Source organism: Pseudophryne corroboree, chromosome 2, assembly GCF_028390025.1.
Source record: "Pseudophryne corroboree isolate aPseCor3 chromosome 2, aPseCor3.hap2, whole genome shotgun sequence".
Classification (NCBI taxonomy): Eukaryota; Metazoa; Chordata; class Amphibia; order Anura; family Myobatrachidae; genus Pseudophryne; species Pseudophryne corroboree.
Window position 1 is genome coordinate 1,000,004,391 of NC_086445.1, and position 52,865 is coordinate 1,000,057,255.

The following is a 52,865-nucleotide window of genomic DNA, read 5'->3' on the forward strand; positions in this document are numbered from 1 at the left end:
TGCTGCACGCGCCGCAGGAGCTCGCGGCGGTCCCCCCCCCCCTCTGCGGCATCGGATAGTTCCGATACACGGGAAGAGGGGACAAAATCGGAGGCGAGGGCAGTGCGGGCGTCGACAGCGGTGCCTCCGCTTTCCCGCAAGGGCAGCGTGCGTCGGATGCCCGGCACACGCATGTCGGGCGGCGAGTGCGTGGTCGCACGCGGGCCCCGGCGAAGGACCCAGGACCGCGTTTTGGGGCAGTCACGACCCCTCCGGAGCGCTGGCTCGGCCCTGGCCACAGCGGTGAAGGTGTTAGGGCCGCTAGCCGCAGCTGCCTCCCCTAGAACGGCTGTTCGTTCCGGCGGGCTGCGGGCTATGGCGGCGCAGCGGGTGGCACGCGCCTGCCGTGAGCTCGGGACGGTCGCCGCAGAATTACAACAGGGTCCAGGGCAGGACGCGGGGGAGCTCACGGCCGCAACGCCCCCAGCACTGAGGCCGCGGCATGTGCCGCGAGTGCTGGAGGGGTCCTCCGCTTCTTCCTCTTTTTCAAGGGAGCTCGGGGATGAGGCGATGGCAGATTTCGAGGAGGAAGGCAACGATTTGGACGCGCCGGAAGATTCCATGTCGGGGCAGTCGGCGGCATCAGGTAAGGTGGTGCAGTCGGTATTCGGGTTCCTCCACGAGCTCTAGTTCGCGTAGTTCTTCCTCTTCCTCATCTTCAATGTCGTCACAGGCGTCCGAAGTCAGTAGCACAACTAGGGCAAAGAAGCGGGCATAAATTCGCCAAGAGGGCAGCGGAACAGGCGCAAGCGGCTTAGCGAGGAAGTGCGTAGGGCCAAGAAGCTCGCAATTTGCCCGGTGTTGTGCGATTCGTCTATACTGCTGTACTGCGGGGGCTGCGAGATAGCTGCCGCAAGAAGATTTGGAGGGGGGACTTCGTGGACGTGTTCGTTTTGACGAAGGTCGCGAAGAAAGAGTATAAGGTGGCGGCGCAAAGAAGGGCATCGGGGCTGAGGCATTCCGTACCTTCGATAATTGCCTGGCCGGGTTCTGGGTCTTCGCGGCATCTTACCTGGAGGACAGGCCGGCAGAGCACACGAATATAATTAGGTACCTGCATCTCGTACATGACATGCAGCGCACGTCTTCGGGATCGGAGTGGCGCAGGTACGATCAGGAATTCAGGGAACAACAGGAAGGTTTGCAGGTCATGGACTTCGGGTTCAAGGACGTTGAGGTTGGGCTCAAGGTCACCCGGGCTTCGCTACAGGCGGAGGAGCCCCGGAAGCCGGGGGCGGACGGGCACCACGCAGGGTCGTCCTCCCAGTGGTTCGGCGCGGACGGCGGATTGGCCAAGTCAGGTAGGTCGGCAGTCCGCGCAGGGGGGCGTGCCACCACAAAAGGAAAATGTTTCACGTTTAACAACGCGGCGTGTTCCTTCGGGGGATGACTTGGTCATCTCTCCAGTGGGGGTGGTTCCTAAGAAGGCTCCAGGCGCCTTCCGGCTCATTTGAGTTCGCTTTTAGGTGTGTACTGCCGGAAGCTGTGAAGGGCGACTGCGGGGTGTGCCAGAACGCACCATTTCGTGCGTTTGTCCTCAGAGATTAAGGGGGATTTGGCAATATGGGCCTCGTTCCTCGAGGACTTCAACGGGGTGTGTATATGGCAGGCCCCAATGGCGGACAGCGCTAGGTTGCAGCTGTTCACCGACGCAGCGGGCGCCTCTGGATTCGGTTGCCATCTGGAGGGATCTTGGTGCGCGGCCTCGTGGCCGGCAGAATGGCATCGCGGGGGTTTCACGAAGGACCTTTTGCTTCTGGAGTTTTCCCATTATGGTGGCGTTGGAGGTCTGGGGCGATCGGCTGGCTAATCGCAGCATTTTGTTTAGATGCGATTATCTGGGCGTGGTGCATGCGATTAATAACCAGAGGGCAAAGTCGTTGGTGGTTATGCGGGTGCTAGGGCAATTGCTTTTGACATGCTTGCGTAGGAACCTGTGGTTCCGCGCGCAACATGTGCCCGGTTTGGAGAATGGGATTGTCGACGCTTTGTCGCGAGGACAGTGGGAGAGGTGTTGGTTGTTGGCACCTGAGGCCAACGAGCAAGGTTTTCATTGTCCCGGTTAGGTTTGGCAGGTGATCGGGCCGGACTGGAGGGTCTAGCGTTGCGGTCAGTAGCGCCAGCCACGCTCAAGGCTTACGAACAAGCTTGGAGTGAATGGGAGGAGTTTGTCCAAGGGCGTCAGCATCAAGGTAAGAGTAGGCATAGGCTGATGCTTTCTTTTATGTGGCAGCTTTACGTCTCCGGTAGGTCACGAGCAGTGGTATCGCGGTATTTGGCAGGCATCTCATTTTTCTGCAAGCTGCGAGGCGTCCCTGACGTAACGAAAAGCGAGGTTCTGCGGAAGGCAATGAAAGGGTGGGCGCGAGTTGCGCCGTCGCCACCGGATAGGAGGCGGCCCATCGATGCGGCTTTGTTGCCAGCCGTCATCGAGGCGGTAGGGCGAGTCGCGTCGTCCAGGTTTGAGACGCTTTTGTTTCGTTTGGCGTTCTCAATGGCTTACCACGGGGCCTTTCGAGTTTCTGAGTTGGTAGCGCCTTCCAAGAGAGCAGATTCGCGCATGCTGGTCGGGGACGTGGTAGTGGGTGAGAGGTCCTTGCTGTGCAGGTTGCGACGCTCCAAGACGGATCAAGTGGGGAGAGGGCGCTGGGTTACAATGGTTCCAGCGCTAGAGGAGAGCGTTTGCCCAGTTGGCTGGCAAGGCAATATGTGGTGGTGCGACCCGTTAAGGAGGGGTCTTGGCTGTTGCATTATGATGGGCTGCCAGTCACGAAATACCAGTTTCGTTGGATGCTGAGTCGTTGTTTGGCGGGCTTGGGCCTCCCACCCACTGCTTTCGGTACCCATTCCTTTCGCATAGGCGCAGCGACGTCGGCTGCTGCGGCGGGTTGCTCCAGAACTGAAATCCAAGCGGTGGGGCGATGGAAGTCGTCAAGTTACAGACGATATATTCGCCCCGTCACATGAGAGGTCGGTTTGCGCTTGGGGCTTTGTTTAAATGGCAATGTATTACGTTGTTCCAGTTCTGTGATTTTATGGTGTTGTGCGTCTGTTGGTGTTCCCCCTTTTTTATCCTACTCAGGGATTAGCTACTCGCCGTTGCTGGCATGAGTCGGCAGCGGGGGTCTGGAGTTATTTGCGATTTTTTGCCTGACTTGACGGACTGAATTCTAATCTATAATTTGGCTAATTTGGTCTAATCAGAGTCCCTCAGCAGGTCTTTACGTTTCACCTCCAGCTGAGTTATTACATGTGTTTCCCATTTTATACCCCCCCCCCCCTTTTTTATTTCGTTTGTTTTATTTGATCCTTCCCCTTTGTGTCTTTAATTGCGCTTTAAATTGGCAACGGAACATGGTGCAGTCGGCTAGGCCGTGACTGCTGCAATGGCGAGATCTAAAGTTTTCTTTTTTGGCAGATCCTTCAGTATAAACAATTAATAAGCCTCTTAGTAATCAATTCTAACCCTCTTTTTCCCTTCAGGATGGTTCGGAGACTATTTGCCGATTTGGGTGGTTGGCCACTCTTACATTTACTGGGCGGCCAGGTTTGTGGCCTCGGAAGGGTCTCAGGCATTGCTAGGAACACAGGGTGTCAGATGGCTTGGCTGGCGAGGAATGATGTGGGGTGAGCTGAGGAGTAGGTTAGTGAGTCAGGCCAGCAAGCATGGAGTCCCTAGGGTTTTGGTTGTCCATCTAGGTGGCAACGACCTGGGGAAGAGGACATCCTTGGATCTGCGGTGGGCCATGATACAGGATCTGGCAAGTGTGACCGCGGCATGGACCAATTGTGTGTTGGTTTTTTCCATGATGGTGCCAAGATTGTGTTGGAGGGGTGTGGCGGATGGTCGCCAGATTGATGAGGCCCGGAAAAAGGTGAACGGAGCGGTGGCAAAGTGGGTGCTGTCCCACGGTGGGAGGGTGGTTCGCCACCCGAGGATACGGTTCAGAGACAGCCACCTTTTCCGGCGCGATGGAGTACATCTATCCAATGAGGGGATGATGTTTTTTCTGGAGGATCTAGGTTTCGCTTTGCAGGAGTTAGGGTAGGTTTATGGTGGCGGTGCGAAAGACTTTGGGGATGAGTCTTTCGCTGTTGGCGGAAAAGAACGGCAGTTTTGTATTGTAGGGAAAACTGTAGTGTTTTTACAGTTTGTTGTGGTTTAGGTGCACTCACCTCCATCGACTTATGGCCGCTTGACCACCCGTCCGGGAAGGCAGCGGCAGGGCACCCAGGAGCGGTGGGTAGTCACTGTGGGGGTTGAGTTGTCACCTATTACCGGTTTATAGTAAGTTTTAGTAAATTTATAGGGTTAGTTATTTAAAGTTAATTCAGATTAATTGAGCCGTTCTTTTGGGCCGCCACCATATGCCAGCTGGAGCGGCATATTAAATTAATTTCTTTATTACAGGTTTCCTAATGGATAGGGACAAATAAATAGCTAGCAATTTTCTGCCAAAATTCAAGTCTCAGTGTCGTTATTTCTGGTTCTAGGTTATGAATGCTTTACTTTCAAAGAAAGGGGTCCACCAAATATCACTAAGATGTTTAGGAGAGAGTATTGACTGCATAGGAGAGGAAAGAGTTAAACATCTGGGGAGGGGTGGACCTAGCTGTGAGGAAAGTACAGCCTTCTTTAGGGGGAGGGTTTGCTATATATAGGGAAGGAGAGGCCATCTTAAGTCTCTTGGTGATTTGCTTTCCCACCCTCCCGCCCTGGTATTAAGAATTTGTGGCACGTGGGCTTTGGCTTTAAGTTGTTGGCTGTTTTCGTTGGCTATTTATTGGCGGAAAAGAACGGCAGTTTTGTATTGTAGGGAAAACTGTAGTGTTTTTACAGTTTGTTGTGGTTTAGGTGCACTCACCTCCATCGACTTATGGCCGCTTGACCACCCGTCCGGGAAGGCAGCGGCAGGGCACCCAGGAGCGGTGGGTAGTCACTGTGGGGGTTGAGTTGTCACCTATTACCGGTTTATAGTAAGTTTTAGTAAATTTATAGGGTTAGTTATTTAAAGTTAATTCAGATTAATTGAGCCGTTCTTTTGGGCCGCCACCATATGCCAGCTGGAGCGGCATATTAAATTAATTTCTTTATTACAGGTTTCCTAATGGATAGGGACAAATAAATAGCTAGCAATTTTCTGCCAAAATTCAAGTCTCAGTGTCGTTATTTCTGGTTCTAGGTTATGAATGCTTTACTTTCAAAGAAAGGGGTCCACCAAATATCACTAAGATGTTTAGGACACTCCAGGCAGTCACCCTGCAGTCTGTGTTGTCGCTTGCTGTGTAGTCAAGACTCTCCGGGCATTGCTGCACTTCCCAGTATGGGCGGCCCTGCCCCCTCTGCAAGATGTCATGACGCCATGCACTTAGGGGCTGGGTCTATAGCCCTCTGCTGAAGGCTCCTGGGGGGGGGAGCGGACTTACATGTCATTAGCTCCTGCACCCAACCAGAGAATATTACCGCCATTCATGGGTGTCTAAATGTTGCAATTTGCCCTGCCCCCTACACCCGGCGCCACAATTTCAGCGACTTTCTAGAAAGCAGGTGAGATGTGGAAGATTTCCCTACTCTTCCGTGGGTAATCAACATTGCAGTTTGAGGTCATAGGTGGTCATTCCGAGTTGTTCGCTCGCTAGCAGTTTTTAGCAGCCGTGCAAATGCTATGCCGCCTCCCACTGGGAGTGTATTTTAGCTTAGCAGAAGTGCGAACGAAAGGATCGCAGAGTGGCTGCAAAGTTTTTATTGCGCAGTTTTAGACTAGCTCAATACCTACTCAGCGCTTGCGATGACTTCAGACTGTTCAGTTCCTGTTTTGACGTCACAAACACGCCCTGCGTTCACCCAGCCACACCTGCGTTTTTCCTGGCACGCCTGCATTTTTTTCGAACACTCCCTGAAAGCGGTCAGTTGACACCCAGAAACGCCCACTTCATGTCAATCACTCTGCGGCCAGCAGTGCGAATGAAAAGCTTTGCTAGACCTTGTGTGAAACGACATCGTTCGTTGTAATAGTACGACGCACATGCGCATTGCGCCACATACGCATGCGCAGAAGTGCCTTTTTTTGCCTCATCGCTGCACAGCGAACTAATGCAGCTAGCGATCAACCTGGAATGACCACCATTGTTCAGTGTTCCTAATTCAGCTAAACAGGGTGTGTTAGTGCTTCTGCCACTCTGAGCCGGCATAGCATTGACAGTTTGCTATTGTATGTACGTTGCAAGGCCCTTCTACCACTGCAGCCACTGAATTTATATCATCAGCTTTCAAGATGGGCTAAAACCGATTATTTCAATGGTGACGTTATAATACTAAGATGTTTTCATTCTGATACTTATTAGAAGAATACATCTGGTGTTAAGCCTTGAAAACACACTGGAGTTCCTCAAAGTTCAACATTTTTTAAAGTTTACGTTTTCATTTTCACTTTTCTTAACTTTCATTTTTATCTTCTTCTTTCTATGGTGTTTTGAGACATCAGTTTACGACCCATTTCCTAACGTGGCCAAAATATTTTTGTTGACAAAGGGAAATCTAAACTGCTGCCTTTGCAAAACAAAAGTTATCACCGCAAATGCGGCATCAATTATCTTTTTTCATCTCCGTTTCATCTGCGATTCGCGGTGTGAGTAACATCTTTCTCGATTTCATGCACAGAGATACCAGCTTCAAACTAAAATGTGGCCAAGATTAAACTGCACCCGTTGTCTTTCCCTGGGAAAGTGGTATTGTTCCTTTAGTTTTCCATTTGTTTTTCATTAATGATAAAATATTCCACATCAGCAGCAATGTGCTCGTGCTGACAAGGACCTTGACATGTTTATCAAGCAATAAATTAGGAATTTAAGATGTATTGACTAAGTATGGCCATGTTTAAAAGTTCTTCCCTATGGTGAATGGATTCCTTTGAAATGATGGATTAAAATTCAATAAAGACTTCCAAGTATTCATGGGGAAATGTATTAAAACATTCTCTTGAATTCTTATTAGTCTCATGCGAACAAAATAATAAAAAAGGCGGTTTATATAAATTTCATGCTACGGTTAATGCAAGTGTAAATGGTTATCACGATACACAAATAACACAAGCAGAAATGTGCAAAATGATTTACACCATCCTATAATGTTATTATAGTGATATAATGTAACAATCTGCATCGTAAGACTAGGAATGAACAGTAAAATATAACATTATTGTGAACAACACTGACAGTTGCCTTAATAGTTCAAGCGATGTGAATTAAGTGGGCGTGATTAAGAGCAGCGGTGGTTCCTACCTGCCTGTGGTAGGGGGGCTGTCTCTACTCATTGCTGCCTGGAGAGAATGAGACAGTCAGCTCTTGTCAGCCAGGTCCCAGCACCTGCACAATGGATATGGCATGTGCCGAAACCGGCGCATGCGCACAAGCGGCGGATGGACTGCCATTTGCAAAACAACAGCTCCTGTGGACAGCATTGGCCGCAGCCCATGGAAGCCGTATTGGGCTGCACAAAAGGCAGGGAGTGGATTCCTACTGGAAGCATGCTCTATGCGAATCGCAGCCCGGTCTGGCAGTCCCGGAGGGAGAAAACACCTCCCCGTGGGCTGCCTGTAGTGTCTGTGACTGACAGGTAGGACTTCCAATAGGAAGTCACTGCCAGTGCAGTCATGGACTGCATCTGGCTCACTAACACTCAGCTGAAGAGGTGGTGGATTTTACTGGGGGGTTCTGCAATCCTGTGGCCCATAGGTAAAATCTGCCACAGATTCTGAGTGTGACTAAGAAGCTGTGTAGTGGAAACACAACTGACTCTGGACTTCTCCACTATGGTTTATTCATCAGGTTGACCACAGGCCGGTAACCATCACACAGTAAATATTCATGGTCCCTAGTCACCGGCCAGCTTTCCCAGCATTGGTCATACAGACAAATGGCCCAGACGTCCTTTATACCTTAGACTTCTCCTCCCCCTCTCAGACTGACAGGCAAGTGGCACACCCACCCTCCCTAACAGCTACTCTGTTTTGACCAGTCACATACCTTCAGCTGTGCCAGGCTGTAGGGAAAACAATAAAATTAACAAGCAGGTAGGGACATGCTCTTTTTTTATCCCCCATATCCGTGCCTTTGCCACAAGAGATTTACGCAAACCTGATTTTTCTGCAGTTGAGTGACTATCGGTGGTCTGCGCATGGATCTAAGGGGGACATTTACTAAGCAGTGATAAGAGTGGAGAAGTGAGCCAGTGGAGAAGTTGCCCATGGCAACCAATCAGAACTGAAGTAACATCTATAATTTGCATACTATAAAGTGATACAGAGCTGCTGATTGGTTGATGGGGAAACTTCTCCACTGGCTCACTTCTCCGCTCTTATCACTGCTTAGTAAATGTCCCTGTAAATCCCATTGCGCATGTGCAGCTATGGACTTGGTGGTCACAGAGAGGATTTATCCTCAAAGTAAGTGACAGTCAGGGACTTTTAGGGAAAGTTATGGGGAAGTGGGGGAGGGGTGGCAAAATCACAGACATGGGAGTGTATTACTATTTGCTACTGTGATCCCGTAGGTGGTAGAAATATCTCTGGCGTATTACTCCATGTTACATGGCCATAAGGCTTTTCAGATGCTCGATGTGTGTCTGATGAAGGCACCTTTCAATGTAATCGGCGGATCAGAGACTCCAATGATGGGCATCTCTATACAACTCCTGGTGGCTGTGACGTTAGCATATTTTCGCACAGCTGCTGTGTCCACATTCGCAGCTTCGGCTACATTTGCACACATCTCAGAATCAAGCCCAATGCAGGTTTAGGTTTAGTGACTTTGGGAGAGACTCATCAAACCTTCAAGTAGAGCAGCCAATCAGCTTCAGGTTATCATTTATCTAGTATCCACCCACAACCTTATCCATAACCTACAATGCCTCCCTATCTAATCACATCCCCTCTGTACAGTACACATAACCTCACATATTTTGTCTTTCTTCACTGTCACATCCTCCTGACCCTTGGCCAACATTGCTGAGTGATCATATCATACAGCCTATTAAGAATCTGGTGGACCATTATGCAACAGATAGCACCTATCCTTGTGTATCAATGCCGATTTCCCTATAGAGTGTAATCTTGCGAGCAGGGCCCTCCTACCTGTCTGTTATTACTCAGTTTTGTTCTATTACTGTTCCAGTTGTAAAGCGCAGAGGAATATGCTGCACTATATAAGAAACTATAAATAAATAAAGAGTACTTTCTATGAATTCATCACCAGAATCTGATTGGTAGCTATAAAAAACATATCTACTTTTCCTCTGTAGAAGGTTTAATAAATCCCCCCTAAGTAGATGTAAATAGAGCATGATGACAAACTTCCTTACCTGTCAGGGATGAGAGACCTCTCCTGACTGGCTGACAATTTATTAGGTAGACGGTCTTACCTCACATTAACACACTCTGTATCGTCAGCTCCTCAGAAGTGGTCCGGCCGCTTCAATGTTCGGGGGCTTATTAAGGACCCTAACCTGAGCTGTGTGAACAATGCTCCCTGCCCAATGCCTTCTTCAGGCTGATCCCAGCAACCCCGTCATAATATCATAACATCACTGGACAGATTGTGATCCCTGTAGGGCCTGTAATTAATTAAACATATCACCACACTGTCAACTGAGGTCACTATTTGTATTATTAGGGCAGCATTAACATGCCTTATTGTTATGGAGCCATTGTTACTTCTTTTTATTCTGATTGCTATTAATATTATTGATACAGAAGCATGCTCTTTATTTCTCTCGTACCCACAGGCTACATTGCATCTGGCCATAGCCAGATTAAGGGGGGAGGGGTGTGCAGGGGGATACTGTGAACTAGGGATGAGCGGGTTCGGTTCTCAGAGAACCGAACCGTACTGGACTTCACCATTCGAGCCCGGATCAAAGTCAGGCTCGGGTTTTCCCGTCTGACTCGGAAACCAGAACGAGGCAAAACATCATCATCATCCCGCTGTCGGATTCTCGCGGGGTTTGGATTCCATATAAGGAGCCGCGCGTCCCCGCCATTTTCACTACGGCATTGGAGACTGTAGAGAGAGGACGTGTCTCCATTCTCTCAGTGTCCGTGTCTTGTGCTGTATTTGTCCAGTCACAGTGGAGGGGTGCGGTATGGTTTGCCGGCGGTCGGGGTCCCGGCGACCAGCATACCGGCGCCGGAATACCGAACGCCGGCATACCGACAGCTGGGCGAGCGCAAATGAGCCCCTTGCGGGCTCGCTGCGCTCGCCACGCTATCTATTCTCCCTCCAGGGGGTTCGTGGACCCCCAAGAGGGAGAAAAGATGTAGGTATGCCGGCGGTTGGGATTCCGGCGCCGGTATGGTGGTCGCCAGGAGCCCGGCCGCCGGCAACCTGAATACCACCCCAGTGGAGTCCTCTTGCTGTCCATTGCTGCTGTGTTGTGCTGCATCAGTTCAGTGGTAGTGTCCTGTGCATCAGCCATCAGTCATTCCAGTGACCAGGCAGTCACAGTGTTTGTGTCCTCTTGCTGCCATATGTCCATTGCTGCTGTGTTGTGCTGCATCAGTCCAGTGGTAGTGTCCTGTGCATCAGCCATCAGTCATTCTAGTGACCAGTCACAGTGGTATCCTCTGCAGCCATATGTCCAGTGCAACTGTGCACTAAGAACAAAAATTTGGAGGATAAAATTATAGGGAAAGATCAAGAACCACTACCTCCTAGTGCTAAAGCTGCTGCCACTAGCCCTGACATAGACGATGAAATGCTATCAACGTCGTCTGCCAAGGCCGATGCCCAATATGATAGTAGAGGGCATGTAAAATCCAAAAAGCCAAAGTTCAGTAAAAAGACCCCAAAAAAGAAATTTAAATGGTCTGATGAGAAACGTAAACTTGCCAATATGCCATTTCCGACACAGAGTGGCAAGGAAAGGCTGAGGCCCTGGCCTATGTTCATGGCTAGTGGTTCAGCTTCACATGACGATGGAAGCACTCCATTTTGCCATTTAAGTCCAGTGATTTGGACGTATAATTCCAGTGATTTTGCCATTTAATTCCAGTGATTTGGACGTATAATTCCAGTGATTTGGTCGTATAATTCCAGTGATTTTGCAGTATAATTCCAGTGATTTTGCAGTATAATTCCAGTGATTTGGACATATAATTCCAGTGATTTGGACGTATAATTCCAGTGATTTGGACGTATAATTCCAGTGATTTTGCAGTATAATTCCAGTGATTTTGCAGTATATTTCCAGTGATTTGGACGTATAATTCCAGTGATTTTGCCATTTAATTCCAGTGATTTAGACGTATAATTCCAGTGATTTGGACGTATAATTCAAGTGGGAATTGTTTGTGTCGCTTGGCTTAGTCATACAGCTACCTCATTGCACCTCTTCGACATCTTTGCATGAGGTGCTGTTTGGGGCCTAGTTTTTGAAAAGTGCCATCCTGTCTTACACTGCCGTATGAGTCCAGGGGTACTGCTGTATTAGTCCTGGGGTACTGCCGTATAAATCCACCAATTGCAGAATTTTTTAAAAATGACAGGGGCATGCTGGAGATGCTGTCAGTGGACCGAACAATTGTGGCCCACTTTCGACATTCATCCACTGCGTGACAATACTAGATGGGCCAGGTGGTTGTGTCGCTTAGCTTAGTCATACAGCAACCTCGGTGCACCTCTTTTTCTTCTTTGCATCATGTGCAGTTTGGGGCCTTTTTTTGGATATCTGCCTTCCTGTCTGCCACTGCAGTGCCACTCCTAGATGGGCCAATTGTTTGTGTCGCCTGGCTTAGTCATACAGCTACCTCATTGCACCTCTTCTACATCTTTGCATGAGGTGCTGTTTGGGGCCTAGTTTTTGAAAAGTGCCATCCTTTCTGACACTGCAGTGCCACTCCTAGATGAGCCAGGTGTTTGTGCCACACACTTGTGTCGCTTGGCTTAGTCATACAGCAGCCTCGGTGCACCTCTTTGTCTTCTTTGTATCATGTGCTGTTTGGGGCCTCTGCCTGCCATAATGTGTAAAAGGGGGACCTATCCTGCCTTAAAGTGTAAAAGGGGGACCCTGCCTGCCATAATGTGTAAAAGGGGGACATATCCTGCCGTAACGTGTAAAAGGTGGACTCTGCCTGCCGTAACGTGTAAAAGGGGGACGCTGTCTGCCGTAATGTGTTAAAAGGGGACGCTGTCTGCCATAATGTGTAAAAGGGGGACCTATCCTGCCATAATGTGTAAAAGGGGGACCTCTCCTGCCGTAACGTGTAAAAAGGGGACGCTGCCTGCCGTAATGTGTAAAAAGGGGGACTATATGCCGTGATGTGTAAAAAGGGGATGCTGTCTGCCGTAATGTGTAAAAAGGGGACGCTGTCTGCCGTAATGTGTAAAAAAGGGATGCTGTCGGTCGTAATGTGTAAAAAGGAGGTGCTGTCTGCCATAATGTGTAAAAAGGGGACGCTATCTGCCGTAATGTGTAAAAAGAGGACGCTGTCTGCCATAATGTGTAAAAAGGGGACGCTGTCGGCCGTAATGTGTAAAAAGGAGGTGCTGTCTGCCATAATGTGTAAAAAGGGGACGCTATCTGCCGTAATGTGTAAAAAGAGGACGCTGTCTGTCGTAGTGTGTAAAAAAGGGATGCTTTAGGCCGTAAAGTGTAAAAAGTAGTGATGAGCGGGTTCAGTTCCTCGGAATCCGAACCGCCCCGAACTTCACCCATTTTACACGGGTCCGAGGCATACTCGGATACTCCAGTATTGCTCTGCTAACCCGAGCGCGCCCGAACGTCATCATCCAGCTGTCGGATTCTCGTGAGATTCGGATTCTATATAAGGAGCCGCGCGTCGCCGCCATTTTTCACTCGTGCATTGGAAATGATAGTGAGAGGACGTGGCTGGCGTCCTCTCACTTTGTTTCAGAACTTTCAGGGGGCTGCAAATATCTTTATTCTGGGGACCAGCAGTATTATAGGAGGAGTACAGTGCAGAGTTTTGCTGACCAGTGACCACCAGTATTATACGTTCTCTGCCTGAAAAACGCTCCATATCTGTGCTCAGTGTACTGCATATATCTGTGCTCACACTGCTTTATTGTGGCGACTGGGGACCAGCAGTATTATATAGGAGGAGTACAGTGTAGAGTTTTGCTGACCAGTGACCACCAGTATTATACGTTCTCTGCCTGAAAAACGCTCCATATCTGTGCTCAATGTGCTGCATATATCTGTGCTCACACTGCTTTATTGTGGGGACTGGGGACCAGCAGTATATTATATAGGAGGAGTACAGTGCAGAGTTTTGCTGACCAGTGACCACCAGTATTATACGCTCTCTCCTCTGCCTGAAAAACGCTCCATATCTGTGCTCAGTGTGCTGCATATATCTGTGCTCACACTGCTTTATTGTGGGGACTGGGGACCAGCAGTATTATATAGGAGGAGTACAGTGCAGAGTTTTGCTGACCAGTGACCACCAGTATTATACGTTCTCTCCTCTGCCTGAAAAATGCTCCATATCTGTGCTCAGTGTGCTGCATATATCTGTGCTCACACTGCTTTATTGTGGGGACTGGGGACCAGCAGTATTATATAGGAGGAGTACAGTGCAGAGTTTTGCTGACCAGTGACCACCAGTATTATACGTTCTCTGCCTGAAAAACGCTCCATATCTGTGCTCAGTGTGCTGCATATATCTGTGCTCACACTGCTTTATTGTGGGGACTGGGGACCAGCAGTATTATATAGGAGGAGTACAGTGCAGAGTTTTGCTGACCAGTGACCACCAGTATTATACGTTCTCTGCCTGAAAAACGCTCTATATCTGTGCTGCATTGTAGTATATAGTAGGAGTACAGTGCATAATTTTGCTGACCACCAGTATATAATATATAGGAGTACGGTACAGAAGGCCACTGCTCTACCTACCTCTGTGTCGTCAAGTATACTATCCATCCATACCTGTGGTGCATTTCAGTTTTGCACAGTTTGCTGACCACCAGTATATAATATATAGCAGTACGGTACAATAGGCCACTGCTCTACCTACCTCTGTGTCGTCAAGTATACTATCCATCCATACCTGTGGTGCATTTCAGTTTTACACAGTTTGCTGACCACCAGTATATAATATATAGCAGTATGGTACAGTAGGCCACTGCTTTACCTACCTCTGTGTCGTCAAGTATACTTTCCATCCATACCTGTGGTGCATTTCAGTTGTGCGCAGTATATATAGTAGTAGGCCATTGCTATTGATACTGCCATATAATTCCATACATTAAAAAATGGAGAACAAAAATGTGGAGGGTAAAATAGGGAAAGATCAAGATCCACTTCCACCTCGTGCTGAAGCTGCTGCCACTAGTCATGGCCGAGACGATGAAATGCCATCAACGTCATCTGCCAAGGCCGATGCCCAATGTCATAGTAGAGAGCATGTAAAATCCAAAAAACAAAAGTTCAGTAAAATGACCCAAAAAGCAAAATTAAAAGCGTCTGAGGAGAAGCGTAAACATGCCAATATGCCATTTACGACACGGAGTGGCAAGGAACGGCTGAGGCCCTGGCCTATGTTCATGGCTAGTGGTTCAGCTTCACATGAGCACTCATCCTCTCGCTAGAAAACTGCAGTGCCACTCCTAGATGGGCCAGGTGTTTGTGTCGGCCACTTGGGTCGCTTAGCTTAGTCACACAGCTACCTCATTGCGCCTCTTTTTTTCTTTGCATCATGTGCTGTTTGGGGACTATTTTTTTGAAGTGCCATCCTGCCTGACACTGCAGTGCCACTCCTAGATGGGCCAGGTGTTTGTGTCGGCCACTTGTGTCGCTTAGCTTAGCCATCCAGCGACCTTGGTGCACCTTTTTTTTTCTTTGCATCATGTGCTGTTTGGGGACTATTTTTTAAATCTGCCACCCTGTCTGACACTGCAGTGCCACTCCTAGATGGGCCAGGTGTTTGTGTCGGCCACTTGGGTCGCTTAGCTTAGTCACACAGCTACCTCATTGCGCCTCTTTTTTTCTTTGCATCATGTGCTGTTTGGGGACTATTTTTTTGAAGTGCCATCCTGCCTGACACTGCAGTGCCACTCCTAGATGGGCCAGGTGTTTGTGTCGGCCACTTGTGTCGCTTAGCTTAGCCATCCAGCGACCTTGGTGCACCTCTTTTTTTCTTTGCATCATGTGCTGTTTGGGGACTATTTTTAAAATCTGCCATCCTGTCTGACACTGCAGTGACACTCCTATATGGGCCAGGTGTTTGTGTTGGCCACTTGGGTCGCTTAGCTTAGTCACACAGCTACCTCATTGCGCCTCTTTTTTTCTTTGCATCATGTGCTGTTTGGGGACTATTTTTTAAATCTGCCATCCTGTCTGACACTGCAGTGCCACTCCTAGATGGGCCAGGTGTTTGTGTCGGCCACTTGGGTCGCTTAGCTTAGTCACACAGCTACCTCATTGCGCCTCTTTTTTTCTTTGCATCATGTGCTGTTTTGGGACTATTTTTTTGAAGTGCCATCCTGTCTGACACTGCAGTGCCACTCCTAGATGGGCCAGGTGTTTGTGTCGGCCACTTGGGTCGCTTAGCTTGGTCACACAGCTACCTCATTGCGCCTCTTTTTTTCTTTGCATCATGTGCTGTTTGGGGACTATTTTTTTGAAGTGCCATCCTGTCTGACACTGCAGTGCCACTCCTAGATGGGCCAGGTGTTTGTGTCGGCCACTTGGGTCGCTTAGCTTAGTCACACAGCTACCTCATTGCGCCTCTTTTTTTCTTTGCATCATGTGCTGTTTGGGGACTATTTTTTTGAAGTGCCATCCTGCCTGACACTGCAGTGCCACTCCTAGATGGGCCAGGTGTTTGTGTCGGCCACTTGTGTCGCTTAGCTTAGCCATCCAGCGACCTTGGTGCACCTCTTTTTTTCTTTGCATCATGTGCTGTTTGGGGACTATTTTTAAAATCTGCCATCCTGTCTGACACTGCAGTGACACTCCTATATGGGCCAGGTGTTTGTGTTGGCCACTTGGGTCGCTTAGCTTAGTCACACAGCTACCTCATTGCGCCTCTTTTTTTCTTTGCATCATGTGCTGTTTGGGGACTATTTTTTAAATCTGCCATCCTGTCTGACACTGCAGTGCCACTCCTAGATGGGCCAGGTGTTTGTGTCGGCCACTTGGGTCGCTTAGCTTAGTCACACAGCTACCTCATTGCGCCTCTTTTTTTCTTTGCATCATGTGCTGTTTTGGGACTATTTTTTTGAAGTGCCATCCTGTCTGACACTGCAGTGCCACTCCTAGATGGGCCAGGTGTTTGTGTCGGCCACTTGGGTCGCTTAGCTTGGTCACACAGCTACCTCATTGCGCCTCTTTTTTTCTTTGCATCATGTGCTGTTTGGGGACTATTTTTTTGAAGTGCCATCCTGTCTGACACTGCAGTGCCACTCCTAGATGGGCCAGGTGTTTGTGTCGGCCACTTGGGTCGCTTAGCTTAGTCATCCAGCGACCTCGGTGCAAATTTTAGGACTAAAAATAATATTGTGAGGTGTTCAGAATAGACTGAAAATTAGTGGAAATTATGGTTATTGAGGTTAATAATACTATGGGATCAAAATGACCCCCATATTCTATGATTTAAGCTGTTTTAGAGGTTTTTTTGTAAAAAAACACCCAAATCCAAAACACACCCGAATCCAACAAAAAAATTTCAGGGAGGTTTTGCCAAAACGCGTCCGAATCCAAAACACGGCCGCGGAATTGAATCCAAAACCAAAACACAAAACCCGAAAAATGTCCGGTGCACATCTCTAGTAAAAAGGAGGTGCTGTCTGCCATAATGTGTAAAAAGGGGACGCTATCTGCCGTAATGTGTAAAAAGAGGACGCTGTCTGCCGTAATGTGTAAAAAGGAGGCGGTCTGCCGTAATGTGTAAAAAGGACACGCTGTCTGCCGTAATGTGTAAAAAGGGGACGCTGCCTACCGTAATGTGTAAAAAGGGGGACTGTATGCCGTGATGTGTAAAAAGGGGACGCTGTCTGCCGTAATGTGTAAAAAGGGGACGCTGTCTGCCGTAATGTGTAAAAAAGGGACGCTGTCGGCCATAATGTGTAAAAAGGAGGTGCTGTCTGCCATAATGTGTAAAAAGGGGACGCTATCTGCCGTAATGTGTAATAAGGGGCTCTACCTGGTGTCGTGGCGCTGCTGTGCGGCGTAATTTGAATAATGGAGACTACTGTGCACCATTATGAATTGGTATTTTATGTTGTGGCTACACCCCTTTCCTGGGAAGCCACACCCCTATATTTTTTGCACGCGCCAACGGCGCGCACTGCTGCCAGTTTACGTTAAGGGGGGGCGCCGATACCGTTTCTTGCACACATCGCTAAAATGTCTAGTTACGGGCACTGATATATGGTGATGCTGCTGTGCAGTGTTTCTGTTTATGGTGCATATGATGCTGTGCGGTGTGTATATTTGGTGGTGGTGGTGCTGCTGCTGTGTAGTGTGTGTGTATGTATCATACTTGTCTACTCTCCTGGAAGCTGCGGGTAGGCTCACGTTTTTTGGGGTAGCGCCCCACAGGATCCGGTCTCTAGGTTGACAGTAACTAGGTCGACATTATCTAAGTTGACCACTATTGGTCGACAGTAACTAGGTTGACAGGGTCTCTAGGTCGACATGTTATAGGTCGACAGGTCAAAATGTCGACATGAGTTTTTCACAATTTTTTTCGTTTTTTGAACCTTTTCATACTTAATGATCTTCGTGAACTACGATTGGAACGGTAATCTGTGCTGAGCGAAGCAGTAGCGGAGCGAGGCACCTTGTCCGAAGCATGGCGAGCAAAACGAGCAATGCGAGGGGACACGGTGCACTAATTGGGGTTCCCGGTCACTCTACAAAGAAAACAACACCAAAAAACATAAAAAACTCATGTCGACCTTTTCAGCTGTCGACCTATACCATGTCAACCTAGAGACCCTCTCGACCTAGTTACTGTCGACCAATAGTGGTCGACCTAGACACTGTCGACCTAGTTGCTATCTACCTTCCATACCACCCCCGCACCCCCGGAAGAGTAGGCAAGTCTCCCGCATCCTGCTCGCACCCTAGTGATGGGGGCAGGATGGAGACATACTCTCCCGTATTCGTGGGTCTGTGGGGAGGGGAAGGGGTTTAAATGACACGAATCGCGTCATTTTAGCCCCACCCCCTTCCCACGGACCCGCAAATCGCATCATTTTCCCGGACTGGCGGGGCATGGATTGATGATGTTACAGCCCGGCCCCGCCCCCCGAAGTCTCCTGCATTGTCTCCTCTCCGGGCTTCTCCCGGAGAGGAGAGACTGAAAGTAGGTAAGTATGGTATATATGGTGCTGCTGTGCAATGTGTATATATTATGTAGCTGCTGTGCACTGTATATGCTGTGCCAGCCGGAGTAGTCGCCCAGTGCATGGCATGTCATGTGTGATGGGCACAATGCTGCTGCCGACACCGCTGTGTATAATGTAACATGCTGCTGTGTCTAGCACCCGGACTGATGGCCTCTGTGTCCCCGTTTGCTCCCCAGGACCGCTCCTAATTGGCTGGCGGTCCAGGGCAGATTTGTAATAGCAGTGCAGCAGTCATAGGAGCCGCCTGCAGTGCCTCCGACCACAGCCTCCTCCTCCGCTACACCTCAGCCGTGCCACCGCCCACAGTCCTTCTCTGCACCCCCGCCTCCTCCGCACCCTGCCGACCACAGCATCCTCAGCACCTCCGCTGCTAAATAGGTAATCTTACCCTGCTGCCTTTCTCCCTAGTCCCTACTGTATGCCCTTGCTGTCCCTCTCTCTGTCACTCTCCCTGTCCCTATGTCTCTGCTGTCACTTTCCCTGTCCCTCTGTCACTCTCCCTGTCCCTATGTCCCTGCTGTCACATTCCCTGTCCCTCTGTCACTCTCCCTGTCCCTATGTCCCTGCTGTCACTTTCCCTGTCCCTCTGTCACTCTCCCTGTCCCTATGTCTCTGCTGTCACTTTCCCTGTCCCTCTCTCACTCTCCCTGTCCCTGCTGTCACATTCCCTGTCCCTCTGTCACTCTCCCTGTCCCTATGTCTCTGCTGTCACATTCCCTGTCCCTCTGTCACTCTCCCTGTCCCTATGTCCCTGCTGTCACTTTCCCTGTCCCTCTGTCACTCTCCCTGTCCCTATGTCCCTGCTGTCACTTTCCCTGAATTTTGTCTCATTCCATGTGGCATAATGTGAATTTCGGCTCATACCGTGTGTTCGAATGTGAAAGGGGCACCAGTACTACATAGTATAAGGGGTCCTGCTATTGTGGTGCATAATGTGTATAAGGGGTATATGCAGTGGTGGGATTCAGCCGGTTTGCACCGGTTCTTCAGAACCGATACCTAATGTTAGGTATGGTTCTGAGAACCGTTTGCTAATGAGCGCCGCCAGCATAGGCGCCGATTCCGTTACCCCAGTAGAGCTTGCCGCCGCTGCCCCCGCTTGCCGCCGCTGCCCCCGCTTGCCGCCGCTGTCCCCGCAGCCCCCGCGCTGGGGGCTGCAGCAGCGCTTCTGTACCATAGCAATGAAAAAAACAACAACCAAAAATGGCCGCCGGCAAGGAGGAGACAGACGCTAGAGGTCACATTTGACCTCTAGCGCCTGTCTCCTCGGCGGCGGGCATTTTAAGAGGGTGTTTTTTTTACACTACTATGGTACAGAAGCGCTTCCACAGCCCCCAGCGTGTCTCAATCTACTGCGGGGGCTAGCAGTAACCACTGATGCCCGCACCCACCCTCCCTACTTTACTGATGCAGCGGCCAGGAGATACCTGGCAATATGCAGGAAAGCCCTGGCAACGCACAGGAGACCCCCTAGCAACACGTATGAAACCCCTGGTAACGCACAGGAGACCCCCTAGCAACACGTATGAAACCCCTGGCAATGCACAGGAGACCCCTAGCAACGTGCATAAAACCCCTGGCAACGCACAGGAGACCCCCTAGCAACACGTATGAAACACCTGGCAACGCACAGGAGACCCCCTAGCAACACGTATGAAACCCCTGGCAACGCACAGGAGACCCCTAGCAATGTAAGTGGCATTATTATGTGTGGGGGGCATAAAATGGTGTCAGGGCCATAACTGTGTGTATCATAATATGTAATTGGCGTTACAGTGTGTGGCATAACGCATAATGGGTGTTATTTGAGTATTAAATGCATGAATTATTAAACTACCTTTCGGTATACTTAAAATGGTCATTAGGACATAGAACCTGTTGTTAATTAATTTGAATCCCACCACTGGGTATATGGTGTGGTAAACTACACTGAAGGAGCGCGCCTTTGGTGCGCGCATACTTGCAACCTTCACTTTTCCATACCCCAGCTTCAAAATTTCCACTTCGACCACTGTGTATATATACATATATATATATATATATATATATATATATATGCCTCCCAGCCACAGACCTCACCGCACATCACTGATATACACCATTGGTTTAGATGCATATCCATACCTCTCAACCTAACCAACAAGATGCTCTCTACCTGGACTTTCCTCTTAATTTATGATTGCAGTCACCTGTGTTGAAATACCTTTCTCATCAATTAAATACAGTAGTTAGACACAGGTGACACCAAAAATATGTTAAGAGGGAAGTCCTTGTAGAGAGCATCTTGTTCCTCCTGGAATGAGTCATGTTGGGAGGTGTGCACAATCTAATAAATACCCCCACCCCCTTCCCCTGGGCCCCCCTGCCATAAGTGCCCTTTGCACCCCCAAGGCTTAATCCGGCCCTGTCGCTGTCCCCCCAGTAGAGGATCTGGATAGATTCTAGCAGCACGGCCAGTTTCTGAAGGGGCTGGCGTATGGTTTAGCATTCTTTTTTGCTTTATACATACCGAGTCCCAACATGACCGTCTCCAGAAGGGACACAATGCACTGCTCCTGGACTTTTCTCGTAATTTACGATTGTCTGTATCTGTGTTGAACAGGTTGATGGATAAGAAAGGTGTTTCAGCAGGTGATGACCATCATAAATTAAGAGGGAAGTCCAGCAGCAGAGCATTCTGTCCCTCCTGGAGAGGGTCATGTTGGGAGGGGTGTAGTATGGTATGCCGGCTGTCGGGGTCCCGGCGCACAGCATACCGGCGCCTGAATCCCGACCGCCGGCATATCGACAGCGTGGCGAGCGCAAGTGAGCCCCTTGTGGGCTCGCAGCACTCGCCATGCTGCGGGCATGGTGGTGTGCTACGCGCATCACGCTATCTATTCTCCCTCCAGGGAGCTCATGGACCCCAAGAGGGAGAATATTTGTCGGCATGACGGGTGTCGGATTCCGGCGCCGGTATACTGTGCGCCGGGACCCCAACAGCCAGCAAACTGAAGACCACCTGTTGGGAGGTATGTTTTATATACATACAGAAATGACAGACAAGACACTGACGCTCCAACTACAAGCGGTTTAAACTTTCCCCCCTTCCACAACCACCTCTATTTTCCGAATGGTTTTCCAGGTCAGTGATCCAATGGTTCCTAAAACCGCAGCCTAAAATATTTCCAGATTCATATAAAGTGAAGAGAGATAAAGTACTAACCAATCAGCTCCTGTCATTTTTGCAAGCACATCCTGTACTATGACAATTAGATGCTGACTGGTTGGCATTTTATCTCTCTCCACTTTATCACTCTCCAAGGTTTGATACTTCTACCCCTGTATCCTTTAGCAACTGAGCAGAGTTCATGTGGATGAAGATGTTTGGTATTTATTTGGTTTCTAAGAACACTTGGTCAGTAAGGAGCCAAAGTACAGTAGACAACAGAATGATTTATTGGTTCTTATCCAGTGTCCATGATTATAGTTTCCAGATATGTTTCAGCTGCCCCCAAGTCTGAAGTCCTCCGCGTCCCTGTTCTGTCAGTGACTGCTCCAGTGTTCTGCCACAGGGGGCACCAGCTATGTACAGTATGGTGGGAAGCCCCTCCAGTTCTCCTTACATCATTGCTGTGGGTGTGGATATAAATATTGTATGATTTCTTCATCTTAGAGGCATTGTCACTATATTTTAGTGAGCGCAGTAATAAATTATACTTTATTTAAATTTGGTTTGACAGGAACTTTTTGTATCATTTTTGTATCATTTGTGTCAGGTCTGTGGGGGAGGAGAAGGGGGCTGCTCCTCAAAATGGAGGCATGCTGATTCCATTTGGGGGGGTCGAAGCCAGAGACTGGTTCTGCCCGCGCAGATTACTTGACCTCAGCACCTTTGTTGCGGTTGCGGTTGACAGTCTGAGTATCCCTAGGGTTACTCAGTTGTCTGATGGTTCACCGATGTTTCCGATGGTGATCCGATGCTGCATCTTTCGATGCCTGCAGCAGATATGAGAAGGCGCAGGTGGGCGTTTCCTCTGAATCAGGCCCTGTGTACGGAGTGCAACCATGCATCAGTCCCACTTTCTCACAGTGCAAATCATAATGTCAGAAGTCCTGCCCGCTGGCTGCGTTGTTGGTAGCGTGGAGCTGGTGATACGATAGATAGATAGATAGATAGATAGATAGATAGATAGATAGATAGATAGATAGATAGATAAGAGAGATAGCTAGAAAGAAATATAGATATGAGATAGATAGATAGATAGATAGATAGATAGATAGATAGATAGATAGATAGATAGATAGATAGATAGATAGATAGATATGAGATATATAAGATAGATAGATAGATAGATAGATAGATAGATAGATAGATAGATAGATAGATAGATAGATAGATAGATAGATAGACAGACAGAAAAATATAGATATTAGATAGATAGATAGATAGATAGATAGATAGATAGATAGATAGATAGATAGATAGATAGATAGATAGATAGATAGATAGATAGATAGATGTAGACAGATATGAGATAGGTAGACAGATAGATAGATAGATAGATAGATAGATAGATAGATAGATAGATAGATAGATAGATAGATAGATAGATAGATAGATAGACAAATATAGATATGAGAGATAGCTAGAAAGATAGATATGAGATAGACAGATAGATAGATATGAGATAGACAGATAGATAGATAGATAGATAGATAGATAGATAGATAGATAGATAGATAGATAATAGATGTAGACTGATATGAGACAGACAGACAGACAGACAGACAGACAGACAGATAGATAGAAAGATAGATATGAGATAGATAGATAGGTAGATAGATAGATAGATAGATAGATAGACAAATATAGATATGAGATAGATAGATAGATAGATAGACAAATATAGATATGAGATAGATAGATAGATAGATAGATAGATAGATAGATAGATAGATAGATAGATAGATAGATAGATAGATAGACAAATATAGATATGAGATAGATAGATAGATAGATAGATAGATAGATAGATAGATAGATAGATAGATAGATAGATAGATAGACAAATATACATATGAGATAGATAGATAGATAGATAGATAGATAGATAGATAGATAGATAGATAGATAGATAGATAGATAGATAGATAGATAGATGTAGACAGATATGAGATACACAGAGATAGATAGATATAGATTGATTGACAAATATAGATATGAGAGATATCTAGAAAGATAGATATGAGATAGATAGATAGATAGATAGATAGATAGATAGATAGATAGATAGATATGAGATAGATAGATAGATAGGCAAATATAGATACGAGAGATAGCTAGAATGATAGATAGATAGATATGAGATAGATAAATGTAAGATATATGTAGACAGATATGAGATAGATAGATAGATAGATAGATAGATAGATAGATAGATAGATAGATAGATAGATAGATAGATAGAACAGAGGTTCTCAAACGCGGTCCTCAGGGCACCCCAACGGTCCAGGTTCTAAATATATCCATGCTTGGCCACAGGTGACTTCATTAGCACATCAGTCAATCTGATTTAACCGTCTGTGCTGAGCCATGGATATACCTAAAGCCTGGCCCGTTGGAGTACCTCGAGGACTGTGTCTGAGAACCACTGAGATAGAATAGATAGATAGAATAGATAGATAGATAGATAGATAGATAGATAGATAAATAGATAGATGATAGATAGATAGATAAAATGATAGATATGAGATAGATTAGATATAGCTATTATACATAGTCTAGATACAATTTATACCAATAATATAATCACGTACCTACCATAATTTATCGTTTTATTATTGGTAAGATATAAGATAAAAAGCAGGAACCTTTCCGATAGAGTTTTCCCCTAAGCAGTATGGAAATGCTTCTGTCGGAGTCCCTGGGGAATAGAGCAATAATGACAGATATAATGTCAATAAAAATAACAATAATTGATTTCCGTGAGGTGAGAAATGTGAGACCAGGAGCCCGGCTGCCACCAGTACATGATGATTAATCTAATGTTCATCTTGTCTTTTGCTGCTGGATAGAACAAGTTCGTTTGTCAGCAATAACAGCAAATTGCTCATTTAAATGAACATCCAGGAGAGAATAGATTATCACAGAGCCAGACACATATCAGAATGTCAAGATGAGATGGACCTTTGCTAGCTGATGCCTGGTGTACAGTATACAGAAACTGTACTGAGCCCATAGGCGGAACTACCATTGGTGCAGCAGGTGAATTGCACTGAGCCCCCTGAGAACTAAGGGGCCCGCTGCTGCCCAGACAGGCAATGAGTTATCCCCTGGCCCCCTACAGACCATTTTGAGTAATGTTGGATGATTGGCCCAGTGCTGAAAGCAGGGTGGGCCCCACTGCCTGAGGGACCTGCCCTTTACCATAGGTAGGCATGGCTGACCTTGTGTGTGCCGGACTGATAGAGGAGTCCTGCCACCTATCAGTGCAGATGATCACAGCCACTTACAGACTCTTAGTAACACATACTTGCCTACTCTCCCGGAATGGCCGGGAGGCTCCCGAAAATCGGGTGACCCTCACGGCCCCCCGGTTGAGCAGGCAAGTCTCCCGATTTGACGGGGTCCCCCCTGCCCGTCCGCCCACTTTGTGTGTAAAGTGGGCGGTCCGGGCAGACGATGACGCGATTCTTGCTGAATCGCGTCATCGTAACCACGCCCCCTGCATTGTAATGCCAGTGATCGTGGCATTACAGAGCGGGGGCGTGGCTTAAAGAAGGCATTGTCGTAACCACACCCCCGACCCACCCTTGCTCCGCCCCCGTACTGCCTCCGGCCCACCCCCTCCATTCGTCAAAGTGCTCCCGGCCCGCCTGTTGAGCCGACCTGGCTGCTCTCTCCCGCAGAGAGCAGCCAGAATGTCGGTAAGTATGTAGTAACACACAGCTGTACATTATTTCTGACTCACTGCTGTCTGTGAATTACAGGCAGCTCACACCCGCTGTAACTGGCACTGTCAGAGTCTGCCTGCCCGAGTGCCATACTGAGGAAAGCACAAGGACAGACATAGCAGAGGCCGCTGTGTTCCTGCCCACATAAGGTACATGCCCCCTGTTCTCTGCACCGTGCATGACATAGTACTTGTACCATTGTCACCCCTACTGCCTCCCCATCACCCACCATCTCTCCCTCTCATCCTCTGCTTTCTGCTGCCACCCTCTGCCTCTCCCTGTCACTCATTGCCATGTGGCATATTGTGAACTTGGGTTGGGGTGGAGAAGGGGCCCAAATTATATCTTTGCACCTGGGCCCACCACTGGCAAGTTCCGCCACTGACTGAGCCTATATAATGGGTTTGGTGAACTCTAGCTAAAGTTTTGGTTTTCAAACTGGGTTTTGTAGTGTTCTCACTGTGCGCTAATCAGGGCTGTATTATTATACCACATGGCCTGAAAATGAATAAGGACCTGTTATGAGAATCAGAGGAGCTGTGACCAGTGCCATTTGGATGTGACCAGTACTATGTGGGTGTGACCAGTGCTGTGTGGGTGTGTCTAGCACTGTGTGGGTGTGGCCAGTGATGTATGGGTTTAACCAATGCTGTGTGGGTATTGCCAGGGATGTGTGGGTGTGGCCAGAGCTGTGTGGGTGTGAATGGTGCTGTGGAGGCGTGGCTACTGATGTGTGGGTGTGACCAGTGCTGTGTGGGTGTGACCTATGCTGTGTGGGTGTGGCCAGTGCAGTGTGGGCTTTGTAAACCTTTACGCTATCAGCCCCAAAGTCTCCCCAAATACATAAAAGTACAAAAACTGCATCATCTTGTGAGGAAAATAGAAATATAATGAAGACGTAGTAGACGAGGACTTCTTAATTAAGAAGATGATGGCTTCTGCTCCTCCATTATATTATATTATATATTAAGGACCTGAACTGTGCACTGTCGAGCCAGGAATGAAGAGACAAGAAATGTATAAACATATGGGGAATCAAGCAATTGCAGCAGGCTGATCTCAGCATCAGCCATTGATACATACAGTACAGTATCCCGTGCAGCTTCTGGAAGACATGCCTGCAACACTTATGGTTAACTGATTCTCCCCTATGGCTTTTATTGTAATAAGCTCATGAACGATACTTCTTTCAAGTGTAAATTGTTACATTCTGACTCGTTATGTTAAATGGGACTGAAGAGTTCCTAATTATATAGTAACATTTGGAATGTAATAGAAGAGGCCTTTTTGTTTCTTTGTATGTACATATGGCGAATGCGGTCAAAACTCCGAAAGCGTCAGTTTTCTGAGTTTCGGGCACATGTTAGCCGGTCACTAGCCACTAGCACTTCCTTATTTAGGATACATAATCTAGCAAAAGATCTCGGGCTGTTGAACCCAAGTTGGCCATGATTGCTCCTGAATTGCCTGCGCATAGATAAATGTGTATATTCGCTATGTATGCTGAGTTCTAAGCATCTTTGAGGTGTGCCAGCCCCCTCTCCACAGTTTTATATTGATCAGGGCACATGAGCAACCGTTATAACTGGTGCTAATTTGCACTTCTGAACGACTCTCCATAGCCCACAATTGTGTCAACACGCCCTCATTGATTTTAGCTTTTAGTGAAACACCCCATTACAACAACCTAATTACACCCCCCCCCCCACGCACACACACAGTTGTAAGCGTATCACCCATACTTACATACACCTGGCACCTGGTTCCAGAGCATGCACAGTGGAATAACACCCACGATGCGCTCCACAAACAGGCGTTTGTATAATTCAGCATCTGACCCTTCGGGTGCATTCATAGACAGTAATATACTGAACAGGAGCAGAGGCGTAACTAAGGGGGGTCGAGCAGGGCATGTGCCCTGGGCGCCTTGGCAGGCCCAGCAGAGGGGAGTGCCGCTGGCGGCCAGGGCATCATGCCCACTCGCCCCCGGTACTGTTGCTCTGCCCCCGGGCCATCCCCCATCCCGCTGCTATGTGAGGGGAGGAGCGGCGGGGCGAGTCTCCTTGGTTTGGTTTGTTAGCCAGAGCTCGCAGACTGGCTCCTGATTGGCTGCCGGTCCGTGAGCTCTGAACAAACTGGCACCAAGATACCTGCGGCCGGCAGCCGGAGACCGGACTTCATGGTGCATTGAGGGGCAGGAGAGGCGGTGTGCTGCGCTCTCCTCCCCTCACATAGCAGATAGCAGTGGGCAGCGGTGAGTGGAGGGTAGAGCGGGGGAGGGGGGCAATGTTTATCTCCGTGGGGCAATGTGTATCTGACAATGTTTATCTCTGTGGGGCAATGTGTATCTGGCACTGTGGGGCAATGTGTATCTGGCACTGGGGTAATATGTATCTGGCACTGTGGGGCAATGTGTATCTGGCACTGTGGGGCAATGTGTATCTGGCACTGGGGTAATATGTATCTGGCACTGTGGGGCAATGTGTATCTGGCACTGGGGTAATATGTAACTGGCACTGTGGGGCAATGTGTATCTGGCACTGGTGTAATATGTATCTGGCAGTGTGGGGTAATATGTATCCGGCACTGAGGGGTTATATGTATCTGGCACTGTGGGGTAATATGTATCTGGCACTGTGGGGTAATATGTAACTGGCACTGTGGGGTAATATGTAACTGGCACTGTGGGGTAATGTGTATCTGGCACTGTGGGGCAATGTGTATCTGGCACTGGTGTAATATGTATCTGGCACTGTGGGGTAATATGTATCTGGCACTGTGGGGTAATATGTAACTGGCACTGTGGGGTAATATGTAACTGGCACTGTGGGGTAATGTGTATCTGGCACTGTGGGGCAATGTGTATCTGGCACTGGTGTAATATGTATCTGGCAGTGTGGGGTAATATGTATCTGGCACTGTGGGGTAATATGTATCTGGCACTGTGGGGGTAATATGTCTCTGGCACTGTGGGGCAATGTGTATCTGACACTGTGGGGCAATGTGTATCTGGCACTGTGGGGGCAATGTGTATCTGGCACTGTGGGGTAAATATGTATCTGGCCCTGTGGGGTAATGTGTATCTGGCACTGTGTGTACTGTGTAAAAAGGGGACTCTACTGCCGTAAATGTGAAAAAATTGAATGAAGGTGTGAGAGACGACACAAAGGGTAGGTGATAGTGTGCTGAGACGACACAAGGGGTAGGTGATGGTGTGCTGAGAGACAATGCAGGGGGTAGGTGATAATCATGGTGGCACGCCCCATTTCTCTGACGTCCTAGTGGATGCTGGGGACTCCGTCAGGACCATGGGGATATAGCGGCTCCGCAGGAGACAGGGCACAATAATAAAAGCTTTAGGATCAGGTGGTGTGCACTGGCTCCTCCCCCTATGACCCTCCTCCAAGCCTCAGTTAGATTTTTGTGCCCGACGAGAAGGGTGCAATCTAGGTGGCTCTCCTGAGCTGCTTAGAATAAAAGTTTAAGTTAGGTTTTTTATTTTCAGTGAGTCCTGCTGGCAACAGGCTCACTGCTACGAGGGACTTAGGGGAGAGAAGAAAACTCACCTGCGTGCAGGATGGATTTGCTTCTTAGGCTACTGGACACCATTAGCTCCAGAGGGAGTCGGAACACAGGTCTCACCCTGGGGTTCGTCCCGGAGCCGTGCCGCCGACCCCCCTTGCAGATGCCGAAGTTGAAGAGGTCCAGAAACAGGCGGCAGAAGACTTTCAGTCTTCATAAGGTAGCGCACAGCACTGCAGCTGTGCGCCATTGTTGTCAGCACACTTCACCAACAGTCACCAACTGTCACTGAGGGTGCAGGGCGCTGGGGGGGGCGCCCTGGGCAGCAATGTATAATACCTTTTTATGGCTAAAATACATCACATATAGCCCTTGAGGCTATATGGATGTATTTAACCCCTGCCAGATCTCACAAACTCCGGGAGAAGAGCCCGCCGAAAAGGGGGCGGGGCCTATTCTCCTCAGCACACGGCGCCATTTTCCTGCTCAGCTCTGCTGTGAGGAAGGCTCCCAGGCTCTCCCCTGCACTGCACTACAGAAACAGGGTTAAAACAGAGAGGGGGGGCACTTATTTGGCGATATGATTACATATATAAAAATGCTATAAGGGAAAACACTTGTATAAGGGGTTGTCCCTGTATAATTATAGCGTTTTTGGTGTGTGCTGGCAAACTCTCCCTCTGTCTCCCCAAAGGGCTAGTGGGGTCCTGTCCTCTGTCAGAGCATTCCCTGTGTGTGTGCTGTGTGTCGGTACGTGTGTGTCGACATGTAGGAGGACGATGTTGGTGAGGAGGCGGAGCAAATTGCCTGTATTGGTGATGTCACTCTCTAGGGAGTCGACACTGGAATGGATGGCTTATTTAGGAATTACGTGATAATGTCAACACGCTGTAAGGTCGGTTGACGACATGAGACGGCCGGCAAACAAATTAGTACCTGTCCAGGCGTCTCAGACACCGTCAGGGGCTTGTAAAAACGCCCATTTACCTCAGTCGGTCGACACAGACACAGACACGGACACTGACTCCAGTGTCGACGGTGAAGAAACAAACGTATTTTCCTTTAGGGCCACACGTTTCATGTTAAGGGCAATGAAGGAGGTGTTACATATTTCTGATACTACAAGTACCACAAATAAGGGTATTATGTAGGGTGTGAATAAACTACTTATAGTTTTTCCTGAATCAGATAAATTAAATGAAGTGTGTGATGATACGTGGGTTTCCTCCGATAGAAAATTATTGGCGGTATACCCTTTCCCGCCAGAAGTTAGGGCGAGTTGGGAAACACACCTTAGGGTGAATAAGGCGCTCACACGCTTATAAAAACAAGTGGCGTTACCGTCTCCAGATACGGCAGCCCTCAAGGAGCCAGCTGATAGGAAGCTGAAAAAATATCCTAAAAGTATATACACATATACTGGTGTTATACTACGACCAGCAATCGCCTCAGCCTGGATGTGCAGCGCTGAGGGGGCTTGGTCGGATTTCCTGACTGAAAATATTGATACCCTTGAAAGGGACAAGATTTTATTGACTATAGAGCATTTTAAGGATGCATTTCTATATATGCGAGATGCGCAGAGGGATATTTGCATTCTGGCATCAAGAGTAAATGTGATGTCCATATCTGCCAGACGACAGTGGTCAGGTGATGCAGATTCCAGACGGCACATGGAAGTATTGCCGTATAAAGGGGCGGTCCATCGGACCTGGTGGCCATGGCAACAGCTGAAAAATCCACCTTTTGTTACCCCAAGTCACATCTCAGCAGAAAAGGACACAGTCTTTTCAGTCTCAGTCCTTTCGTCCCCATAAGGGCAGGCGGGCAAAAGGGCCAGTCATATCTGCCCAGGGGTAGAGGAAAGGGAAGAAGACTGCAGCAGGCAGCCCATTCCCAGGAACAGAAGCCCTCCACAGCTTCTGCCAAGTCCGCAGCATGACGCTGGGGCCGTACAAGCGGACTCAGGTGCGGTAGGGGGTCATCTCAAGAGTTTCAGCACGCAGTGGGCTCACTCACAAGTGGACTCCTGGATCCTACACGTAGTATCCCAGGTGTACATTGGAAATTCGAGACGTCTCCCCCTCACAAGTTCCTGAAGTCTGCTTTACCAACGTCTCCCTCCGACAGGGAGGCAGTATTGGGAACAATTCACAGGCTGTATTCCCAGCAGGTGATAATCAAAGTACCCCTTCTACAACAAGGGAAGGGGTATTATTCCACACTATATTGTGGTACTGAAGCCAGACGGCTAGGTGAGATCTGAAATATTTGAACACTTACATACAAGCGTTCAAATCAAGATGGAGTCACTCAGAGCAGTGATAGCGAACCAGGAAGAAGGGGACGATATGGTGTCACTGGATATCAGGGACGCTTACCTACATGTCCAAATTTGCCCTTCTCACCAAGGGTACCTCAGGTTCGTGGTACAGAACTGTCACTATCAGTTCAGACGCTGCCGTTTGGATTGTCCACGGCACCCCGGGTCTTTACCAAGGTAATGGCCGAAATGATGATTCTTCTTAAAAGAAATATGGACGCTTTCCTGATAAGGGCAAGGTCCAGAGAACAGTTGGAGGTCGGAGTAGCACTATCTTAAGTAGTTCTACGACAGCACGAGTGGATTCTAAATATTCCAAAATCGCAGTTTTTTCCGACAACACGTCTACTGTTCCTAGGGATGATTCTGGACACAGTCCAGAAAAGGATGTTTTCTCCCGGAGAAGAAAGCCAGGGAGTTATCCGAGCTAGTCAGGAACCTCCTAAAACCAGGAAAAGTATCAGTGCATCATTGCACAAGGATCCTGTGAAAAATGGTGGTTTCTTACAAAGCGATCCCATTCGGTAGATTTCACGCAAGAACCTTTACGTGGGATCTGCTGGAAAAATGGTCCGGATCGCATCTTCAGATGCATCAGCGGATAACCCTGTCTCCAAGGACAAGGGTGTTTCTTCTGCGGTGGCTGCAGAGTGCTCATCTATGAAAGGGCCGCAGATTCGGCATTCAGGACTGGGTCCTGGTGACCACGGATGCCAGCCTGAGTGGCTGGGGAGCAGTCACACAAGGAAAAAATTTCCAGAGAGTGTGATCGAGTCTGGAGACTTCTCTCCACATAAATATACTGGAGCTAAGGGCAATTTACAATGCTCTAAGCTTAGCAAGACCTCTGCTTCAAGGTCAGCCGGTATTGATCCAGTGGGACAACATCACGGCAGTCGCCCACGTAAACAGACAGGGCGGCACAAGAAGCAGGAGGGAAATGGCAGAAACTGCAAGGATTCTTCGCTGGGCGAAAAATCATGTGATAACACTCTCAGCAGTGTTCATTCCGGGAGTGGAAAACTGGGAAGCAGACTTCCTCAGCAGGCATGACCTCCACCCGGGAGAGTGGGGACTTCATCGGGAAGTCTTCCACATGATTGTAAACCGTTGTGAAAAACCAAAGGTGGACATGATGGCGTCCCGCCTGAACAAAAAACTAGATATTGCGCCAGGTCAAGGGACCCTCAGGCAATAGCGGTGGACGCTCTGGTAACACTGTGGATGTACCAGTCAGAGTATGTGTTCCCTCCTATGCCTCTCATACAAAAAGTACTGAGAATCATAGGAGGGAGATGAGTAAGAATGATACTCGTGGTTCCGGATTGGCCAAGAAGGACTTGGTACCCGAAACTTCAAGAGATGTTCACGGAAGACCCGTGGCCTCTACCTTTAAGAAAGGACCTGCTCCAGCAGGGGCCTTGTCTGTTCCAAGACTTACCGCGGCCGCGTTTGACGGCATGGCGGTTGAACGCCGGATCCTGAAAGGGCATTCCAGATGAAGTCATCCCTACCCTGGTCGAAGACAGGAAGGATGTAACCGCAAAACATTTTCACCGCATTTGGCGAAGATATGTTGCGTGGTGTGAGGCCAAGAAGGCCCCTACAGAGGAATTCCAACTGGGTCGTTTCCTACATTTCCTGAAAACAGGACTGTCTATGGGCCTAAAATTAGGGTCCATTAAGGTTCAAATTTCGGCCCTGTCGAATTTCTTCCAGAAAGAACTGGCTTTAGTGCCTGACGTTCAGATGTTTGTAAAAGGGGTACTGCATATACAGCCTCCTTTTGTGCCCCAGTGGCACCTTGGGATCTCAATGTTGTTTTGAGTTTCCTAAAGTCACATTGGTTTGAACCACTCACCACTGTGGACTTAAAATATCTCACATGGAAGGTGACGATGCTATTAGCCCTGGCTTCAGCCAGGCGTGTGTCAGAATTGGCGGCTTTATCATATATAAAGCCCTTACTTAATTTTTCATTCTGACAGGGCAGAATTGAGGACTCGTCCTCAATTTCTCCTTAAGGTGTTTTCTGTTTTTCACATGAACCAACCTATTGTGGTACCTGCGGGTACTAGGGACTTGGAGGACTCCAAGTTACTTGACGTTGTCAGGGCCCTGAAAAATATGTTTCCAGGAAGGCTGGAGTCAGAAAATCTGACTCGCTGTTTAGCCTGTATGCACCCAACAAGATGGGTGCTCCTGCTTCTAAGCAGACGATTGCTCGCTGGATTTGTAATACAATTCAGTTTACACATTCTGTGGCAGGCCTGCCACAGCCAAAATCGGTAAAAGCCCATTCCAAAAGGAAGGGGGCTCATCTTGGGCGACTGCCCGAGGGGTCTCGGCTTTACAACTTTGCCGAGCAGTTACTTGGTCAGGGGAAAACACGTTTGCTAAATTCTACAAATTTGATACCCTGGCTGAGGAGGACATGGAGTTCTCTCATTCGGTGCTGCAGGGTCATCCGCACTCTCCCGCCCGTTTGGGAGCTTTGGTATAATCCCCATGGTCCTGACGGAGTCCCCAGCATCCACTAGGACGTCAGAGAAAATAAGATTTTACTTACCGATAAATCTATTTCTCGTAGTCCGTAGTGGATGCTGGGCGCCCATCTCAAGTGCGGATTGTCTGCAATACTTGTACATAGTTATTGTTACAAAAATCGGGTTATTCTTGTTGTGAGCCATCTTTTCAGAGGCTCCTTCGTTGTTATCATACTGTTAACTGGGTTCAGATCACAGGTTGTACGGTGTGATTGGTGTGGCTGGTATGAGTCTTACCCGGGATTCAATATCCTTCCTTATTATGCACGCTCGTCCGGGCACAGTATCCTAACTGAGGCTTGGAGGAGGGTCATAGGGGGAGGAGCCAGTGCACACCACCTGATCCTAAAGCTTTTATTATTGTGCCCTGTCTCCTGCGGAGCCGCTATATCCCCATGGTCCTGACGGAGTCCCCAGCATCCACTACGGACTACGAGAAATAGATTTATCGGTAAGTAAAATCTTATTTTTCAGTGGCCACACCCCTTCTGGTATGTGACCACGCCCATTCATCTTGCCCTGTGTTCCGAAAACCCTAGTTACGCCTCTGTACAGGAGCTTTACAATATGTTTGTTGCTAGCAGCCCACCAAATCTGGAAGAGCATTTTCAGGTCATCGAGCTACACATGTTCCCTGGATGTTACTTATCTTCCAAAAATAAAGTTTTATTATATAACGCTGGACACAGAAACCGTCACAGTCAGCAAACATCCAGGACACGCTTCTATTTTCCTCCCCAAGTCAGTTAAACGCATTAACATTTTTGTTTTTCTAAAAAAGAATTGTGTATTGTGACCACAGTGTTTTATGCTTGCCTTCCAGTCTCCCAGGCATGTAACGCTTTTATGTGCGGATGGTAAATTGTTCTGTGTGCTGAGCACTGTTATCCCCATAAAGCCGTAAAGTGACTGGGAAGGTGGAGCTGGTTATTTAGTGCTGTTTTGATGAGCCCGGGCTATTTATCTTACTACACTCAGTAACGCGGCCAAAACAATGTTCTGCCAACTAGCTGGGAGTGGAACATTTATATTTATACAGCATATCATAAGTAAATAACGGGAAGTGTTAAATAATACTACTATCTACAAGACGTTACATCTTCCCCATCCACCCCCTACAGTACACAAAACAAATATACAGTATATAAAAGTACAGATTGTTTATTACCCCTGACTATGGGCCTAATTCAAGGTTGACTGCAAAAGCAAAATCTTCCTCTAATGGGCAAAACCATGTTGCACTGCAGGAAAGGGGAGGAGGGGCAGATGTAACATGTGCAGAGAGAGTTAGATTTGGGGGGAGTTATATTCATAGTTGCCGACTTTTGGGCTGCTCTCTCCGGGAGAGAGCAGCCAGTCGGCTCAGCAGGGGGGCGGGCAGTGAGCTGATGTGAGGAGGGGGGCGGGGCGGAAGCGACACGGGGGCGGGCCGGAGGCAGCACGGGGCGGGCCAGAGAAGGGACGGGGCGTGGCTGCTGGATCGCGTCATGCAAGCCACGCCCCCCACTGTGTAATGCCGCAATTACCGGCATTATACAGTGGGGGGCGTGGCTTGCATGACGCGATTCAACAAGAATCGCGTCATCGCCTGCCCGGTCCGCTCACTTCACTCGCTAAGTGGGCAGCCGGGCAGGGGGGGACCCCTGTAATCGGGAGACTTGCCTGCTCTTCCAGGGGGCCGGGAGGGTCACCCGATTTTCGAGAGCCTCCCGGCCATTCCGGGAGGGTAGGCAAGTATGGTTATATTGTTTCTGTGCAGGGTAAATACTGGCTGCTTTTTTTTTTACACTGAACACACCCCACTCAAATCTAGTGTGTGTGTGTGTGTGTGATTTACTGGGGGGGGGGGGGGGGGGGGGGGGGTTTACGTAGAGATAGATAGATAGATAGATAGATAGATAGGAAGCCAGGTCCTCTGAACAGTCTATGCCAGTGATTTTCAACCTTTTTAAACTTGTGGCACAGTAAACAAAATTTTAAAATTTCGAAAAGCACACTGTCTATTTAAAAAAAAATCATATATATAATAACAAATATCCACAGAAATAAAACACTTTGGCCTCCGCAGAAATAAAACAAACACATTCATCCCCATAGTAATAAAAACATAGTAGTAATTCCACACACTGTCCCCCATAGTAATGCCACACATTGTACACCCCACAGTAATTCATACTTGCCTACCCTCCCGGAATGGCCGGGAGGCTCCTGAAAATCGGGTGACCCTCCCGGCCCCCCGGAAAGGTGGGCAAGCCTCCCGCTTTCCCCCTCGGCCGCCCGCAGCAGAGAGCAAGTGGGCGGCCCGAGGGGGTCCGATGACGCGATTCGCGCTGAATCGCGTCATCGTAGCTCCACCCCCTGCTATGCAGCGCCTCGTTTCTCGGCACAGCACAGCGGGGGGTGGAGTCACGATGACGTGACCCTGATGCAACGCCCCCGGACCGCCCATCCTGCTGCCGGTCACGCCCCCGAACCGCCCATCCTGCTGCCGGACACGCCCCCATACACCTACAACGCTGCCTCCTCCCGGAGGAGGAGGCAGCAAAGTAGGTAAGTATGCAGTAATTCCACATGGGTGGCATTTGATATACCAGCTGTTGGGATCCCAGCGCTCAGTATACCGGCGGCGGAATCCCAACAGCAGGCATACTGACAACTTTTCTCCCTCTTGGGGGGTCCACGAACGCCGGTGTAACATACAGTACTACACCCATTCCACACACTGTGCCCACATAGCAATTCCACACATTGTAAACAAACACACACACACACACACACACACACACACACACACACACACACACACACACACACACACACACAACAATAATTCCAAAACTGTCCCACCACTGCAATCAAATAAAGAAAAGAAAAAACACTGGCTCCAACCTCAATTTACTGCTGAAATTTCCTCTCAGTATCAAAGCAGTGGGGACGGAGCAGCACACAGCATTCATTCCCTTCCAGCATCGGATCAGAGCCCAAAGAAGCAGGACTGGGAGGGCAAGCGATGTAGCGTTTGTGACCTGTGAGTCACACCTGCATCACCATACAGTAGGTCACGGGCCGGCCGCTGCGGTGCCAGAGCCTAATAGCAATGACTGCGGCAGCTGGCATTTTGGCCAGGCCGCATGCACCTCTGGTGGGCGGGCATGGGGTGGCTCGTCTGACATCGCTGCTCTATGCAGAGAGCTCTGCCAACAAGAGCTCCCTCCAGCAGCTGTGATCACGATTGCGTATGCGATCATGGTCGCAGTTTGCAGTGAGACGGAGACACAGCTGTCTCTGTCTCTGAAAAGAATTTGGCCGATAGGGGGGGTTTCTGGGTACTCGGATAACACCCCCCCCACCCCCCTCCCCACCCCCCGCGTGCGCCACTGGGTAGGGGGGGGATTTTTCAAAACTATTAGAATGTCTGGTTGGAGATATGTTGACTTGTAGAATATCGACCATCGTTACATCGACACCATAATGTCAAAAATGTCTGAATGTTGACATGTTTTGTTTTGTTGATGTTTAAAATGTCAGCAGATAACATTTCAGCACCCGCAATACTGACACTAACACAAAGCATACCTCCCAACTTCTGCCCGTCTGAAATAGGGACATGCTGCGCCGGAGGCAAGGCCGTGGCTAAAATGAGGATGGAGCTTCGAGGAAAGGGGTGGATTCTCGCTATAAGGGGGAGTGGCCGATTGCAGCGACCCCCATTTTTGGCATTTTGGGGGCGTGTCCAGCGCTCCATGAGCTGCTGGATAGTCCCCGGCTCCCCTCCAGAGAACGAATTGACAGAATAGGAGAGGAGTGGGTTAAACCTCAGCTAGTCTGGGGGCAGGACGGTAAGGCATTATGGGAGTTTTATTGTTAGCCAATAGAAATGAATGTTGGGGGTAGGTGGAATGGGTTCTTAAGCCTGAGAAAGGGGCTGGGTCAGCCTCTTCTGCTTTTGTCGTCCCACCCTCCCTCCCTACTGGTGGTGTTTGTTTTATGTTGTTGCGTTGGCTATTTTCGTGCTGTGGGTTGTCACGGTTTGGTTGTGGCGGGAAAGAACGGCAAGTTAACATTTGTTGTATTAAAGAGTGGATTGGAGGTCATTTGGTTGTTGATTTTTAGGTGCGCTCTCCTTCGCTGACTGGTTTTACATCTGCTGGACCGCCTTCACGGGTGGCAGCCTCATCACCTTCACGGGTGGGTAGTCAGGATGGAGGTTGAGCGGATACCTATTTGTTTGTTGGAAGGTTTACGTCAGTTCTGTTTTATAAGATAGTTATCTATGGGATAGGGTTGTTTAGCCGTTCTTTCTGGCCACCATACTTTAGTTTAATTATTCACAGTTAATGGTTCACTTAAATAAATAGCTAACAATTTCTGCCAAATTCAAGTCTCCGTGTCTTTATTTATTATAATTAAGTGTTAAGATGTTATAGTTTATGTTACGGACAATCCTCAGACTATATGAGGTTTATTGCGCTGATAGATGCCGGCATCTATTCAGTATGATCACCAGCTGCTTTGCAAAGCAGAGCAGCGGTGATCACAGGATCACCCAACTGCCCCCCCACCCCACCCCACCCGCGGGACACTGCGACACGCGGGAGAGACAGCGGGACAGTGTCCAATTAGCGGGACTGTCCCGCTGAAATCGGGACAGTTGGGAGGTATGACAAAGTTGTCACTGATATTTTATTCAAAAACTAACCCTAAGGGGTAAATTTACTAAAGCTGGTGATGTTGCACATAGCAACCCATCAGATGCTGTCTATCGTGTCTCTATTGCCTTTTAGAAAATGATAGACAGCACCTGATTGGTTGCTATGTGCAACATCACTAATTCTCTGTTTTAGAAGCTTTAGTAAATTTACCCCTAAGTCTAATTGCAGCCTGACCCTAATTTTAGTCCAACCCTCATTGCATATGTTGACATTGTGACTGTCGACATTCACAATATTGACATTTTATAAATGTAAGCATTCTGACAGTTCAACATTCTAATCATTTCTACATCCTGAATAATGATATTCAGAACATTATGGTGTCGACATTTGAATATCTGCATGCGCACAGCTTCTATTCACGGGGAGACAGAGGGAGAGGGGGAATTCAAGCAGCTCATAGAGCGCTGGGCATATCCCCTTAGTGATGAAAATGGGGTGTGGCTGACAGCCGTGGCACTCCCATGAAGCCACACACCCTTTCCTGAGGCCACACCCCTTTGCCCGGCAGGGCACAGCTGCGCTGCGCAAAAGTCCTTCTTCAATCAAACATAAAGTTGGGAGGTATGCTTTGAGTGATATGATAAAGGATAATTAAAAACTCGCCCCATCTTGATTAAATAGCTTGCATGATATGTAACCATACTGTATGTGCCATAACGTCCAGGCAGGGTCACAGCTAGAAATTTGTGGGCCCCTATAGCAACATTTTGAAGAGGCTCTCCCACTTTAACAGGGCATACTCAAGGGCATAGAGAGGCTTGCGGGGCCCTGGTAAGTGCGGCCTAAAAATAATAGATAATGTAAAAAATGAATAAATGCAGGGCCACTTCATGCTCCATAGGGGGTGCCATTCTAATGGGGGGAGGGGGGTGCTGGGGAGGGCATCTACTTACTACCTTCCTTGTGGGAAGCGGGTCCCTCCTCCTCAGCCGTCACCATCTTCCCAGTGATATTTGGGAAGATTGCCCATGTGCACTAGAGAGCAAAGACTCTGGAACAGTGCCAGAGTCTTTGCTTTCAATGTGCGGGCGCCATTTTCTCGAAGATATCACTGGGATGATGGCCCAAGCCCTAAGTATAGGTATACTCGGGAGGGGGGGTTGTTGCAGAGGCGGGACTATCCAGCAACCCGGGCCCAGGTAATTAGTACCTGCTCCACCCCCTCACGGCGCCACTGGGCACACATGGAACCCCCCATACTGGGCACACCTACTGTAGAAGGCCGGGCATGGGACGGCTGGGAGGTGTGCGGTGACCATATCTCCCAGCAGGCAGGGTCCTGAGAACACTTCTATGATGTGAGGTGAACGCTTGGTACAGGGTAGGTGGGTCTTCGGGAGCAGTTTGGGCGACTGCCATGCAATTTGCACCTACGGTAATTACGCCTTCCTGGTTAACCGGCTTCTCGGCTTGTTGACCTGGAAATGTAAAGTGTCAGTAATATGAAGTGCAAAACCCGCCACTTTGTAAATTTAGTAAATTCATTCAGTGAACTTCACGTTACCACTGAGTTACCATCCACCAGCACTGCGGCTACCACCCTGCATACAGACTTGCTTCCAGTCACCTCACCGTCAGCACAGCCTGTATACCTGTGGTTCATTCCATCTGCTGCTGTACTCCGCGCATACCATCTTCGTGGATCCCATTCTACATCTGGGCTGACTACTTCCTTGGACTGTACTTTTAAGCATTGCTTTTTGGTTCACTCAGGTCAAACAGCATATCTCTCTGATACTTATTGTTTTCCCAGTATGGTCTATTGTCGTGGGCTGGCAGAATAGGGTGCTGGTAACAAGGCTGGAGTTCAGGGTTAGGTTACAATGTGTGCACTCAGTTGCCCAGTACTGTTTCACCCGGTCTGCTTCTCTGTTCCGAGTTCCTCATTTGGGTTCTAGGGCCAGATCTTACGTCAGAGCAGTACCAGCTTACTTAAGCTCTTCTCTGGTTACATAAGAATCCGATTCCTGGCTTGGATCTGGTTCCGTTTTGTCAGAACCATGTTGTTTTGAGTTCTGGGGCCCTTGTTTCTGGAGTGTGTCTCTGCCCTGATTGGTTTTAATTGATCACCAGGTGAGAGGTGTCCCAGTGACCTGTGGTTCCCTGGTTCCATTTCAGTATCATTGCATATCACCAGTCTGTGGTTTCTGTGTGTCACTAGTGTGATTAATCGCCTGTAAAACCTGTGAGTGCAAGTAACATCAAGCCTCCCCGTTTTCTGTATGCCTCAGCTCAGTCATAACCAGGGTCCTGAGCTGGATCTAAAGAATACTAGAACCGTGACAGGTTCTACTGTTCAGATTCATCTCATATATATTTTAAATTAATGATTTGAGCAAGAGAAAGTTGGGACTTGCACTGGACGCTTCGTAGTTGTGAATGGGCATTCCCATGTATGTCACCGGAAGCACTTATAGACCCAGGGAATAATTCATAGCTGTTATGTTTTGAAAACACAAAAAGCTTATTATGAAATGTTCTGATAAAAGGTCAACCTGCTTCCATCGCATACATTTCACTTTTGTAAATAATCTGAGACATAATTGCTAATTGCTAAGAAAGTGTCCCAAGAGTTTCATGAAAGAGACATTATGCCGGAACATTACTTATTTTAATATGTAATACTTCCAGCATCTGAGAGAGGAGGGAAAAAAACAAAAAAAAAATGAAAGTGAAAATAAGCTCTGCTTACAAGGAAGGAATTGGTTGAGCATCTTCTTTCTCTTCCTCCCTGCTGTACGTTTCATTGCACTATCTCTCAACCTCCGCCACCCTCCCAATCTGCTCCACTAGAGAAACGTACGTCTGTGATATCTTATCCCCCAGGGGAGTCACTGAGGTCACCAGGGTGCTCTCATCAAGAGGGGACATAGAGTTCATATCCCATGCAGAAACATTTACTGTACAGTTATCATTTATGGTCTGCAGGCTCTATGGCACCTGACTCTAAAACATGGATTTCTGCACCAGTGTCCTGTTGAGTTTGCTTAGGACATCCTGTATCGTGACTTCCTGAATATATGAAAACTAAATTACTAATAGCCATAGTTAATAAATACTTCTACTGTGACTGTTACCAAAGTAGAACATAGCGAACAAGAAAAAAAATATAATAATAATAAGAAGAAGAATAAGAATAATAATCCTGTATTTTCCTAAGTTAAACTTTCATCGCCCTGAGCCTACAGTATATTCTCGTCTGTGATAAATCCAGCCTGTGCTTTCCTTATAGTGCACACGTTGCTACTATGGGGTGGTACAACCTTCACATTCACCTACACTTAGGTATTGTGCTCTCAGTAGTAGTAGTAGTAGGAACAATAATGCTTTTGTCGGTTGAGAGCCAATACAATTAGAAATAGGTGTTAGATCTATATTATTTATTATTATCCTATTCTTATTGCAGTTGTTTCATTATGACATAAATGTATTGTATATCTATGTACAGAGTTTCCACACTGTAATGAGCATCTGCTACTGTGCACCATCCACAGTGTATTGACCAAGGGCACAAACAGGGGGGTAAGTGGGTACAAAGTACCCATGCATGGGGCTGATTGCTGGTCCGGATGGCAAGAGCATTAATGCTCCAAGATGGCTCGCTGAGGAAAGATGGCTCCAGTGGCCATAATGGGACGTGGTTACTCCCCAAATATTTAGCCTTATACCTGTAGTACTGTGGCCTGCAAGATTTCTCTGCTTGTGCCAATTTAATTTACATTTCCAGGCTCACATTTTTACAGGAAAGCACATAAACACCATTGGTTGTGAACGCAGGACCATACTAGGAATGTGTGACTGGTGCTGCTTTTTAGTAGAGATGAGCGGGTTCGGTTTCTCTGAATCCGAACCCGCCCGAACTTCATGTTTTTTTTCACGGGTCCGAGCGACTCGGATCTTCCCGCCTTGCTCGGTTAACCCGAGCGCGCCCGAACGTCATCATGACGCTGTCGGATTCTCGCGAGGCTCGGATTCTATCGCGAGACTCGGATTCTATATAAGGAGCCGCGCGTCGCCACCATTTTCACACGTGCATTGAGATTGATAGGGAGAGGACGTGGCTGGCGTCCTCTCCATTTAGATTATAAGAGAGAGAGATTTACTGGAGCTTAGGACTAGGAGGAGTACTGTAGAAGTGTAGAGAGTGCAGAGAGTTTACTAGTGAGTGACCACCAGACAGTGCAGTTTATTTAATATATCCGTTCTCTGCCTGAAAAAAGCGATACACACAGTGACTCAGTCACATACCATATCTGTGTGCACTGCTCAGGCTCAGCCCAGTGTGCTGCATCATCTATATATATTATATATCTGTCTGACTGCTCAGCTCACACAGCTTATAATTGTGGGGGAGACTGGGGAGCACTGCAGTGCCAGTTATAGGTTATAGCAGGAGCCAGGAGTACATAATATTATATAGTGAGTGACCACCAGACAGTGCAGTTTATTTAATATATCCGTTCTCTGCCTGAAAAAAGCGATACACACAGTGACTCAGTCACATACCATATCTGTGTGCACTGCTCAGGCTCAGCCCAGTGTGCTGCATCATCTATATATATTATATATCTGTCTGACTGCTCAGCTCACACAGCTTATAATTGTGGGGGAGACTGGGGAGCACTGCAGTGCCAGTTATAGGTTATAGCAGGAGCCAGGAGTACATAATATTATATTAAAATTAAACAGTGCACACTTTTGCTGCAGGAGTGCCACTGCCAGTGTGACTGACCAGTGACCTGACCACACTGACCACCAGTATAGTTAGTAGTATACTTATATTGTGATTGCCTGAAAAAGTTAAACACTCGTCGTGTGACTTCACTTGTGTGTTGTTTTTTTTTTTATTCTATAAAAATAAAACTCATTCTGCTGACAGACAGTGTCCAGCAGGTCCGTCATTATATAATATATAATATATACCTGTCCGGCTGCAGTAGTGATATATATATATTTTTTATATCATTTATCATCCAGTCGCAGCAGACACAGTACGGTAGTTCACGGCTGTGGCTACCTCTGTGTCTGCACTCGGCAGGCAGTCCGTCCATAATTGTATACCACCTAACCGTGGTTTTTTTTTCTTCTTTATACATACATACTACTACGACATCTCTTTATCAACCAGTCTATATTAGCAGCAGACACAGTACAGTACGGTAGTTCACGGCTGTGGCTACCTCTGTGTCTGCACTCGGCAGGCAGTCCGTCCATAATTGTATACCACCTAACCGTGGTTTTTTTTTCTTTCTTCTTTATACATACATAGTTACATAGACATCTCTTTATCAACCAGTCTATATTAGCAGCAGACACAGTACAGTACGGTAGTTCACGGCTGTGGCTACCTCTGTGTCTGCACTCGGCAGGCAGTCCGTCCATAATTGTATACCACCTAACCGTGGTTTTTTTTTCTTTCTTCTTAATACTACATACTACTACGACATCTCTTTATCAACCAGTCTATATTATTAGCAGCAGACACAGTACAGTACGGTAGTTCACGGCTGTGGCTACCTCTGTGTCTGCACTCGGCAGGCAGTCCGTCCATAATTGTATACCACCTAACCGTGGTTTTTTTTTCTTTCTTCTTTATACATACATAGTTACATAGACATCTCTTTATCAACCAGTCTATATTAGCAGCAGACACAGTACAGTACGGTAGTTCACGGCTGTGGCTACCTCTGTGTCTGCACTCGGCAGGCAGTCCATAATTGTATACTAGTATCCATCTCCATTGTTAACCTGAGGTGCCTTTTAGTTGTGCCTATTAAAATATGGAGAACAAAAATGTTGAGGTTCCAAAATTAGGGAAAGATCAAGATCCACTTCCACCTCGTGCTGAAGCTGCTGCCACTAGTCATGGCCGAGACGATGAAATGCCAGCAACGTCGTCTGCCAAGGCCGATGCCCAATGTCATAGTACAGAGCATGTCAAATCCAAAACACCAAATATCAGTAAAAAAAGGATTCCAAAACCTAAAATAAAATTGTCGGAGGAGAAGCGTAAACTTGCCAATATGCCATTTACCACACGGAGTGGCAAGGAACGGCTGAGGCCCTGGCCTATGTTCATGGCTAGTGGTTCAGCTTCACATGAGGATGGAAGCACTCAGCCTCTCGCTAGAAAACTGAAAAGACTCAAGCTGGCAAAAGCACCGCAAAGAACTGTGCGTTCTTCGAAATCCCAAATCCACAAGGAGAGTCCAATTGTGTCGGTTGCGATGCCTGACCTTCCCAACACTGGACGTGAAGAGCATGCGCCTTCCACCATTTGCACGCCCCCTGCAAGTGCTGGAAGGAGCACCCGCAGTCCAGTTCCTGATAGTCAGATTGAAGATGAAGATGTTGAAGTACACCAGGATGAGGAGGATATGGGTGTTGCTGGCGCTGGGGAGGAAATTGACCAGGAGGATTCTGATGGTGAGGTGGTTTGTTTAAGTCAGGCACCCGGGGAGACACCTGTTGTCCGTGGGAGGAATATGGCCGTTGACATGCCTGGTTAAAATACCAAAAAAATCAGCTCTTCAGTGTGGAGGTATTTCAACAGAAAAGCGGACAACAGGTGTCAAGCCGTGTGTTGCCTTTGTCAAGCTGTAATAAGTAGGGGTAAGGACGTTAACCACCTCGGAACATCCTCCCTTATACGTCACCTGCAGCGCATTCATAATAAGTCAGTGACAAGTTCAAAAACTTTGGGCGACAGCGGAAGCAGTCCACTGACCAGTAAATCCCTTCCTCTTGTAACCAAGCTCACGCAAACCACCCCACCAACTCCCTCAATGTCAATTTCCTCCTTCCCCAGGAATGCCAGTAGTCCTGCAGGCCATGTCACTGGCAATTCTGACGAGTCCTCTCCTGCCTGGGATTCCTCCGATGCATCCTTGCGTGTAACGCCTACTGCTGCTGGCGCTGCTGTTGTTGCTGCTGGGAGTCGATGGTCATCCCAGAGGGGAAGTCGTAAGCCCACCTGTACTACTTCCAGTAAGCAATTGACTGTCCAACAGTCCTTTGCGAGGAAGATGAAATATCACAGCAGTCATCCTGCTGCAAAGCGGATAACTGAGGCCTTGACAACTATGTTGGTGTTAGACGTGCGTCCGGTATCCGCCGTTAGTTCACAGGGAACTAGACAATTTATTGAGGCAGTGTGCCCCCGTTACCAAATACCATCTAGGTTCCACTTCTCTAGGCAGGCGATACCGAGAATGTACACGGACGTCAGAAAAAGACTCACCAGTGTCCTAAAAAATGCAGTTGTACCCAATGTCCACTTAACCACGGACATGTGGACAAGTGGAGCAGGGCAGGGTCAGGACTATATGACTGTGACAGCCCACTGGGTAGATGTATGGACTCCCGCCGCAAGAACAGCAGCGGCGGCACCAGTAGCAGCATCTCGCAAACGCCAACTCTTTCCTAGGCAGGCTACGCTTTGTATCACCGCTTTCCAGAATACGCACACAGCTGAAAACCTCTTACGGCAACTGAGGAAGATCATCGCGGAATGGCTTACCCCAATTGGACTCTCCTGTGGATTTGTGGCATCGGACAACGCCAGCAATATTGTGTGTGCATTAAATATGGGCAAATTCCAGCACGTCCCATGTTTTGCACATACCTTGAATTTGGTGGTGCAGAATTTTTTAAAAAACGACAGGGGCGTGCAAGAGATGCTGTCGGTGGCCAGAAGAATTGCGGGACACTTTCGGCGTACAGGCACCACGTACAGAAGACTGGAGCACCACCAAAAACTACTGAACCTGCCCTGCCATCATCTGAAGCAAGAAGTGGTAACGAGGTGGAATTCAACCCTCTATATGCTTCAGAGGTTGGAGGAGCAGCAAAAGGCCATTCAAGCCTATACAATTGAGCACGATATAGTAGGTGGAATGCACCTGTCTCAAGCGCAGTGGAGAATGATTTCAACGTTGTGCAAGGTTCTGATGCCCTTTGAACTTGCCACACGTGAAGTCAGTTCAGACACTGCCAGCCTGAGTCAGGTCATTCCCCTCATCAGGCTTTTGCAGAAGAAGCTGGAGACATTGAAGGAGGAGCTAACACGGAGCGATTCCGCTAGGCATGTGGGACTTGTGGATGGAGCCCTTAATTCGCTTAACAAGGATTCACGGGTGGTCAATCTGTTGAAATCAGAGCACTACATTTTGGCCACCGTGCTCGATCCTAGATTTAAAGCCTACCTTGGATCTCTCTTTCCGGCAGACACAAGTCTGCTGGGGTTGAAAGACCTGCTGGTGACAAAATTGTCAAGTCAAGCGGAACGCGACCTGTCAACATCTCCTCCTTCACATTCTCCCGCAACTGGGGGTGCGAGGAAAAGGCTCAGAATTCCGAGCCCACCCGCTAGCGGTGATGCAGGGCAGTCTGGAGCGACTGCTGATGCTGACATCTGGTCCGGACTGAAGGACCTGACAACGATTACGGACATGTCGTCTACTGTCACTGCATATGATTCTCTCAACATTGATAGAATGGTGGAGGATTATATGAGTGACCGCATCCAAGTAGGCACGTCACACAGTCCGTACTTATACTGGCAGGAAAAAGAGGCAATTTGGAGGCCCTTGCACAAACTGGCTTTATTCTACCTAAGTTGCCCTCCCACAAGTGTGTACTCCGAAAGAGTGTTTAGTGCCGCCGCTCACCTTGTCAGCAATCGGCGTACGAGGTTACATCCAGAAAATGTGGAGAAGATGATGTTCATTAAAATGAATTATAATCAATTCCTCCGCGGAGACATTGACCAGCAGCAATTGCCTCCACAAAGTACACAGGGAGCTGAGATGGTGGATTCCAGTGGGGACGAATTGATAATCTGTGAGGAGGGGGATGTACACGGTGATATATCGGAGGGTGATGATGAGGTGGACATCTTGCCTCTGTAGAGCCAGTTTGTGCAAGGAGAGATTAATTGCTTCTTTTTTGGGGGGGGTCCAAACCAACCCGTCATATCAGTCACAGTCGTGTGGCAGACCCTGTCACTGAAATGATGGGTTGGTTAAAGTGTGCATGTCCTGTTTTGTTTATACAACATAAGGGTGGGTGGGAGGGCCCAAGGACAATTCCATCTTGCACCTCTTTTTTCTTTTCTTTTTCTTTGCATCATGTGCTGATTGGGGAGGGTTTTTTGGAAGGGACATCCTGCGTGACACTGCAGTGCCACTCCTAAATGGGCCCGGTGTTTGTGTCGGCCACTAGGGTCGCTAATCTTACTCACACAGTCAGCTACCTCATTGCGCCTCTTTTTTTCTTTGCGTCATGTGCTGTTTGGGGAGGGTTTTTTGGAATGGACATCCTGCGTGACACTGCAGTGCCACTCCTAGATGGGCCCGGTGTTTGTGTCGGCCACTAGGGTCGCTAATCTTACTCACACAGCTACCTCATTGCGCCTCTTTTTTTCTTTGCGTCATGTGCTGTTTGGGGAGGGTTTTTTGGAAGGGCCATCCTGCGTGACACTGCAGTGCCACTCCTAGATGGGCCCGGTGTTTGTGTCGGCCACTAGGGTCGCTAATCTTACTCACACAGCTACCTCATTGCGCCTCTTTTTTTCTTTGCGTCATGTGCTGTTTGGGGAGGGTTTTTTGGAAGGGACATCCTGCGTGACACTGCAGTGCCACTCCTAGATGGGCCCGGTGTTTGTGTCGGCCACTAGGGTCGCTTATCTTACTCACACAGCGACCTCGGTGCAAATTTTAGGACTAAAAATAATATTGTGAGGTGTGAGGTATTCAGAATAGACTGAAAATGAGTGTAAATTATGGTTTTTGAGGTTAATAATACTTTGGGATCAAAATGACCCCCAAATTCTATGATTTAAGCTGTTTTTTAGTGTTTTTTGAAAAAAACACCCGAATCCAAAACACACCCGAATCCGACAAAAAAAATTCGGTGAGGTTTTGCCAAAACGCGTTCGAACCCAAAACACGGCCGCGGAACCGAACCCAAAACCAAAACACAAAACCCAAAAAATTTCAGGCGCTCATCTCTACTTTTTAGGCCTCAGAGCCATGCTGGCGGCACATTTACTGCCCCCAGGATAACTGTTTCCAACTTGTGTGTGCCTGGATAAGTGCCCTACTGCTTGGAGAGGTGCAGAGCACGTAGCTAGGACGTACCTATTACCCAGCTGCCTGTTCCCAGCGCTTATTCTGTAACATTACCAGTGGCAGTTCTAGGTGCACCTACCCCCTGCAAATCCAGAGTGAGGGCTGAAATAATTTTCATCTTCTGATGGCCAGAACTGGGCAGATTAATGCCTAATTATACAGCCACATACAAAATTACATTTCATATATGAAGATCTTGTATATTCCATGTTATGTGACCACCATCAGTACAAACGTGTAGCCTCGCTTGCCACGCTTTGGGCAAGGTTTCTATTCCCAATAGATGTCCACGTGGATAGTATATCAAGCAAATGTTGGAAAAACAATAAATATGTGTCAACCATTTGTGTGTCAGCCAATGTCATATCGTCCTTTTGTATCTGTCGGCCTTTTGTAAATTCCGATCTAATGCATGTCGACCTATTGAATGTCTACCTAGACACTGTAGCTCTATCATCCATATATACCCATTCAGGCGCGTCGCACCGATACAAAGCAGATCGTTGCTGTGCGATGGGTTTTACGAAGAATTCATTCACACAGCCGATCGCAAGGAGATTGCCAGGAAGAAGGCGTTTGTGGGTGTCAACTGACTGTTTTCAGGGAGTGGTTGGAAAAACGCAGGCGTGTCCAAGGAGGTGTCTGACGTCAATTTCCGGGCCCGGACAGGCTGAAGTGATCGCAGCAGCTGAGTAAGTTCTGGGTTACTCAGAAACTGCACAAGATCTTTTTGTACCGCCCGGCTGCACATGCGATCACACACTTGAACAGGTAATATACACTCCCCGGTAGGCGGCGACTATGCGAACGCAGGACTGCAAAGAACAGCTACCGAGTGATCAGGTCTGAATTACCCCCTATGGGCCTAATTCAGACCTGATCGCTCGCTAGCAATTTTTTGCAGCGGTGCGATCAGATAGTCGCTGCCTACAAGGGAGTGTATTTTAGCTGTGCAAGTGTGCGATCACATGTGCAGCCGGGCGGTAAAAAAATATATTTGTCTTACGTCCTAGGGGATGCTGGGGTCCATTTAGTACCATGGTGTATAGACGGGTCCTTTGGGAGCCACTGGCACTTTAAGAATTTTATAGTGTGGGCTGGCTCCTCCCGCTATGCCCCTCCTACCAAACTCAGTTTAGAAAATGTGCCCGGAGAAGCCGGTCACAGCTAGGGGAGCTCTTAGGAGTTTTTCTAGTTTTATTTTTTTTCTAAGAGTGTTAGGTACAGGGAGGCTGCTGGCAACAGCCTCCGTGCTTCGTGGGACTTAGGGGGGAGTAGGAACCAACTCTAGAAGGACACTGAGCTCCTGAGGGTGCTGATCACAAGCTCACGAGGCGACCGCTCACTCCCGCAGCACGGCCGCCACCCCCTAACAGAGTCAGAAGAAAGAAGAGTGGTGAGCACAGCGCCGGTGGCCCAGTTAGCGGGTCGCCGGCGAGAATGGCGGCACAAGGGTTGGAGCGCAGCTCTGGCAGGCTGTGCTCCATACAGGCTCAGCAACATGTGTATGTAGACGCTGCTGTGGGGCGTCCTGGGCCAGCAAGATCACCCTTGCACTGGTGTATATATAACAGGGGCTAATCCCGCTGTTAGCACCATGAGACCTCAGACCAGTATAATCATTGTGCGGGAAGCCGCGCGCCATTACAGGGGTTGGGGCTTCTCTTCAGAGCGGATCCAGCACTCACCAGCGCCATTTGCTCCCTGCAGAACGCTGAACAGGACGCTGATAGGGAGCGCTGAACCCCACACAACTCCAGTTACTGCGGTACCAGGGTGTTATAGACAGGGGGGGGAGTGTAGTTAGTACTATTCAACCTATTAAGGTTGATAAGTCAGTGCCGGGCTTTTATAATAATAACTATCCACAGGGGCGCTGTGTGGCTGGCTCCTCATACTCTGTGACTCTCTGAAGGTACTCTGGGGGAAACCGTGTCTGACATTTTCCTGTATGTGTGTGTGAGTGTATATATCCATATTACCATGTGTAAGGGCTCTGTATCAGGTGCTTCAGAGTGTGTATCTTCTCCAGAGGAGTCTATTCCATGTACTCAGGACTGCAATGTGCTTTCCCAGCCTTCTGAATCTGAACCCCCATGGGTGGATTCTTTAAGGGGAATGATATCCCAGATTTCATCAAGGATGTCCCATAATGAGAAAGAGACGCAGTTTTTGAGAAATTCTGTAGAGGGTTTGCAGCATTCAGCTCCCACTACTTCCTCACATACCCCACCTACATACCCAAAGAAGCGCACACTTGCCCAGATAATGCAAGTTGATACTGATACTGACTCTGATAGAGGGGACGGTGATGGGGATATGCAGGGAGGTGAGGCATCCCTTGCTAAGCGGGTGCAGCTAATGATTGAAGCCATTAGGGACGTTTTACATATTTCTGAGAAGGTTCCTGAACAAGTAGAGGAATCTTATTTTACAGAAAATAGGAAATCCTCGCTCACCTTTCAGGCTTCTAAGGAGTTAAATTCTTTATTTGAAAAATCCTGGGAAAACCCAGAGAAAAAATTCCAGATCCCTAAAAGAATTCTCATTGCTTTCCCATTCCCTGAAGAGGATAGAAAGAAGTGGGAAAACCGACCTATAGTAGATGCTTCTGTTTCTAGGTTGTCTAAAAAGGTGGTTTTACCTGTCCCTGGTTCAACCGCCCTAAAAGAGCCGGCTGACTACAAGATTGAGACTACGCTCAAATCACTATTCACTGCTACAGGCGTAGCTTTAAGGCCCACTATTGCTTATGCGTGGATTTCTAAAGCCATAGTAAAGTGGTCAGGCACATTACTAGAGGACTTAGATACTATGAATAGGTATGACATTGAATTGTTTTTGCATCACATACAGGATTCTGCTGGGTTCATGGTGGAGGCCATGAAGGACCTTGGCATGCTGAATGCAAGGGCTACTTCCATGGCGATTTCAGCGCACAGAAGACTCTGGGTACGCCAATGGACTGCAGATGCAGAATCCAAGAAAAGTGTGGAGAACCTACCCTTCGCAGGTCAGGCTCTGTTTGGGGACGCATTGGATGCATGGATCTCCACGGCAACTGCGGGTAAGTCAACCTTTCTCCCCTCAGCAGCACCACCAACTAGGAAATCTTATCCTACGTCTACACTGCAGTCCTTTCGGACCGCAAAATTTTTAAAATCCAAATCCCCTTCCATCTTCTTTAGGGGTGGTCGGGGAAAATCCAGAAAACCTGCACCAACAGGTTCTCAGGAACAGAAACCAGTTCTGCTTCCTCAGAATCTTCAGCATGACGGTGGACCTCCCAGCCTGGAGATTGGGCAGGTGGGAGCGAGACTAAAAAATTTCAGTCACATCTGGGTGTCATCATGACTAGACCCCTGGGTGACAGACATTGTTACCCAGGGCTACAGACTGGAGTTTCAGGAACTCCCACCTCACAGAAGCCATTCAAAAATTGTTGCGAACAAATGTTATTGTTCCAGTTCCACCTCACCTAAAACACAAGGGTTATTACTGAAACCTGTTTGTGGTACCGAAACCAGACGGTTCGGTAAGGCCGATTAAACCTAAAGTCATTGAACCCCTACTTGACTCAAATTCAAGATGGAGTCTCTGAAAGCGGTGATCTCAGGTCTGGAAGAGGGGGAATTCCTAGTATCCCTGAATATTAAGGATGCGTACCTTCACATTCCGATCTGGCCGCCTCACCAGGCTTATCTCTGATTTGCACTGTTGGATTGTCAGTTCGAGGCACTGCCTTTTGGCCTCTCCACAGCACCGAGGGTGTTCACCAAGGTCATGGCAGAGATGATGCTACTCCTTCGCAGGCAAGGAGTGAACATAATTCCATATCTGGATGATCTGCTGATAAAAGCATCTTCCAGGGAGAGGTTGTTGCAGAGTATTGCTCTCTCAACTCGACTACTCCAGGATCACGGGTGGATCCTGAACCTTCCAAAGTCACATTTGGAGCCGACAAGGAGACTGCCCTTCCTGTGGATGATACTCGACATGGAAGCGCAGCGGGTGTTTCTGCCAGTGGAGAAAGCGTTGGTGATCCAATCAATGGTTCGGGATGTCTTGAAGCCAGCCCGGGTCTCGGTTCATCAGTGCATTCGCCTTCTGGGGAAGATGGTTGCCTCCTACGAGGCTCTATAATACAGAAGATTCCATGCAAGGTTCTTCCAGCTGGATCTCCTGGACAAGTGGTCAGGATCACACCTTCACATGCATCGGCGGATATGCCTGTCGCCGAAAGCCAGAATTTCACTCCTCTGGTTGCTGCAAACTTCTCACC

General features: G+C 48.1%; 1 long non-coding RNA gene across 1 annotated transcript; it reads right to left on the minus strand.

Moving 5' to 3' along the window:
- Positions 1 to 21,871: 21,871 nt before the first annotated feature.
- On the minus strand, positions 21,872 to 29,050 carry LOC134987692 (uncharacterized). Its single transcript, XR_010193283.1, has 3 exons — positions 28,914 to 29,050; positions 24,215 to 24,317; positions 21,872 to 22,023 (listed from the first exon to the last, which is right to left on the minus strand). It is a non-coding gene; the product is annotated as an uncharacterized LOC134987692 (long non-coding RNA).
- Positions 29,051 to 52,865: the final 23,815 nt, after the last annotated feature.